The following is a 71251-nucleotide window of genomic DNA, read 5'->3' on the forward strand; positions in this document are numbered from 1 at the left end:
ACCGTCTATTCCGCCATCTTGACCGGAAGTGATTCCTATCACATATTTCAATAACAGGGATAATGCACACAAATACTGGAACTACCACAGAACACACAACTCAATTAAAACCACCTTCAGAGAAAACTGGGATTCAAGAAATTTTAAGATAAGTGACTGGACAGTATTTCATTTGTCAAGTAAAGAGCTCTGTCAAAATGATTTATTCAATTTACCAATTTTTTCTCTAGGTACGTCTTACCTTTCAAAATACAATAGAAAATTAAAAGAAGAGAAATCAACTCACTTAAGTTGTTGTGTCTTTAATAGAGCCTAACACAGGCCTAGGCACACACACAAAATAAGTGAATTGATAATAATGCTTCTACAAGTCTCTGAGGAAAACATTTCTTGTAAGTGGTTCCTAAATGAACGATGTCTTGATAGCGCATGAATACTTTGCTCTCTAGAGATAATATTGCATCAGTAGGTCACAAGGAGCTACATGTAAATATAAGAATTGCATTATGTCAAATAGCAGTTGGATCTAGTGGTCTAATTTCACATATACTATAATTATGTTTTCTCACAACCATTTTTTCTACCATGCTGTCTCTACTCCGTTCATAATATTTGTAATTCACCTTACATTGAACAGGTGTTTGGGATGTTATTTTCTCCAGAGTTACCCAGCTCCCCATCTCTCTAATCTTCACTGACACAATAAACACTCTTATCTATGTCCACAGAGAAGACCAAGGACAGCTACAAAAAGTCCAGCAGTTTGAGTGTGGGTTGTCTGGAATCAGTATGAGTGACCTGAATTCATTCCTCAACCTTTGGAGTTTCTCTGTTTTAGCAAAACAGAACCTTTCATCTGCACACTGGTAATGTCACAGTTTCTGAGGGTTAACTCATTCCACTGATTTAAGCTGTCAGGAGAGATTTTTGTGGTGGCAGAAAACACTAGAGGGAATGACAAAAACAAAATTACACACACACACACACACACACACACACACACACACACACACACAAACAGAGAGAGAGAGAGAGAGAGACATAATAATAGTAATCCAGGAATGCTGTGAAAGAGAAAAAGGAAGTGGGCATCACAAGAGATTTATCAAGCAGGTTCTGGCAGAAAAGAGATGGCCCATTCAAGTTAGGTACTTGGAGGAAAATCTAATAAAAGAGCTTCCTAGAAAACTGTGGACATAGGGTATGGAAACGGCAAGGGAGGGTACTAGTAACAGTGAGAAAATTAAATTCAAGCCCTACAGGGGTGAACAAAGACTAGAACCCAGAAGGAGAATTGTGTAGAGAAGCCATCAGGAAAGGAGATGTGACCTTTGGCTTGGGGCTGCATCAGGTCAGAGATAGCTCTGCAGGCAAGGAGGCAGGAGAACAAATACCCTGACCTGGCTTTTCTAAACCCAAGAGGTCTGCTTGGACTTCTCATGGGCAGAAGCCCAGAGAAAGTCAGAGAGCAAGAGATACGCCTGACATAGCCCCTGTAGACAGCTTCTGGGGTGAAGAGCTAGGGTGAGGAAGGGCAGCATGCGGATCTGCAGAAGCAGATGAGAAATGCATGGCACAGAAGAGATTTTTAAGTTGTAGTCAGAGGCATTTTAAGTTAGGATGGTACCTAAAAAGAGAAAAGAGAGAAAAACAATTAGAAAATTTACAGTTTCCAGATGTCTGTGAACCACAGACCAATCTTGCTAGAGAAGCTTGATACGCAGTACTTACAGACATGGACTAAAATAATGCACATTACCAGTGTGTGCTGCACACACTGTGTACAGGATTCTGCTTTCAATTTTCCTAAATTGAGTCTTTGAACTAGATATAAGGGATTATTCCCTGATTATCCAATTTTGTAACTTCCTAAATTTGTTGGTATTTGTGAGGAGGGGTTTTGGGGAGTGGGGGGATGATGGTGAATGAGCCGGCAAGATGTTAACTGTTCCAGTTAGCTATCACTACATAACAAACCATTCCAAAACCTAGTGATTTAAAACAATGACGGTCATTTCTTTTTCTCATGAATCTGCGGCTTGAGCAGGACTCAGTGGGGAAGGCTCATCTTTGCTCTTTGCAGCTTCATCTGAAGTGGCTCAACGGGCAGCTGGAGAACCATTTTCATGTGGCCTCACTTGCATGGCTTGCAAGGTGACGCTGCTGTCAAATGGGAGCTCAGCCAAGGTAGTGGGGTGGTCAGGAGTTTCAGTTTCTGTGATATAATAAGGAATGTATTTGGTCTTTGGCCTTTGTTTCTGGTTCTGGGTACAGAGTTCCTGAAATCCTTGGAATTTCCTGAGAAAGAGGTGTGCCCTTTGTTGTTCACAATGAGCTGATTTTGATCAAACCTGAGTTTTGGCAAATGAGGTAACTTGGAGTGGAAGCTCTAGATAGCTTCAGGATGGGGCTAATCACCGGAAAGGTGAAACAATTAGAGGTTTGGAATATTTAGCCCCACCCAGCAACCTCTGGGAAAGGGTAGGGTCAGAGCGGGAGATTAAGCTTGTTAAAAACTCATAAACAAGATTTCCTGAGCTTCCAGGTTGGTGAACACGTCCAGGTGCTGAGAAGGGAGTGGACCCAGAGAATATAAGGACACTTACCCCACCCCCATACCTTGCCCTATGCATCTCTTCCATCTGGCAGTTCCTGAGTTGTATCATATATAACAAACCAATAAATATAGGTGAAGTGTTTCACTGAGTTCTGTGAGCCATTCTAGTTAATTATGAAACCTGAGGCAAAGGTCGTAGACACCCCCAATTTATAGCTATTCTGTCAGAAGTACAGGAGCCCTGGACTTGTTATTGATATTGGCAGGACTGTCTTGTGGGAGTGGGATCTGATGCTAACTCCAGGTAGATAGTGTGAGAATTGGATTGAATTGTCAGACACCTACCTAGTGTTGGAGAATTGTTTGGGGTGGGCTAGTCTGGAGCCTGACGCCATGGAGCCAACTTGGCACAGGGGTGGTCCTGGAGCATGTGTCTATAAGGATGGCCCAAGAGCCTGGAGCTGTAGAGGGAGATCTGGCGATGGGATGGGCCTGGGGCCTGGAGCCTCAGCAGTCAACTTTACCTATACTAACCCAAGGAAAAAAGAGAGAAGATTCAAATAAAATTATAAATGAAAGAGAAGTCATTACAACTGATACCACAGGTATACAATGCATCATAAGAGACTAGTGAACAATTACAGGACAATAAATTGGATAGCTTAGAGTATCAACTGAAGTTAAGGCTGTCAAGGCAGAAATAATTTTCTAAAGTTTATTGGGAGCCAAACGTTAGGATAGACCCAGGACACGCCATCCAACAGTGTCAGCAGTGCTCCATGGAAGTCTATTACAAATAACAAAGCCTTTATAGACAGAAAATGCTGAAGAAAGAAGAAACAAAGAACAAAAAGCAGGTTGGTCATTTCAAAGTTCTCTCTTTTGTGTAAGAATTAAAGCAGAGGAAACTTTATTATCCTATTTATTGAAGATTTAATTTGGCCGGTTTGGGAAACTGGCTCGTATCTCTTTTTCCTGATTTCGCAGAAGGTCAGGCCACAAACTACCTGATGTGGAACTTAGCAGGGATGACTCCATTTTGACTTTTGTTCTGGTTTTTGGGGGACTAGTGCAGGGTACTTAGTCCAAAACAACGGCCTCCCATCATTTTTGTTTAACAGAAGAAAATAAATTCCTAGACATATACAACCTACCAAGACTGAATCATCAAAAACTGAAAATCTGAACAGATCAATAATGAGTAAGGAATTTGAATTCACAATCAAAACCTCCTCCTAACAAAGGAAAAAAAAAAAAAGCCCAAGACTTGAAGCGTTCACTGGTGAATTATAACAAACATTTAAAGAATAATTAATGCCAATCCTTCTCAAACTCTCTCAAAAAACTGAAGAAGAGAGAACACTCCAAAACTCATTTTATGAAACCAGCATTACCCTGATACAAAAACCAGAGAAGAACACTTCTTTTCACACTTTCCTATTTTTTTCTTCTTTCCAATTTTTCCCTTTTGGATGAGACTGTCTGTCTTATGCTTGTCCCATCATTGTACTTTGGAAGCAAATAACATATTTTACTTCACAGGTTCAATTTGTAGAGCAATTTGCCTCAGAATGAATTATACCTTGAGTCTCACCCATGTCTGATTTAGATGATATTTAGATGAGACTTTGGACTTAGATTTTAAAATTGATGCTGGAACAAGTTAAATCTTTTTGGGCTCCTGGGAGGGATGGAAGGAATGTATTTTTCATGTGAGAAGGACACGAATTTTGGGGTGCCAGGAGCAGAACGAAATGGTCTGAATGTTTATGTTCTCCCAAAATTCATATGTTGAAATGCTCATCCTCAAGGTGATGGTATTAGGAGGCGGTGGGGCCTCAGGGAGGCAATTAGGTCATGGGAGCGGAGCCCTCATAAATGAGATTAGTGCCCTTGTAAAAGAGGCCTGAGAGAGACCGCTTGTTCCTTCACCATGTGGGGTTTGAGTGAGAAGATGGCTGTCTAGGAGGAAGTGGGCCCTCACCAGATACTGACTCTGTGGGTGCCTTGAACTTCCCAACCCCCAGAACTGTGAGAAATATATTTCTGTTGTTTATAAGCCAGACAGTTTATAGTATTTTGTTATAACAGCCCAACGGAAATGATATGAGTATCTTAAAGAGATATCTGTGCACCCATATTCATTGCAGCATTATTCACAATAGTCAAAATATGGAAATAGCCCAATGGATTATTAATATTCCATTAATAATCATGGAATGTTATTCAGCCTTAAAAAAGAAGGAAATTCTGTCTTCCGCAACAATATGGATGAACCAGGAGGACAGTGTGCTAAGTGAAATAAGCCAGGCACAGAAAGACAAACACTGCATAATCTCTCTTATATGTGGAATCTTAAAAGACTAGAAGGTGGTTGTCAAGGGCTAGAAGGTGGGGGAAATAGGGAGATATTGGTCAAAGGGTACAAAGTTGCAGTTGTGTAAAATAAATAGGTTCTAGATATCTAATGCACAGCATGGTGACTATAGCTAATAATACTGAATTGTATTTTTGAAGTTTTCTAAGAGAGTAGATCTCTCCCCCCCACAAAAGTTCATGTACTGGAAAAGGGTTGATCTTACATGTTCTCACTGTACCCCCCCCAAAAGTAACTATGGAGTGATGGATATGTTAATTCCCTTGATTTAACCATTTCACAATATATACATATATCAAAACATCACACCATACACTTTAAATACACACAATATTTATTTGTCAATTACACTTTAATAAATCAGGGGTAGGGAAGGATAATGCCGTAGCCATCTTTGGAAAATATACACCACTACATTAACAAAATCACAGTACATTAAGAAGAAAGAATAAAATTTATATTACTTGAAAAAGGAATCCCATATTTCTGAAAGCACATTCATAATCCAGCAGAAAATACATTTACATGTAATGCGCTCAGCCTCTTCCCTTATACCTTCGATTTTTTCTTGATATTTCATCTTTATCAATTTTCTTATTTTGTTCTTTTTTTGCTCTGATCTATGAGCATATTCCTCTTCTACTCGTTTAATTTCCTCATTTAGCTGGTCAGTGTAGGTTTTCTTCAAGATCTCTGTCTCTCGTTTCAGCTTTTCCTTTACGTCCCTGTAAATGGCATCAGAAAAGTATGTCCCTCCGTTGCTCCACACCATCTTGTCTATCAGCTCCACCAGCTCCTGCACCTGATCTTCCTTCTCAGCCTCCCCTGCTCTGTTGTTGAAGGCACAGTAGCGGTCCCCACACTCCCTGATGATGTTTTTCAGGTTCACACTGGCATCGGCTATAAAGTCCTCTAGGCTCTGGTCCTCCAGCTCTTCTTTGCGAGTGAACAAGATGATCATGTACTGCATGGCTGGCTTCCCAAAGAGAGACTTGATCAATGCAATGGTCATCTGGTCCTCCTGCGTGTAGCGACCCAGCTGGAGAACCACGACAATGGCGTGAGGTCCTGGGCAGGAGAAGAGGACGCACCGGCTGATTTCCTCGCAGGTGGCTGTCAGGCTCTCCCTGGTGTCAAAGAACCCTGGGGTGTCAACAACGAGCAGGTCTCTCCCCTTCCATTCCCGGGATGCTCTTTGACAGGCCTTTGTAACAGCGTGGGCAGCAACTCCAGAATCAAAGGCTTTCTTCCCAAGGATGGTGTTTGCTGTTGCACTTTTTCCACTTCCAGTTTTCCCTACCAGAACGATCCTCAGAGAGTGGTCCTCAGAGGAAGAGTCAGCCATGATCACGTTCACAGGCTCTGCAGCTGAGGCACATACACCACCTTATGGAAGGGAGGGACAGAGAAAAAGGACAATGCAGGTGAGTGAGAGCCATCCCCAACACTATTTTCTTCTTTCTTTTTCTCCCTGTATATTTGTGATATTCTCTTATCCATGCTGATCCCAGTAGAGACAGAAAGACGGAACAGTCCAAATACTATGGAACAAATAATAGAGAAAGTCATCAAGGAGTTTCCCCACAATAGAGTACCAGGTCCAGATAGTTTTGCAAGGAAATTCTATTAAACCTTTAACGAGCTGATAATCTCAATGCTACTTAAACTGTTCCTTACCATACAAAGAGAAGGAAAACTTTAAATTCTTGGTATGAAGCGTCTGTAATATTGATCCCAAAAGCTAAGGAAAATTTCACCAATAAAGAAAGCTGCAACTGTCTTATTTGTGAATATTGACACAAAAATCCCAAATAAATTATCAGGCACTAATAAATAATACAGCACGATTGTGATTAATTTCAGAAATACTCGGATGAATCAGTATGAGAAAATTGCTTGTTACAACACATCCCATTAGTAGATTAAGAAGAAAGTTACCTAGATGTAGAAAAGATATTTGACCAAATTTAACACTGATTCATGTTTAAAGGATTTCATAAAGTAAAAATTAAAAGACATGTCTTTTACATGATTGTGTATACATATAAATTTTTAAAATATTGTCATTTTTTTTCCTGGAGCTAAAAAAGTTGATTATAATGCTCATCTAGATGGGCGGGGGGAGCAAATTAGCCTGCACAATAAAGAAAAAGAACAAGAGAAGACAACCAGAGAGTAAAACATTAGTCTTTGTAATTAAAGCAGTATGATGTCGGTGGGTGAATAGAGAGACAGAACTGTGAAACAGAAAACTCAGAAATATACCATTGCTCATATTATACTTATTTATACTCAACTCAATTATATTATTTTACATGTACATTTCATAAACCAGCATCTCATGTCCATAGTAAAAATAGGGCCGGCCCATGGCTCACTTGGGAGAGCCTGGTGCTGACAACACCAAGTCAAGGGTTAAGATGCCCTTACCAGTCATCTTTGAAAAAAAAAATATTAAAAATAGATGGACAATTTTATAAGCAACATGAGGATAGCTATATAACCATACAGAAAAAGATAAAATTGCATCTGTTTTCTCATACCATACAAATTCCAAATAGATTAGAGATTTAAATGTGAAAAATTAACCCAGATAAATAATAAAAGAAACATGAATAAATTCTTTGTAACCTGGGAGTGGGGAAAATGTTTCTAAGACTTAAAGTAGTACAAAGAAAAGGCTGATAAATTTAATTATATAACAATCCAAAAAATGAAGAAAAGCAAAAAATACTACAGACAAATTAAAACATAAATATCAAACTAGGGAAAATATTTTTCTAAGTTATATCAAAGAGAATTCATTTTCCCATTACATGAAAAATATCCAAAAGTAGAGAAAGTAAAGTCCAACAACTTGAGAAATACTTGAATTGCTTCTTGGCCTTTTGGCTGAGATCAAGTGAAAGAAAGTTGATCAAGAGATATGAAGAGACAGTTCAAAGAAGACAAGAAATGCAAATGCTCTTTGGATATATGAAAAAGATGTTCAAATTAACTCATTATGAAAAGTTAATTAAATACATACCGACAATAAAACAAAATAAAATTACACGGAGATACTATTTCTCAGCTATAGGTGTAGCAAAAATCCATAAGTTTGCCAGCATTTGTGTTGGTAAGGGTATGGGAGAAACAGGTCGTCTCCTACGAGACTAGTGAGAATGGAAAAACAGCCGAACACCTAAGAGAAGTTAAAAATATCTTGCAAAATTATACATGCATTTGACCTTGATTATCAATCTCAATTTTAGGATTTATCCCAAAGCTACACTGATAAAAACAGAGAAGGAGGTATGCACGAGGCTATGTAATCAGCACTGTTCGTAATAGTGCAAAAGATCAAAAACACATCAAGTGCCCATCATTAAGGGACAGTTGAATAAACTAAGATATATTCACACAGTGAAGTGTTATCCAACTGTAGAAAGGAATGAGAAATATCTCTGTTTACCAGTATGGAGAGATCTCTGGGATATATCATTAAGAGAAAAAAGCAGAGTGGAGAAAATAATGTATCGTTTACTACGATGATATAATAAAGAAGAATATGAGTTATATATAAATAATTTTTTATGTATATGTGAAAAAGCAATGGCCGGATAACCTGAAAATGAAATAAACAAAAAAGTTACTTAAATGGGATGGGAGGAACAGGGTAAAGGGAACAGAGATCGAAACTGGAAACTAAATTTCTCTGAATGTACTTTGTTTTTGTAGATTCGACCTTGAAACTGTTTAAATCGTTTACATAATTATAGAACAAAAATTATATTTAAAAACTACTTCAAAAATCGAAATGAAACAAATGAACCTAATTGTATTTTATGTGGTTGATGAACCACACAAAGAATTGGTCCAGGGGCTTGAAAAATGCACTGTCCATGCCTAGTGGGACATACCCAAAGGACAAAAAAAGATAAGAAAAAACTGCCAAAAATCTCAGTCTTTTTCGGGAATCATATCGTTAGTTTTGTGGGTGTGTGTACAGTTCTGAAGTCCATCTAAAAGGCATAAACAATGGTCAGCCCAGTAGCAATGAGTGCTCACGACGCCCAGACTGTGATCTTCAAATACCATTTCCCACCAAAGAAATTAAGGCTTTAGAAACAGAACATCTTTTAATACCAGAAAGCAGGGGTGCTTTCAAAATTATTAGGGTCCTATCAAAAGGACTTGGAAGCCACCTTGAAGAGGCTCTAACTGGACAAAGATGTGATGATTTGAGCATCAGTAAGAAAAACAATTCCAATGGATTGAAATATATCAAATATATTGAAATCCAGTTGTTCATAGCAACATCATCTTCCTAAAAGAAGTTAATTGCTCCTTTTGGAGTGTGCTAGGATTTGTCTTATCTTTCCTATATGTCATCTTTTAACTGTATCTCATGAAAATGAAAGAGTCGCTGAAAGGAAGTTTCTTTGTATAGGATTATTGCATCTAATAAATGAATAAAAATGGTAGAATTGGAACATCCTCATTTCACACCCCTGAATAAAACAATGAATGCATTCTAGGTGATCACTAATGTCTACCAACACCACAAAAACAGAGAAAACTAAACATGGGCCTTCGGATGGAAGTTTACAAAAGCAACTATGAGGTATTCCCACCAAAAAGGCTCACCTTCTTTTGGAAGAGTGAATGAGTTCTTGAGTTTTCTCCGAGAAAGCTGTTTGAGCTGGTGCTTTTGCTTCCACTGTGAGGCAAAAGTATTTGCACCTCCAAGACCTCTGAATCAGGAAGCTGAGGTTGGGTGGAGCCAGTGAAGAGACTGTTTGCCTTTAAAGCGACAGAAATATTGTCAACAATTTGGTGCGTGCTTCAGTTTTGCCAAGTTGAAACCTTTTTGTTTACATAAAATCTATTGAAAAACGTGTCCTGGCCTTGGTTTCCTACAATTGTGATAGAAGAACAAATAGTAGAGCTTTTAAAAGTCCAGTTCACAATTCATTTTGAAAATTTCCAAACCGAAGTTAATTCTTTTGCATTGGGAGTTACTTAATGCTGTTAGGCTCTCGAATCACTGAGCACACTCAGGGAGGCCTATCAAATTAATCAAAACTCTTGCTGCATCTTTCTAAATAATCAGACCATACATAATAATCAGTGTTCTAGGGATCAAGAATAATTGTTGCTGATTATGTATGATCACAAGGTGGCGAATGCTATTAAAATGATCTAAAATTTAGAAATAGGCAGAAGAGATTACTAGGTATTCTTTCTGTGTGGTGTTAAGCTTGGCTATCTGAGATATTTTACATTTATGTAAGGGCATGGAGGTAACTTGCAGATTTTTGTGTTATAGACGTGCAAATAATTTTCTGTCTGCCGGAACTTGTACCCCAAAATTACATTTTATCACTGTCTTAGGCCCTAACGAGTTTTGTGTCCAATCCCCAAAATCTTATCCCCTTTCAAATTACCCAATATTCTTGGGTATTATTGGTCTTTGAACCAATGATAATATCTTACTGTTTCCCTCATTAATCAATGAGGTGAGTAAAATTTTGATACATATTTATTTTATATTTTCATAAGAGTCATGATTTTGCTTTTTTGAAAATTATACTCTAACAGGAAAGAGAGGCAGAAATAGCATGAGCAAAGCCTCGGTGGTGGAAATATGGGACATGGCCAGAAAACAGTCAACAATTTGGAATGGAGGAATCTGCTATGATCTGAACGTTTGTGCAGTTCCCCACAACCCCCAAATTTATATGTTGAAACCTAATCCCCAATGTGATATTGACAGGAGGGGCCTTTGGGAAGTAATTTGGTTTTGAGGTTGGAATTCTCATGAATAGGATTAGTGCCCTTATAAAAGGGGCATAAAAGAGACCCTTCACCTCTTGCACCGTGTGAGGACACTGAGAAGTCACCATCTATGAACCAGAAAACAGGCCCTCACCAGACATCATATCTGCCAGCACCTTGATCTTGGACTTTCCAGCCTCTGTAATGGTGAGAAATACATTTCTGTTGTGTATAAGGTACTCAACTTGTGGTATTTTGTTATAGCAGTCCAAACAGACTAACACAGGGTCATTACCAGCATTTATTGAGGGCCTACATTCCAGACATGGCCTTTATATTATTATTTTCATCATTACTTACAACAGTGTAAAATGGGTGTTAACAGAAACTATGACCGGAATTTGAGGTGGGAACATAAGGAACATGTTATTGGGCACTAAAGTAAAGGTGATCCTCATTCTAAACTGGCAGGGAAGTTGGCTGAATTATGTTCTACTATGTGGAGGAAAGTAGAACTGGTGAGTGATGAACTTGAATATTTAGCTGAGGTTGTTTCCAAGCAAATTGTGGAAGGTACAAACTAGTTTCTCCTTGCTGCTTATAGTAAAATGTGAGAGAAAAGAAACTGTGTTGATGCATATACAAGCCAAGGAATGCCTAGTATTACGAGAAAGTACTAGAATCCAGGAAGAGGTAAGAAAGAATCCTTCCCTAGATCGATCCTTCAGAGAGAGCATGTCCTGCTGACACCTTGATTTTGGACTTCTAGCACTGTGAGACAATAAATTTCTGTGGTTTAAGCTACCCAGTTTGTGGTAATTTCTTATGGCAGCCCCAGGAATCTTATATGCTACCTTTTCTTTTTCAGCTCCACCTTTTCTCTTGTCTGCTCCTTGTTCCACCCTCTTTAACAATCTAATGATTTCCACTTCTGCATTATGCAATCTGAGCAGTGCAAATTTACTAGAATACATTTTTTCTCATTCCCTACCCACACATCTGGCCCAGAAGCACCACAAAATCCTTAGTGATGAGAGAAGAATTTGTGACTTTCTGAGAAGGTCATTTTAGCCACTGGCTGAGACCATTCCTCAGAAATATTTATTTCTTAGGTTTCTCTGACTTCATAGCTGCCTCCACCCCACTCCCCTTTGCTTTATCCTTTACTCAATCCCTTTACAGGAGCATTTGGCTTTTTTCATTAATTTATACAACACATACAAAAATCTTTCCTTTAAAGGGAGACAGAAAATTAAGAAGTCCTCACTGTAAATGAAGGCCTCCTGAACTTTTCAGTGGAGCAAGCAGACTTTTGGGACACTATGAACTACATAGATTATAAGACCACCTCTGCCTCAAAGCATGCCTCAATCTTACCAGAAAGACCCAGTCTCATACTTTTACAGAATATCCAATTTATATCAAAATAATTGTTTTATTATTTGTATTTTATTTTTTATTTTTATTTTTTTTCATCTCCCCTCCCCCAGGGAGAGCATTAATCCATTTGTGAGGGATCTGCCCCCATGACTCAATCAGTTTCCGACACTGTCACATTGGAGATCAAATTTCCACATGAGTTTTGGAGGGGACAACACATCTAAACTCCATCATTCCACCCCTAGCCCCCCAAAACTGATGTCACTCTCACATACAAAATACTATCCCAAAACTCTATCCCAACAGTCCCAAAAGTCTTAGCTTGTTCCAGCATCAACTTATAAGTCCAAATTCCAAAGTCTCCTCTGAGACCAAAAGCAAAAGTCCTTCCAACTGTGAACCTGTAAAAGTTAAAACCAAATTTATCTACTGCTAAGATACAACGGTGGAACAGACATTGGGTACATGTTCTCATTCCAAAGGAAGGAATAGGCCAGAAGAAAGGAAAACCAGGTCCCAAACAAGTCTGAAACCCAGCAGGGCAGACATTATATCTTAAACTTCCAAAATAATATTCTTTGACTCCAAGTCCTGCATCCTGGGCACAATTGGGCATCTGGGCCCCCAAAGCATCAGGCAGCCTTGTTTTCACAGCTCTGCCAGGCACAGAACAGTGGGCCCCTCTGCTGCTTGTGGCTTTTCCAGGCCTACGATACACATTACCAATGGTCCGGAAGTTCTGGGGTCGTGGCAGCAGCCCCCCTGCCTTGGCTCTACTAGACATTTCTCTGTTGCGGGCTCTCTGTGGGGGCTCCGACCCCACTTTTCTACTCAGCAATGCTCTAGTAGATGACCTCTGTGGTGGATCTACCCCTGTGGTAGGTCTCTGCCTGGGCTTCCAGGCTTTTCCATACATCCTCTGGAATCTGGGTGGAGGCTGCCACACCTCCACTGCTCTCACCTCCTGCCGGCCTGCAGATTTAACACAACATGGACACCACTGAGGTTTGGGGCCTTTACTCTCCAGGGCTGCTGCACAAACCACACTTGGGGCTGCTTCAGCCAGAGCAGCTGGGATGCAGGGAGCAGGAACCTGAGGGCAGCTGTGCCTCAGGTCTGTCCTCCAGGACAACTCAGTCCTTCTAGGCCTCAGGGCCTATGATGGGTGGGGCACCCTTCCAGGCTTCTCAAATGCCTTTGCCGCCATAACTCAGAGTAGACTGTTGGAAGTAGCCTGCAGTGTCCTTAATGCTTTGCTGCTTGGAAATTTCTTCAGCCAGGTGCTCTGGTTCACAACTCTTAAGTCCCACCTTCCACAAAGTCCAAGGGCACGGACACAATGTGGCCAGATAGTCCCAGGCGGTCCTGCGCCCACCCCCCTTTCTTCTGTGGGACGGTATCTGGTATCGGGAGAGTGTTGAAGAGTTCATTGAAGTCACCAAATATGAAACGGTTCCGCATGTGTGTGGGTGACCAGAGATAATGTCAGACAAGTAATGGCCTGAAATTATGAAGGAGCATTTTCTGAAACGCGCGGCAGTCGCTGGTGCATCTACAGGTGCTACAGGTGCATGTAGAAGATCCAACTACAGAAGGAAAAGACGGAGATGCCCCGCCCTGGAAGCTCAAATCTCTGTCCTTCCCTTTTTTTTTTTTTTTTTTTTCTAAAGGCAAGAAGATTCCGGTTCCCAAGGGAAAGCTGGTTTAACTCATGTAAGATAATAAATAATGTCTTCGCACAGGTTCGGAAGAGGACGCCCAGTCCCTGCAGGAGCCCAGGCTGAGGCTCATCCTGGTGGGGAAAACAGGCGCAGGGAAGAGCGCCACAGGGAACAGCGTCCTGGGACAGAGACGGTTCCTCTCCAGACTCAGGGACACGTCTGTGACCAGAACCTGCACCGTGGCCAGCGGGAGGTGGGCCAAGTGGCACGTGGAACTCATTGACACCCCGGACATTTTCAGCTCCGAAACCTCCAAGACAGACCCGCGGTGCGTGGAGAGAGGCCGCTGCTACCTGCTCTCCGCCCCCGGGTCCCACGCGCTGCTCCTGGTGACCCAGCTGGGCCGCTACACCGCGCAGGACGAGCAGGCGGTGAGGAAGGTGCAGGAGCTGTTCGGGGAGGGCATCCTGGAGCGGACGGTATTTCTTTATTTCTATTTCTGAGCGTAATGAGAACCCTTCAAGGGGAGTCAGTGTCTGTAAATCAGACAACTCCTAGTTAGGAGGTGCAGGCGCCAGGTGGCAGCCACGCTGGAGAGCCCCAGTCAGGACGAGGGGGAGAAAGGGAGTCGTGCACGGGCGCCCTAGGGTGCTGGCCAGCCCCAGGGGGGAAAGGTGGGGTCTGTGCTCATGCGCACCAATGCTGTGTCCTGCAAGTGTCGCAGGCTTAGGGTGGGTGTGGGCGTGGACAGAAAGGTTGAGGGCGGAGGTGGCCACTGCAGTGAGTTAGGCTCTGTGAAGGGTGATTGGGGAAAAATCCATTCGGAATTCGCACCTTCAGCTTCCTTAGCCCTGCTGGGCCCAGGGAGGGCCCCGAGGGAGGGATGCCTTCCTTTGATGAAGCCAGAGGGGGCACCAGGGAGGGGCTGGTGTTGGGGGAGGGGGCAGTGTCCTGGGTGGCAGCACATGCCCCTGTGCAAGTGGCCTGAGGGTTGCTTACAATGGGGCTGATGTTAGCCTGCTGGTCTTTAATTTTTCATTGTCTCATGTACTGTGTGTCCGCACGTGCCCTCCAATGTTTGTCTACTTATGGTTTCTGTCTCGTCTGTAAATGCAAATGTAATTTTTTAAATAAACAAAAGTATTATGGTTTTTAAATTCTTTTGTGGACCTTAGCATGTGGATAGCTATAGCTGGGTCAAAGGCAGGCTTGACCTCTGTGAGTAAAATGCGCTATTTTGGGTATGGCTTGGGCTGGGGGAAGGGGCACAGCGGAGCGAGCAGATGCGCGGTGTGGCCCGCGGGCTTGTGTTTGAGAACCAGTACCTGTGTGCTTGCCCTGGAACTGTCCACAAGAGGGGTTCAGGTTTGTCTTGAAATGTACACGTTAATATTAATCTTTATAGTTTTCATGTATAATGAAATAATATGGATGAACACTTTGTAGATTAAATAACTTAAGAATATGATACAGAAACCAAACATCTGAGAGGGAACATTTTGTAATAAATACCCCCATATTATTGTGTGTTTACAGAGTTGGGGACTAGCAGAAATAGAAAGCAGGATATGATTAAATGTCAGATACATTTATTAAGTGCAATCAAAGACGTATTTGTTTTCTAAAACAACGCTACGTTCTAATCTCCAGGTCTAGAAAAAGGCAAGTGAGCTCATTATAGTAATAAAGTGTGAAAGACTCCTCATTTTCTTTTATCCTTTTAAATATAATTTAATATTACACATGTAATATAAGATTGATCATAAAACAAAAGGAACAGGAAACAGAAGCTGTAGAAATAGTAGTGTAACAATTATGCTAATCATTTACTGCTTAATATCATATGATATTACAAGTTAACGAGGTTTGACTTGTGTCTCGATGAACGTATCTGCTCAGGTCTCACTTTAGCTAAGATTCTACATGAGTCTGGAAAGATACATATTTAGACCTCAGAGATCGAATTCTATTCTGAAGAAACATCTTTGTAAAATAAGATCGTAAATCTCCAAATAATGAAAAACTGCAAGACTTAGTTTAGAAGTACTTTTGCTCTGGAGAATTTGTGTCTTTTTAGTACATTACACAATACAAAAATGACTATGACACTTTTTTGTTATTTATATTACTGAGTTTTTCAAAATTTCATGGCAATGTTTTGACATTTGGCCATTCACAGAATTTTCCTAGACAGCTGCCATAATAGGATATGACTACACAAAGAATAGCACTAAATTCTCAATTATTTATCAGTTGGCTAGGAATGAGGAGACAAGTTTGGGTGCTTGATGATTATTAGTGCAAAAATATTGTAATGATAATGGCACATGTTTATATAAAATGCAAAGGGGGGACTAAATAACATCACCAATGTGATTCTCAAAATGTGCGATTGTCTTTGAATTTGAATCATATATTATTAGAGAACTTAAATAGTTTTCCCTTACAGTCAAAAACATTTCTTTAGAGATTTTCTTTTTCAGATACTTTGATTATGACCTTTTCATCTTTATATTCCCACCACACAACATGTAAGTGCCTGGCATGTAAAATGGGATCACGAAATGTTTGGAAAATGAATGCTGAAATTGACTTTCCTGTACTCCTTTATACTAAGTTCCTAGTTACGAGACTTTGACAATTTTCTCATTTCTCTGCCATGAGTAACAGAAAATTCTGTCATGAAAGCATGTCATTGTATTAATGGTATTCTCCTGCTCTAAGAAAATCTACTTCCCTTCAAACCCTCAAAGTTACCATATTTCCAGGCTTTTCTGTGTATTTTATCCTTTTCTCCTACTATAGAAGAGCTGTATCCATGATTACACCCAGTAAACTCTTCCTTTAGGCTGTGGCTTGAAGGAGTACCACCCCCCACCCCCCACCATAGCTCAAGGTTAGGTCCTTACCTCACTTATGTAATTTGGGTGATTTGATACCATAAATCAATTTTATGTTTAAATAGCAGCACAAAACAGCACCACCTTCTGTAGGAAATGTTTTCTTGCTAACTTTAACCAGGCACAGGATCAAAATAATATCCAGTATCTCAAAAATTGTATATCCATGTGAATAGATATTCATTTCAACATGTCTCCTTTCACCTCTTCACCTTTTATTTCCACTTCAAGAATAAAGTATCTGGATCATGTGCTGATGACGTTTCAGTTCATATTTCCATGCTATGGTGCCTGGCTCAGCTTTCATTTCACACAAAGAGGTTTATATCTGGCTTGCTTCTGAGAGCCAGTGTTGCCCATGATGAACTTTTGGAGCAGGAGGTTTCAAGCAATATGCACCTTCTTACATGTTCTTATACAATACTCAGCACCTAGCTCACATTATAGCCATGCCGGATACCACCGCCCCTTCTAGAAATTTGCCTATGGATTAAATTCCCCAGAAGAGGAATTCCTCTACATTTTGGGGGAAGCTAGACCAGGGCTATGACTCAAAACCCTTTCTGTTCCTGGGAGTCTTCATCTAACAATGATAATGTTGGCCTTTTGTTATACAACTAGATTTGTGCATGCTTATTCTATCAAGAATGATTTTAGTGAGATTTTTGTTAATTTTTTCCTTACCTGTTTAGTTCTTTAAGCAGTTATCTCCCTATGTGATGGATGTTTTCTTATAATTGCTAGTTTGAGTCTTAATTGTCTTTGTACTTCACTTTTGCTCACATTATTTGCCTAATTCTTCTTCTTTTTTAAATATTTTCTTTTCCTCCTTAGAGTTCTCTTCACATACCATTAAGTTTGGGCACTTTGACTCCATTTTACTTCTAAAATAGAATTAGATTGTGCATATCCTCTTGATTTACTACATCTGAAGACTCCCAGAATCTTTTCTTCTTTAGGCTAAAAAGGACCCGAAAGTACTAACTTCTCAGATGTAAGCCATCCTTCCTGCAGACATGGAGTGGCTCACAATCCTGCATTAAAAATGAAGTCTGTTGGGAGAATGACCTAACACCTTGAGCCCCCAAGTTTCCTACAAACACTTCCTGCTCAATGCAATGTGGAGCACTAAAATAAGACCACATTCCCAAGGAAACATAATACAGTGAGCGAGCCAAGAGAAACAAAAAGCAATAAAAACAAAGACTTGAGATATTCAAATTATCAGATGCAGATATAAAATAAGCATGCTTACAATATCAAAAAAAAATTTTTTTGAACAATCTTGAAAACATCTCAGTGAAGAGGAAACCACAAAAAGTGGCATGACAGATTTGCAAGCATACCAAATAAAACTGTGAGAATTGACAGACAGAATGTGGCGGTTGTCAAACATGCCATCCACATCCTGTGCTGTGGAAGTTTAATTGGTAAGTGGCCTGCTGCTGCCCCTCTGGATCCATCGCCATGTTTGTGCCAAGGATATGCCTCACTGCAGACTTCTCGCAGCCAGTGGCATAGCACACTGGCATGGTGGGGTAGAGAGGCTCCTCCCAGCAAGACATGAGATTCCTCTAACCTATGACTTGGCTCAAAGATTCTCCATCAGCTTAGCTGAATCTTTCCTGGAACTGCATTGCCCAAGACTCTTCCTAACCAAACCTCCTTCCACTCCACTCTCACTCCACAGGTGTCAAACCATGTGGTCTGAAGGCTGTCCCTGCCTCCACCTGCTTCCTCTTCCATTTCATTTCTTGTACAACTAATCCAGAGCTGGTGTTTCCTTCTTGGCAAACCTGAAATAATATATGACTGAAATTCATAACTCAGTGGGTAGATTAACAGATTAGACAGCAGTGAAGAGAAAGTCAGGATAGAAGAAAATCCAGAATGCTGCCCATAGATACCAAACAGATAGATAATATGGAGAGAGAGTAAGAAACATAGAGTACACAGTGAGAAGTTTTATACTTTGATCTTCGACCTCAAAGGAGAAGAAAACAGAAGGAGTTAAGGCAATATCTGAAAATGCATATGAGAATTTTCCAAAATAGATGAAATATACCAATCCACTACTTCAAGCAAAGCAACAGAGCAGAAAAAAAGACATTGCCTTTAAAGGGGTGCAAATTGAACTGACAAGTGACATCTAGAAAGAGGCAGAAAACTCTGTTCTGTACATCTAAGTACTTTTACAGACACAAGGAAAAGCTTGGATGCTGTGATAGTTAATTTTATGTGTCAACTTGACTGGGCTAAGGGATACCCAGATGGCTGGTAAACAACATTACTTCTGTGTGTGTGAGAGGGGTTTCCAGAAGAGATCAGCATGTGAATCAGCAAATCAAATGAGTGAAGAAGATTCACCCCCACCACTGTGGACAGACATCATGGGACCCATGGACGGCATGAAGAGAACACAAAGGCGGAGGAAGGACAAATTGACTTTCTCTTGTTGAGCGGGGCCATCATCTGTCTTCTCCTGTCCTTGGACATTGCAGCTCCTGGTCCTTGGGCCTTTGGACTTTTGGGCTTAAATCAATGACTTCCACCCCTCCTCTGCCCACTCCTTCCCACGACCCCACAGCACCTGGTTCTCTGGCCTTTGGCCTCAAACTGGGAGTTACACCATCAGATCCCCTGGCTCTCAGGCCTTCAGACTTGGGCTGAATTACACCATTGGGCTTGCTGGTTCTCCAGCTTGCAGACAGTATGTGGTGGGACTTCTTGGCCTTCATAATCACATAAGCCAATTCCCATAATAAATCTCCTATTACGTATCTCTCTATATAGACTTATTGTTTCTGGGTTTTTTTTTTTTTTGGTTTTTCTGTGTTTTTTTGGAGAACACTGTCTAGTACAACTGCCATTGGGAGGATTGTTGGAAACACTGAGAAAGCGCAGGTACATGGGGTGTGCCTAAGACTGTGGTTATACAAGACCCACAGAGAATGTTGCCCTGCCCCACCATATGCCTGGAAAACACCAATTAACAAACCAACCAGCCTATTACAGAGGAAGGCCAAAGCCTGGAAACTCCCTCTGTGAAGTGAAATTGTGCAGAGATGACTGTAAACTGAGGGTGGATGAAACAAAAATACTGAGTAAAGCCCTGTGGCATTTCAGTCCCCACCCTAAATACCAGTCAACTCTAGAGAAATCCACAGCCTAAGACGCACTGAAGGTAACCATGGTAACAACCCCAACCCAGCTCAACTCCTGATTGGATTGACCCAACCCCCACATTAACGGCCTGATGGAAGTAGAGGCATGCCCATTTCCAGGCATAAATACTACTTATCTCGGTCTCTCCTGCCCTACTAAACGTGATGTTTACAATTTAATAAAATTCTTATTCAAAAAATTAGAAAAGCAAGAAAAAATAACCCATACCGAAATACTAAACAATCCACAGAATGGGACTCAGAAATGATTCAGAAGTTGGACAGAGATGTAAAATAATTATTACTAATATGTTAAAGGGTTAAGGGGAAATGTGGATAATGTGCATAAAAAGATGTGGGATTTCACTAGAGAGATGGGAATTATAAGATTCAATGTAAGTATGAGAAATAAAAGACGCTCTGTCAGAGATAAAATATTCCTTAGGGGTGCCTCGGTAGACTTGACACATCTGAGGAAGGAATCGGTGAATTTGAAAACACCTTAATAGAAATTATCCAAAATGATGATTTAATGCATGTTAACAAATGACTAAGAGAGAGGAGATCAATTGTACACATCACAAAGGTATTATTGGATTTTGCAAAGATGAACATGTTGATTGCCCTGAATAGATCATCACACATTGTATACATGTATTGAGATATAACTCTGTAACACCATAAATATATACAATCAACATGTTTCAATTAAAATTTTTTTCTTTTTCTTTTTATTGTATTAATTTTATTTTTTTAGTTTTATTTTATTTTGTGAATATACAATGTGGTTGATTATTGTGGCTCATCATGGAAACCTCCCTCCCTCCACCATCTCCCCGCTCCCTCCCAACAAACTCCTTTCTGTTCACTTGTCGTATCAACTTCAAGGAATTTTGATTATTGTGTCTTCTTCCCTCCCTAAGAATTTTTTAAAAAGGAAAACATTACCTGTAATGGAGCTTAGGAATTCTATCAACATTTGGATTGACCAGATCTTGTGATTTTAAAAAAATAATAGAGATAATATATTTTATTCAAAGTAAAAAAAAATCTGAAATGAGCAATAGGAGACAAATAAATAAGAAAAGATAAAAAAAAATTAAAAAATTTTAAAAAACAGAGAAGAAGGGCCGGCCTGTGGGTCACTTGGAAGAGTGTGGTGCTGATAACACCAAGGCCATGGGTTCGGATCCCTATATAGGGATGGTTGGTTGCTCACTTGGGAGAACGTGGTGCTGACAACACCAAGTCAAGGGCTAAGATCCCCTTACCAGTCATCTTTTAAGAAAAAAAATTAAAAATTAAAAAAGTAAAAATAACAGAGAAGAGAAGAATATCCAGGAGGTACGAAACAATATTAATCAGTTTAACAAACATATCAAAAAAGAGAGAATGAGCAGAAGATATATTTGATGGGGTCATTGCTGAGACTTTTCTAAACATAGTGAAAGACACCAAAACAACAGATCCAAGAAGCACAGAGAGCCCCTAACAGGATAAATACAAAACTAAGAAAAAATCTAGGCACTTCATATTTAAGCTGTCCAAAACCAAAAATGCAAACAAAACCTTAAAGATAACTAGGGGGGAAGGCATTATATGAGAAGAGTAAATATTAGAATTGCAGCTGATTTCTTGTCAGAAACTGTAATTGAGAAAACAATCGAATGGCATCTTTATATACTAAAATACAAAACTGGTAACCCAGAGTTCTATAAGGAGCAAGAATCTTTCAAATACAATGATGAATAAAGAATATCTGACTAACAGAAGCTGAAATAATTAATTGCGAGCTTACCTTCAATCAAGAAATTTTAAAAGAAGTTCTTCAGGCAGAAGGAATACATATGATACCAGACAGAAATTCTGATGTACACAAAGAAATGAAAAGCCTCGTAAGTCGCTTTTCAGGGTTTTGTAGGTAAAAATGAAGGTTAAATATAAAAGAAATTTTTCTTACATTTTATAGCTCTAACAGATAGTTAACTATCTCCAACAAAAATACTGATAATATATTAGGGAAGTTAAAACTTATGTAAAATTATATGTCAAAAATAACATAAAAGATGGGAGGACAAATTGCAAGTATACTATTGTTGTAAGTTTCTTAAACTGTATGTGAAGCAGTGAGAGATTTTCATAGATAGACTGTGATAAATGCTCTAAAAATTCCCAAATAAAATGCAGAAATTTTCAGATTGGCTAAAACAGCAAGTCCAACCATACACTATCTGCAAGAAACCCACTTTAATTATAATGACTGTATTAGTTTTCTATACCTACATAACAAATTCCCACAAACTTGGCAACTTAAAAAAACACACAGTTTTTTTATTTATTATCTCACAGTTTCCGTGGGTCAGGGATGGCTTAGCTGGGTCCTCTGCTCAGGGTTTCACAAAGCTACAGTCAAGGTGTTGGCGGTGCTGCCATTTCCACCAGGGTCCTTTTCCAAGTTCCTCCAGACTGTTGACAGAATTCAGTTCCTTGCATTCTAGGACTGAGGTCCTGGACTCCCAGAGACTTCCCCCTCTCCATAGGAAGTTTGCAACATGGATGTTTGCTTTCTTCAAAGCCAGCATGAGAATCATGGCCACCCAGAATAATCTCCCTTTTGACTAACTCAAAACCAACTGATGAGGAATCTTCATCACATTTGCAAAGTCCCTTCACTTTTGCCGTGTAAAGTAATCATATCAGTGGCTTCTATTTTATCCACAGGTCTTCCCACCCTTGAGGGTAAGGGATTATCCAGAAAATAAACACTAGTGGAGGGAATCTTGTGGCCCACCTTGAAATTTTGCCTACTTGCAGAACAGGAATATTGTCAAGGATAAAAGTAAACATTACGTAATGATATATGTGTTATTTATCAGGGAAACATAACAATTCTAAAAGTGTTCGCACCAAAAATGTTTCAAAATACATGAAGCAAAACCTGAAAAAACCAAAAAAATTAATAGACAAATCCAAAATCATACTTGGATACTTTAAACCTTCTTTCTCAGTAATGAATAAAACATGTAAACAGAAAATGCATAAGAATACAGAAAGCACAAAATCAAATACATTTCCCTTAAGTTCAGGAAAAGGCCAGGATGTCCCTCCTGGCCACTCCAATTTAACATTGTAATAGAGATCCAGCCAGTGATGGGAGGAAAGGAAAAGAAATAAAAAGCATGCAGATTGGAGAGGAAGTGATAAAACTGTTTTCATTTGCAGATGACATGATTTGCTATGTAGAAAATCCCAAAGAATCAAGGGAAAAAAATCCTCGAACTAAATCAGCTTAGGAAGCTCAGAAAATGGAAGGTCAACATGAAAAATCAATTCTATATTTCTGTACAATAGTGATGAACAACTGGAAATTGAAATTAAATCATTAGTACCATTTACTGTGCCATTTATATTATGAAATACTTTGGAATAAATCTAAGATTCTTATGCTGAAAACTACAAAACATTGGTGAGAAAAATCAAACAGGACTTTAATAAATGGAGAGATTCACCATGTTCATGGATCAGAAGGTTCAATATTACGAAGATGTCAATTCTCCCTAATTAATCTATTTATTCTGACAGGATTTGGGGGTAGATATTTACAAGCTGACTTTAAAATTGATATATATATAATAAACCATTTTGAAAAAGAAAAAGTTGGAGGAATCACACTTCTGATCAAAAGATTTACTATAAAGCTACAGTCATCGTGACAGTGAGGTACTGGTGAAGGTTAGACATACAGATCAATGAAACAGAACAGAGTCCAGAAAGAGACCCATACATGTGTGGTCAATTACTTTTTGAGAAGGTACCAAAGTAATTCAGTAAAAAGGATAGTCTTTCCAAGATATGCTGATGGAAAATTATATATCTATTTGGGGAAAAAAAAGAATCTTGACTCATATCTCACACCATATATTAAAATTAACTAAAGTGATCTTCTTAAAACCACTTCTTTCCTCTAGACCTTAGTCTCCTTATCTGTAAAAGGGGGTGCAAAAGAAAAAGAACTAGTCTAGATGATCGCTGGGACCCTTCACGTTCTTGTCTTTCACTTCTGCAAGACTCATTTCTTCACTGCACTGAACTTTCCAATGGCTGATGTGCCTGTGCAAGTCTCCACAAGGCTGATGGCAGCAGAGGCAGTGGGTTTTGTAGAAAAGCCACAGGAGGCCATGGCCCATTATACGACGTCTCATGTTGTCACTAAACTATTTCTAATACCTTTTATGCAAACCAACCCCATTTGCCATCTCAGCTGAGGAATCGTTTTGCATCTACGTTTTACCTTTGCCCGGTGCTGCCTTTTCTGTTCTCCAAAGAGGCTGATAGGCAGCCATGGTGGGCCTGCCTCAGGTTCCCAGGACAGAGGAGCATCCCCAGGACAGGAACCCCCGTGGCCCGATCTTGCCAGAGACCATGGGGCAACAGGGAGCTCTGTTTGGGTTCAAATCTGACAGAATCTCCCGACTGTATGTAAACCCTGCTGGTTCAGGAGGGGAGGATCCAAGCTTGGGGTGGGATAGGTTAAAAGATGGCATGCACCCTAAGAGGCATGGTCATGTCCTACAGAGGTGTCTGTTGGGAATTCCAGGGCCCCATGATGTCCAATGTTAATAGTAGTTTCATACAGAAGGAAAACAAGACCCAGAAAGTACTACTTGATGGATTAGACATTTTTCTTCGAAAGTAGAGCTTCCCAGTTTTTTCATGTCAAGGTCCACGTGGTAGTGTTTGTCATAGCACAGCGTGTAAACAGATGAGGTCGCCCTCAGCCAGGGGCTACTGACATGGAGAACTGAGGTGGCCAGGAACAGATAAAGACCTACTTTCAGCCGTGACTGATCATGCTTCTACTATTCAAAGAGCCCTGGTAGAGAAGGAAATGGAACACAGGAGGCTGGCAGGTGGGAGGGGAATTATTAGTCACTCTCTCTGTGCAGGCCGAAAGGGGGGTAACCTTAGTGTCAAACAGAAAGATAGTGCCATTTCCTAGGTGTCCCAAGTTTCCTTGGAACTTCATGGATTGTTGTAAATCTGAACTGAAGAATATAGAGAGGTCTAGTCTAGTCTAGAACATTCTGTACTTTCTTATCTGGATATGGGCAAGTTTCTGCAATTCTGCATTCTGAAACTAGCCTACTAACTAAGATTGATCTTCTAGCGCTAACTATAACTACAAAGGCGGTAATGATGGAATAATTAGAGCACTTAAGTAGTGTATTTATTAATTTATTCAATAAATCTTTTTGAGCACTTTCTAGTGCTTCTTTCTAGCGAGAACCTGATTTAAAGATAGCCACGGACCTCAAAAAAGCCATCATGAAACCTCATTTTCATCAGGGACCAGTTGACACATTTCATTATTGACTCTCTTGAGCCACAGGAAGACCCCAGGAACTGATTAGGACTATTAGAGAACAGGAGAGCTCAAAGCAAAAAAAGAAAAAGAAAAAAAGAATTCATCCTTAGCTGGGGTGTCAGGAGCACATAAATAGAATGTTTGCAAATCACATCAAACTAAGGGTGAAGAAGGGAAGGAATTTCAGAAAGTTGCTGCCAGTCCATACAGGCCTGGACAAGCTATGTGTGACAATGGTGCTGTCAAGTGCTCTTACTTGAGTACTAGTTATGGTTTATGCAGTGGGTTGCATCTCCCTGGCTCACCATAACAAGGTGAGGTCTCTATGTTTGTAATTTCTTAGCTGGTCACCTGTGATGTGAACCACATTCTGGTTTAATGTTTATTTAATAATAATACTGTTTCCTTTCTCTTCTACCTTTGTGGAGAGGTTTTCTAGGTTGGTGGGAGATTGTTTGACATTGTTTTCCCCATCAAGTTGTAGACTATTGTTCTGATGGGACACTAAGTCTGGCTTCAAACACCATCAGAAAGGAATGTGGGGGCCTCTGGGGCATGGCCGGCCTCTGCCTGAGTCTCTGTTGTTTTCTTGATCTCATCTTGTGACATAATTGTTTTATGGTCTCTGCTCTAGCCTTAAATGTGCAGTCAGTTGAAAAACAGAGGTGCTGTCACCCTGGTCCCAATCTCAGCCCCAATAAACTGACACATAAACTCCACAACATCCCTCTGGGGCTAGATCTGTCACATGGCAGAGAAGAGGCAACCAGCACAAGTGGTGTCTTGAGCCCAGAGTCACGTACTGAGAGGGGCTTGTCCAGGCCTCTATGGACCGGCAGTGCCTTTCTGTCCCTGGTTAGCAGGAACATTGTAGAAGCTGAGCCAGTGAGAAGGGGCCCAGGGGTGTCAGAGGAGCAGGTGGTCCTGCCACGGGATCTGAGGAGCAGCTAGTGCCCCCCAAACTTTCCAGTCATGAGGGGTCATTTCTGAACTCAGGTAGTGGGAAAGATCTGTCCTTCCCTTCATGGCCTCTGCCTGCAAACACTGCTTACTCTAAACAGCTGTGGGAAGGAAATAGGAGGGTGCATAAGCCCAGGACAGGCTCTGACAGGAAGCAGCCCATTAAGGACGCAGCACAGCCCGTGCCCTCGTCTGGTTTTCAGGGTCCTCTTTACAATGAGTTTCCAGCTGACCAGGAGGGTGGAGGCGGTCCCAGTCTGCAGGGGACGGGGAGCACTGTCCACAATTTTCTTCTCCTGCTGCTGAGCCCTGGAACACTCGGCCTGAACAAGTGGCCCCTCCTTAACTGCATCTTCTCAGCCTCCCCCGCCTGCCCAGTGAGCTGCCTCCCCCAGCACAGACCAGGCAGGGTCCCCTCACTGTGCCACTTCGCCTTCCTGAGAGAGGACCAGCCCACCAGAGCCAGCTGACGAGGAGGAAAGAGCCCAAAAGCTGCTCCTGGTAAGGAGAATCGGGTTTATGATCAGTGACTTTGGGGGTTGGAAGAACCACAGTGTAGTCATAGCTGCTCATTTCTCATGTGACCGTACACAAGTTACCCTAGTGCTGGGCTTCTGGTCAGCAAAACAGAGCAGTAACTGAGTGTCACTGGCAACAGCAAGTGCATTCTAGTGGAGCACAGCCTTAAAAATCCTGCACCCATGCCCTTTCCCAGGGCGGTGGGCTTCTCTATCTCGCTGCCAGGTACTTAACCCATCTGAGCTTCATGAAACACTCAAGGAACAAAGCTGGACAAATCCTGTTATCCTGTCGGACAGGTAAGTAAACAACAACTCCCAGAGGGTGACAGACCTCCTCAAGCCTCCCAAGCGAGGTAGGTTCATGCTTCTCAATTTTACCATCCTAAATTCTCGAGCCCACCCCAGCTCTATTTCCACTGGAGCTGGGATGCACTCTCCTGTCCTGTCCATAGATATCAGAACTCAAAAGTCTCCAGCTTTTAGATTCCAAGACTTCCATCAGCAGCACTCTGGGGCCTTTGGCTTCAGACTGAAAACAACAGAGGGGTCTGGGAGTGGAGGATGGGTTCTTGGGGCTCCAATGGGCAAAGGGGGACCACTATTTTCCCACTAACCTGAATCTCATGTTCCAAACAAGACTCCTCAGTGCACGTTGTCTTATGACTTTGATCTTCTGAAAACCACCCTATTTTCCCCCAAATACTTCACACGCAGACTCACGTTCAGGGCACATGGGAACAATGCCTTTGTCAGTGAAACCCCATCTGAGATGTGTCATGGAATCCCAATGACCAAACTGCAAAACATGTGACTCTGAAACCTAGAGATAGGGACTAGGCAACATGGGCTAAGAAGATCCTTATGAACAAGAAAGCCTAGAACACTCTTATCTTTCCAAAAGAGTATGAAAGAGCCTGTTTCTCACAATTTGATAAGTAAAGTATCACCAAGACAAAACCAGGTTCATACAATTTCCAGACTAGGATGTACATTATGTTAATTGCTTCAACCTCCTGCCTAAGCGAGACCCTCCTACTGTCCCTGTCAGAAGCTGGCTCTATCTTGCCTACACACTGCCTGCCAGTCCCTCATGACCCCCGGTCCCATTCTGGAGAAGATTTGTAGAATTTTTCCTTTGCAGTAGAAATCTGCCTCCATTCGCAATTCCCCCACTGTCGCCTGGTCTGCAGATCAACACGTATCACATTCCTTCGGGTATTCAATGTGTCCCCCGGTGTTTTCCTAGGCTTTATTCAGTCCCTTTGATTTCTTGACTGAGACTCATTTTAGCATCTCCGTTTTTATCCTTTCTGACTCCCCTCTGGACACTTTGTCATCTGCCAAAAAATCCATTCCTCGATGGGACATAAGTCTCTCCTTGCGGCCTGATCCGCTCGGAAGTTGGTTCAGGGGAACTGTTTCTGCTGTAGTTGAGGTAACATAACTGAGTTTGACTGGCTTCTGTGACAGCCACACTGCTCCATTTGGGTCCCACTGAGAATCAAGTTGGGTAAAAACACCAGATTGTTGTAAACTGAAATACTTCAATTCAGAGCAACTTCTGTCCCCTGTAATTTTACCTTTGTATCACCTTTTTCAGTTTTGTGCTTTTTGCTTGTTTTTTGAGAATGTTCACTGAAGATTTTGCAATACAATTCTCTGTGTTGGTTTTAAGGCAGGCTTTCAGTCTGTTGACTTCAATTTGTGTCCTGACCATGGGACGGCAGCATTATATGTGATGTTCCAAAAGGCTTCTGGATTTATTTGGGATAATCTCCCCCTCCACAGTGAAATCAAGGAGAATGCACAGGAAAAATGAGCCATTTGTGGGTTTTATATACATGGCAGATGTGTGACCTTGGGTATTTGAGGTTATTTGAGGTTTAGTTTTCTAATATTTTAATAGAAATTTTAATATCAGTCTTGATCACATCACAGGGAATTTAGGAGAATGATTCAAATAATAGAAATAAACAAAATAAGTCACACAGAAAGATAAATACTGTGCATTCTCACTCTTGCACACGCTAAAACAGTTGATCTCATGGAAGTAGGCAGTAGAACTGTGGCTCCTAGAAGCTGGGAGGGGGCGGAGGGATAGGGAGAGGTTGGTTAAAAATGGTTAAATGGGTGCAAAATTACAGTTAGGTAGAAGGAATAAGTCCCAGTGTTCTATAGCACTGTATGCTGACTATAGTCAACAACAATTTATCGTATGATTTCAAAAAGCTAGAAGATTTTGAATATTCTCAACATAAAGAAATAACAAATGTTTGAGGTGAAGATACGGTAATGACCTTGATTTGATCATTACACGTTGTGTGCACATACCCAGATATCACACCATACTCCATATACATGTACAGCTATTATGTGTCAACTGATCATAATAAATTATGATTTTTTTAAAGTGGACATGAAAGACCTTTGAAAACTCTAAACAGCTGTACAGTGGATTATGGTGAAGTTCACCAACATCACCACACGGTCATTGACCTCTTTCCTACATCAATACATTGACTCCAAGCCTCAGAAGATGTCATCTAAAGTAGAAAAGATGTTAGATTATTTGGGCACTTTTAGCAAAGGCCAGGGTGCAATTTTCCAGAGACCAGAACGGTGTGTGGGAGGTGGTGAAGCAGAGAATGATGCTCATCTCTGGGCGTAAGGAAAAGAAAGCAGGGAGGGACGGAGCGGGGTGGAGAGGGGAAGGCAGGGGGCAGGAGAGGAGAGGCAGGAAGCTGTCTTAATACATTCCCATAATGTGGAAATGGATGCTTTCCCCTCAGAAGGCCCAGAAAACTTACTGAATGAATAGAAAATATACAAAAGAGAGAAATGACAGAAGCAACCTGAATAGCAAATACACATGAAAACTGTTCTGAATTTGATGGTAATCAGTCAAACTTAAGTTGAAACCAACTACAACATCCTTACTTTTGCCCATAATGGGAACAAAAAATGAGAAGTGGAATATCACCACCTGCCTGTGAAGATTTTGAGAATTGTCATATATGTGGCTAGTGTGAAGATGACTTAGCACAGCCCCCTTAGGGTCTTATTTGGCAAATATCTAGTCAGGTGCAAATTGTGTATCCTGGATAAATTGCTGCACTTGTGCACAAAGAGATATGTATGAGGATGACTTTGCAGCGTTGTTCATGGTAGCAAGCAGATATTTTGGAACAGCTTAAATGTTTGGTAGTAAAGAATTGGAAACAATACTACATAAATAATTCCACTTATGTAAAAGTTCAAAATATAAAAACAGTACTACATATTATCTATAGGCACATACGTACGTAAAAGTGTAAATACACAAATAGAAATGATACATTAAAACCTCAGAATATTGGTTGCCTCTAAAGGGCAGAAGGAGAGGAAGACTGACTGGGAAAAAAAAGATGTGAACTACATCCGTAGTGTTTAAATATTTTCAATCAAACAGAATAGCGACAGTAAAAAGGCCAAAGCACTCGCATTTGTTAATTGCAAATGATGAGGTTTTTAAAAATTATTCTGGGTATTTCTTCACTTAAAAAGTTCATGTCATTCCTACAGCATCTTCCAAACTGAATAAATACAATGCAGTTTGGGAGTGTGTCTTCATTCTGCAGAAGTTGCATATCACATGCTTGCCTTTGCGAACACCAATAAGAATGACACAACTTCATGCCTCATTTAAATGAAACATTTATGCCAGTCCAAGTGCCAATTTCTGGTTAAATATGCTGGGATACAAAAATGGTACCTACTGGGAGACCGAGACCTCACAGCCAACCAGGAAAGACATACGGTTAAAAACTGAGCAGGAAATGGTTTTATTCTGACTTTGTCCTGCAGGTTGGTTCTTTCAGTCACCACACCACCTTCTCTCTAGCGCCCGCGCCCAGGTGGTTAGGTGCCCGTGTCCGTCATCTGCCACTGCTTCTTCTCACCTCAGGCCTTGAAGGAGTCCTGGATCCCAATTCCATCCTCCCATTGAAAAACACGTTGTACTTTCTCTTTGCCATTGGAACGTCCATCTGACACAAAGAGTTTCTGGGAAATTCCCAGTACTTCACACAAAACAATGTTATCTACAGCAGAGCAAAATCTGTTGTCTGTTCTGGCAAGTTCGTTTACTTTGGTTCCCATAAAAAAAATTAATGACGTCCCACTCCTCGTTCTGTAGAAGAATGATTTCTTCATTTCACACCTTTCATGTTGAGGGGAGACAGTCAGCTGATTTTTTTCAAAACGTTTCCTGCTTCACTGTATGCTGAGGGGAAAAAAGCAGCAATGTATCCTGTTAGCATGACCCAGCATCTCCTGGCTTGCTTAAAGGTATTTACAGGCATTTGAAAGTGAAGTATGAGTTAGAAAATTAGCAATGGAAATGGATCATCTAAGAACAATTATTCTTAGTTATCCGAAATGAGGTGTTCTTGGGACCTACCAGCTCTGGTCATATGGCCACTTGCTCTTTACTCCTTTCCTGTTTTTATTCCAGAAGAGAATGGAAGGGTTCCAGAAGAGCGGATATGGAACTATGGCTGAAGGTAAGAAAGCCTCAAAGTTCTCAAGAGCTCTGGACACTTGGGAGAGAGTGACCAGTTTCCCCTTACCTGTCCCCCAGCTCAAAGGCAGTGACAGAAACCCAGATATTTTAAACTGAAGAAGAAAAAGGCAACTATCATTTGTTCTTTACCTTCCCAGCCCTCTTGTGCCTGGCCACACTTCTGTCATCACCTGCTTGTGCGCACACACACGCACGAGCACACACATGTGCAACACACGCGCACACACACACTCACGACAGTACAATGTACTTCCCCACACAGGGTGTGTGGAGAATGTGGAAAGAAAACTTCAAGTCAGAGGCTGGAGGGTCTGGAACCAAATTGTGAATATTTTTTCTCTTTCCTTGTCTGCTGCCAGGTGAAAAAAAGGAAAAGTTTCCCATAAGATTTAGTAATTGTGTTCACTATGAAACACCCCAGAATACTTAAGAAAAGGATGGACCAACACATGGTAAAAAGAACAAAATGATAGATTGTTAGAAGCCTAAAATGCACTTGAAATTCATTCAGTTCATAAGAACCCTGGAAATGGCCAGATTCTCACTCCCTTCATGCTTTGAAGATTTCAGGCCTTGCTCAGTGTCACCCTCTCCAACACCACTTTTGTTGCAATTTCCTGTGCTTCAATCAGCCAAATAGATGCTCTTTCCAATACACGTGCATCTAATGGTCTTTTCTCCTATCCATCTTCAGTCTTCACCCTAGGGTTATCTCCCACACTCTGTCCTAACATTAACTTTGACCTTTCATCCTCTCGACTTCAAGCATCCCACTCCCCACGCAAAGAATGCAGACCCGAGGACATTCAGCTGGCCCTTGGTGAGGGGTCACCTTAGCTCTGCCATAGGAGGCCTCCTTTCCCCTCAAGGTTCGGATGAACGTGCTGAGCAGGTCTATGCAAGAGTGCCTGGGGATGTGTGAGTGAACGAGAAGTGGGCATATTTTCTCATTTGTGACTCCTCATCCCCTGCCTCCTTCTAATCTCACAGCATTTATTCAGCAGCCAGTTCTCCAGGGGACAGGCCTAAGCGCCATCCAGGGAAAAGCACAGGGAGCACTTTTCGTTCAGAAAACCTGTATTTGCCCTGATCCAGATGAAATGCTGGGTGCATCTCCTTAGTGTAGCAGCTCTGACCCCTGGCTGTGGGCCCAAGCATGGGCTTCCAATGGGGGTGTCCTACAATCAAGAACTGCTTAAAGTTGTGTGCCAAACTGTGTATGCATTTAAATACACCTGTTTTCCAGGGATTGAAGGTTTATAGCATTCATGAAATACCCGTGAACTGGAGGAAATATCCATGACCTAGAAGTCTTAAGAATCATTAATTTAGTAAGACACAATAACTTCTATTTTTTATAGGTGGAGTGAAAGTTAACCATTCTGCAGCATCGCCCTCATTGAGGATCCTCCTGGTGGGCAAAACAGGCAGTGGGAAAAGTGCCACCGGGAACAGCATCCTCGGCCAGCCAGTGTTTGAGTCCAAGACAAAGGCCCAGGCTGTGACCAGGAGATGCCAGGGGGAGATAGGCATGTGGGGTGGGAGGAACATTCTGGTGGTCGACACGCCCGCCCTCTTTGAGTCAAAGGCCCAGACCCAAGAGATGTACAAGGACATCGGGGACTGCTACCTGCTCTCCGCCCCAGGGCCCCACGTGGTGCTCCTGGTGACCCAGCTGGGGTGTTTCACGGCCCAGGACGTGGCGGTGGTGAGGAGGGTGAAGGAGGTCTTTGGGGTAGGGGTCATGAGACACATGGTCATCCTCTTCACACACAAGGAAGACCTAGTGGGTGAGTCCTTGGATGAGTATGTGGCGAACACGGACAACCAGAGCCTGAAGGGCCTGGTGCAGGAGTGCGGGAGGAGGTGCTGCGCCTTCAGCAACCGGGCGGGTGAGGAGCAGCGTCGGGAACAGTTGGCGATGCTCATGGCCGTGGTCGAGAGGCTGGACAGGGAGCACGAGGGTGGCTTCTACAGCAACGACCTCTTCCTGGAGGCCCAGCTGATACAGCGACGCGGGGCCTGTGAGGAGGACTCCAGGCTGTACCTGGCCAAGGTGAGCGGATAGCTGCACAAGCAGGAGCGGGAGCTCGAGGAGACGGACAGGCCCTGGGCGGTCGCGGCGCTCCTCAGACTCCGAGACTGCGTGGTCTTGCACTATCAGATTTGTGGTGTTGTCTTCTGGTGCAGCTGACGTTTCCTTTTCATTTTTCTGTCCATCTTTTATCATTTTTAATTCCTTGTATTTAAGAGCATTTTCTTAAGTATCAGCTCATGGTTTCCTTGTTGTAAGTATCAGCAATTCACGAATGGATTCTCACGGTGTGCAGGGGTCACTTCTTGCTGTCTGTGAAGTCCCCATTTCCCCTTTCTCCTGTGGCGTCTGGTTTGATTCAGGCCTCCCACAGGGAGCTGTGTGCCTGCCTCAGCTCCGGGGATACCCTTCTGTTCCCTTTGCCAGTGACTGGTTTATAGGGGGCCTGAGAGCCAGTGCTTACCAATGAGAAGTGAGCAGAGGTCTGCGGAGGTGGAGCCGGAGGGTTTCTCCTGTCCTAGGAGAGAGCCACAGAAAGACCCAGTCTCTCTTCTTCCTCTGGGCATTGCTGGGTCTGGGTGTGGAGTCTGGAACTTCAGCAGCCACCTCCTACTACCTAAGGCTGACGGCAACACTTCAAAGCACAGCAGAGAGATGAAACAAACCTGAGCTCCCGAACCACCCAATGCTGAGGCCTACCCTGTCTCTGCCTTTCCAACTGGGTCAGCCGATGCGTTTCCTAATTGTTTAAGCCGTTTGAGGTTTGGGTCTCTTTTACCTGTATTTGCTAGGACTTGGACTAATGAAGATTCTCCATATTCCTTTTTAAATCTGTCAGAACTTCCCTGTCCTCGTGCTTTCTTTTGAGCAACTGGCATCCAGCATAAGTGAATAGGTTTGTCTTCTGTTATGTCTGGCATTTGGAAGAACCTCCCTCTCCTACATCGTGGGCGTTCACTGAACTCTGAATAAAGCAAAACACATTTAGTTGGGTTATTTTGAGGAATGGGATTGGAGAGAGCAGAGGAAATGGGATCGCCTCTTGGAGGGCTTTCCCTGCACCTGCTTCACCGACCTTCAGGTGGCCCAGGAGAAACAGAGTCCGCACTGGAAAGCTCTCCAAAGAATCACTCTGGTGAACACTCGTGCGTGAGAAAGGTTTGGAAACTCGTCTTCCTTTTTTACTGTAAAATGTCCTTGGGTTGACTCTCTAGCTCTATTGCCCTGGAAGTCGACAAGGGGGGATGTCACCCGGGTACTGGGCAACACTTTTCTTGGTGAAATGACCCCTCATGGGTGGAATGAGTGTGGACAGGGAGGCCTGGAAATGAGCCATCCACGCGTTGGGACGGAGACCACTGTCCTGCAGCGCTGCTCCCCAATACTTTCTTGGCACCAAGTTTATTCCTGATCAGAATTCCTTCCCTGGAGGAAGGAGGAGGCCACCCATTGTCGATTGGACCGATGCCCCGGAGGGCTTCGAGGTTGGCACATCCAGATCCAAAGTCTTTGCCTTTCTCTGTTTAACCCACTCCCCCTCTGAAAGGCCTCAGTGGTGGAGACAGTGCAGTTCAGAGGGTCGCCCAAGACAGAGCCTGTCCCCGCCGCAATGCCGCTGTCACTGACCGTTGGGTGGGCCCACCTCCTCAGTGGCTCCCGAATCTGTCCTCTCCTTTCCATCCCCATTGCTATGGTTACAGCTGGGCTCCTGAGTGCTGGCATGGAATTCATTTCCTGTCTCCAGGCCTATACTTGTATAATCCGTCCACACATTGCTGCCACACGATCTTCTCAAGATATACCGACCTGCTCAAAAGCCTCCAGTGGCCTCCTGCTAGGTAAGAGGCAACATTGAAGCCCCCAGGGTGAGGCCCAGGGCCCCCGCCTCTGCCGCACCCCCCTCCCTCCCTGCATCCCTGCTCAAGCATGAGCGACTCGAGTGACTTCCCCCAGAGGCCAGCTTCTCTTACACCCCCATTTTTATAGGGCTTCATCCTCCCACCCCACAGTAACCCTGGGGGTGCAGGAGGCTGGTGCTATTCCTCTTACATTCCTGGAGCTGAGCGCAGCCCCGACACATACTATCCAGGTAAGCAGTGTCTGTGGAGCTGAACTGCATTAAGTCGAGGAAGGGACAGACCCACATAGGTTGGAGCACTTTGGGAACACTGCGTGAAGGAGGTGGTCCTTGGTCTGAGAATGCAGAGGTCCTCAGCGTTCCAGGGTTGGGGGAGCTGATACATAACACTCCCTGCCCAGAACCCCCAGGTGATTCAACAGACTGTCCTTATCTCCTCTTAGGGGTGGGATGGGGCGTCATCTTTTACAGCCCGTGATGAAATCAGGGTACATTTATGAATAAAATGAGGAATTCTGAGAAAAACTCAGGCGAACCAAAGATCCCCAGAATGGCGGGCACTGCGCTGGTGGCCAGAGAGGTTGTAGTGGATGCCCTGCCGTATTTTGATCAGGGTTATGAAGCTCCTGGTGTGCGGGAAGCGGCTGCAGCGCTGGTGGAGGAGGAAACTCTCAGATACCGACCTACTAAGAACTACCTGAGCTACCTGACGGCTCCAGATTATTCTGCTTTTGAAACTGACATAATGAGAAATGAATTTGAAAGACTGGCTGCTCGACAACCAATTGAGTTACTCAGTATGAAACGATATGAGCTTCCAGCTCCTTCCTCGGGTCAGAAGAATGACATTACTGCATGGCAAGAATGTGTAAACAATTCTATGGCCCAGTTAGAGCATCAAGCACTTCGAATTGAGAATCTGGAACTAATGTCGCAGCATGGGTGTAATGCCTAGAAAGTATATAATGAAAATCTTGTTCATATGATTGAACATGCACAGAAAGAGCTTCAGAAGTTAAGGAAACATATTCAAGATTTAAACTGGCAGCGAAAGAACATGCAACTCACTGCTGGATCTAAATTGAGAGAAATGGAGTCAAATTGGGTATCCCTTGTTAGTAAGAATTATGAGATTGAACGGACTATTGTGCAACTAGAAAATGAAATCTATCAAATTAAGCAGCAACATGGAGAGGCAAACAAAGAAAACATCCGCCAAGACTTCTGAAAGGACAGATTAGTTTTGTGGGAAGAAAGGAAGAAAAGTTAGGCTTTGACAGAGTATCAGTCATCTGTACTTTCTCTGAACCGTGAAGGACAAAAGCATCTGATGGACACCGTTGATGGTTAAATGTTTAGAAATTATAGAATGTGGGACTGTTAATTCTTTTTTGTATGTCTTAGCAAAATAAGAATTTTCAGCTTGGTGGTATTTTTACAGCCGTAGGTATGATCTTATGGTAGAAGAATAATATGTTTGGACCATATTTTATATCCAAGGACCTTTATTTAAAGCTTTCAACACATACAAGAGGTTGGAAACTTTTGATTTATGCCTTTGTCTAATAAAGAGGTAGGTTTTTTTGTGTGAAAAAAAATAATAAAATAAAATGAGGAATTCTGCTACCAGCTTTTCGAATAGCACGTTTCTCTTCTTGACACCACAATTGTAGAAAGTAGGGCCCGGGCCGAGACCCTCTCATAGCGTCCAAGTTCACCCACATTGCTTCGCCCAAGTCTCAAATATTTCCGGACAGGTCCCAGCTAGATTATTACTTACCCTCACAATATATAACAAAACAAAAAAGACAAATATTTTATCTCCTTGGGTTTTATTCACATAAAAGCACTTGCAGGAAAACGGATGACATATCTGATGCAAGGAAGAAAATCAGAGTGAAATTACGTGACATGCACAGTGCCCTGCACACTACACAGAGACGGTGGCTCTGGATAATGAAAGCTGGCCGTAGAAATCACCTGAAAATGCTTATTGCCCATAAGTCATACACAAGTTAATTAAAACAGCAAGAAGAATCAAAGCACAGATAATAAGAGAGGCAGACATTATGATGTGAGAGGCCATGTAGTCTCGGAGTCTGAGGAGGGCCCTGACCACCCAGGGCCTGTCCGTCTCCTTCAGCACTCGCTCCTGCTTGTGCAGCTGTCCCCTCACCTTGGCGAGGTACAGCCTGGAGTCCTCCTCACAGGCCCCGCGTCGCTGCAGCTGCTGGGCCTCCAGGAAGAGGTCGTTGCTGTAGAAGCCGCCCTCGTGCTCCATGTCCAGCCTCTCGACCACGGCCATGAGCGTCGCCAACTGTCCCCGCCGCTGCTCCTCACCCGCCCGGTTGTTGAAGGCGCAGCACCTCCTCCCGCACTCCTGCACCAGGCCCTTCAGGCTCTGGTTGTCCGTGTTCGCCACATACTCACCCAAGGACTCACCCACTAGGTCTTCCTTGTGGGTGAAGAGGATGACCATGTGTCTCATGACCCCTACCCCAAAGACCTCCTTCACCCTCCTCACCACCGCCACGTCCTGGGCCGTGAAACGCCCCAGCTGGGTCACCAGGAGCACCACGTGGGGCCCTGGGGCGGAGAGCAGGTAGCAGTCCCCAATGTCCTTGTACATCTTTTGGGTCTGGGCCTTTGACTCAAACATGGGGGGCGTGTCGACCACCAGGATGTTCCTCTCACCCCACATGCCTGTCTCCCCCTGGCATCTCCTGGTCACAGCCTGGGCCTTTGTCTTGGACTCAAACACTGGCTGGCCAAGGATGCTGTTCCCGGTGGCACTTTTCCCACTGCCTGTTTTGCCCACCAGGAGGATCCTCAATGAGGGCGATGCTGCAGAATGGTTAACTTTCACTCCACCTATAAAAAATAGAAGTTATTGTGTCTTACTAAATTAATGATTCTTAAGACTTCTAGGTCATGGATATTTCCTCCAGTTCACGGGTATTTCATGAATGCTATAAACCTTCAATCCCTGGAAAACAGGCGTATTTAAATGCATACACAGTTTGGCACACAACTTTAAGCAGTTCTTGATTGTAGGACACCCGCATTGGAAGCCCATGCTTGGACCCACAGGCAGGCGTCAGAGCTGCTACACTAAGGAGATGCACCCAGCATTTCATCTGGATCAGGGCAAATACAGGTTTTCTGAATGAAAAGTGCTCCCTGCGCTTTTCCCTGGATGGCGCTTAGGCCTGTCCCCTGGAGAACTGGCTGCTGAATAAATGCTGTGAGATTAGAAGGAGGCAGGGGATGGGGAGTCACAAATGAGAAAATATGCCCACTTCTCGTTCACTCACACATCCCCAGGCACTCTTGCATAGACCTGCTCAGCACGTTCATCCGAACCTTGAGGGGAAAGGAGGCCTCCCATGGCAGAGCTAAGGTGACCCCTCACCAAGGGCCAGCTGAATGTCCTCGGGTCTGCATTCTTTGCGTGGGGAGTGGGATGCTTGAAGTCGAGAGGATGAAAGGTCAAAGTTAATGTTAGGACAGAGTGTGGGAGATAACCCTAGGGTGAAGACTGAAGATGGATGGGAGAAAAGACCATTAGATGCACGTGTATTGGAAAGAGCATCTATTGGGCTGATTGAAGCACAGGAAATTGCAACAAAAGTGGTGTTGGAGAGGGTGACACTGAGCAAGGCCTGAAATCTTCAAAGCATGAAGGGAGTGAGAATCTGGCCATTTCCAGGGTTCTTATGAACTGAATGAATTTCAAGTGCATTTTAGGCTTCTAACAATCTATCATTTTGTTCTTTTTACCATGTGTTGGTCCATCCTTTTCTTAAGTATTCTGGGGTGTTTCATAGCGAACACAATTACTAAATCTCTACGGGGAACTTTTCCTTTTTTCAGGTAACAGCTTTCTTACCTTCAGCCATAGGTCCATATCCGCTCTTCTGGAACCCTTCCATTCTCTTCTGGAATAAAAACAGGAAAGTCGTAAAGAGCAAGTGTCCATATGACCAGAGCTGATAGGTCCCAAGAACACCTCATTTCGGATAACTAAGAATAATTGTCCTTAGATGAGCCATTTCCATTCCTAATTTTCTAACTCATACTTCACTTTCAAATGCCTGTAAATACCTTTAAGCCAACCAGGAGATGCTAGGTCATGCTAACAGAATACATTGCTGCTTTATTCCCCTCAGCATACAGAGAAGCAGGAAACATTTTTAAAAAAATCAGTTGACTGTCTCCCCCCAACATGAAAGGTGTGAAATGAAGAAATCATTCTTCTACAGAACGAGGAGTGGGACGTCATTAATTTTTTTTATGGGAACCAAAGTAAACGAACTTGCCAGAACAGACAACAGATTTTGCTCTGCTGTAGATAACATTGTTTTGTGTGAAGTACTGGGAATTTCCCAGAAACTCTTTGTGTCAGATGGACGTTCCAATGGCAAAGAGAAAGTACAACGTGCTTTCCAATGGGAGGGTGGAATTGGGATCCAGGACTCCTTCAAGGCCTGAGGTGAGAGGAAGCAGTGGCAGATGACGGACACGGGCACCTTCCCATCTGGGTGGATGCTGGAGAGCAGGTGGTATAGTGACTGAAAGAATCAACCTGCAGGACAAGGTCAGAATAAAACCATTTCCTGCTCAGTTTTTAACCGTTTGTCTTTCCTGGTTGGCTGTGAGGTCTCGGTCTCCCAGTAGGTACCATTTTTGTATCCCAGCATATTTAACCAGAAATTGGCACTTGGACTGGCATAAATGTTTCATTTAAATGAGGCATGAAGTTGTGTCATTCTTGTTGGTGTTCGCAAAGGCAAGCATGTGATATGCAACTTCTGCAGAATGAAGACACACTCCCACACTGCATTGTATTTATTCAGTTTGGAAGATGCTGTAGGAATGACATGAACTTTCAAGTGAAGAAATACCCAGAATAATAAAACAAAAACTCATCATTTGCAATTAACAAATGCAAGTGTTTTGGCATTTTTACTGTAGCTATTCTGTTTGATTGAAAATATTTAAACACTACGGATGTAGTTCACATCTTTTTTTTCCCAGTCAGTCTTCCTCTCCTTCTGCCCTTTAGAGGCAACCAATATTCTGAGGTTTTAATGTATCATTTCTATTTGTGTATTTACACTTTTACGTACGTATGTGCCTATAGATCATATGTAGTACTGTTTTTATATTTTGAACTTTTACATAAGTGGCATTATTTATGTAATATTGTTTCCAATTCTTTACTACCAAACATTTAAGCTGTTCCAAAATATCTGCTTGCTACCACGAACAACGCTGCAAAGTCATCCTCATACATACCGCTTTGTGCACAAGTGCAGCAATTTATCCAGGATACACATTTCTCACCTGACTAGATATTTGCCAAATAAGACCCCAAGGGGGCTATGCTAAGTCATCTTCACACTAGCCACATATATGACAATTCTCAAAACCTTCAAAGGCAGGTGGTGATATTCCTTTTCTCATTTTTTGTTCCCATTATGGGCAAAAGTGAGGATGTCGTAGTTGGTTTCAACTTAAGTTTGACTGATTACCATCAAATCCAAAACAGTTTTCATGTGTATTTGCTATTCAGATTGCTTCTGTCATTTCTCTCTTTTGTATATTTTCTATTCATTCAGTAAGTTTTCTGGGCCTTCTGAGGGGAAAGCATCCATTTCCACATTATGGGAATGTATTAAGACAGCTTCCTGCCTCTCCTCTCCTGCCCCCTGCCTTCCCCTCTCCACCCCGCTCCGTCCCTCCCTGCTTTCTTTTCCTTACGCCCAGAGATGAGCATCATTCTCCGCATCACCACCTCCCACACACCGTTCTGGTCTCTGGAAAATTGCACCCTGGCCTTTGCTAAAAGTGCCCAAATAATCTAACATCTTTTCTACTTTAGATGACATCTTCTGAGGCTTGGAGTCAACGTATTGATGTAGGAAAGAGGTCAATGACCGTGTGGTGATGTTGGTGAACTTCACCATAATCCACTGTACAGCTGTTTAGAGTTTTCAAAGGTCTTTCATGTCCACTTTAAATAAATCATAATTTATTATGATCAGTTGACACATAATAGCTGTACATGTATATGGAGTATGGTGTGATATCTGGGTATATGCACACAATGTGTAATGATCAAATCAAGGTCATTACCATATCTTCACCTCAAACATTTGTCATTTCTTTATGTTGAGAATATTCAAAATCTTCTAGCTTTTTGAAATCATACGATAAATTGTTGTTGACTATAGTCAGCATACAGTGCTATAGAACACTGGGACTTATTCCTTCTACCTAACTGTAATTTTGCACCCATTTAACCATTTTTAACCAACCTCTCCCTATGCCCCCTCCCACCCCCTTCCCAGCTTCTAGGAGCCACAGTTCTACTGCCTACTTCCATGAGATCAACTGTTTTAGCTTCTGCATGAGTGAGAACACGCAGTATTTATCTTTCTGTGTGACTTATTTTGTTTACATCCATTATTTGAAAAGTTCTCTTAAATTCCCTGTGATGTGATCAAGACTGATATTAAAATTTCTATTAAAATATTAGAAAACTAAACCTCAAATAACCTACCCAAGGCCACACATCTGCCATGAGGCTAAAACCCACAAATGGCTCATTTTTCCTGTGCATTCTCCTTGATTTCACTGTGGAGGGGGAGATTATCCCAAATAAATCCAGAAGCCTTTTGGAACATCACATATAATGCTGCCGTCTCATGGTCAGGACACAAATTGAAGTCAACAGACTGAAAGCCTGCCTTAAAACCAACACAGAGAATTGTATTGCAAAATCTTCAGTGAACATTCTCAAAAAACAAGCAAAAAGCACAAAACTGAAAAAGATGATTAAAAGATAAAATTACAGGGGACAGAAGTTGCTCTGAATTGAAGTATTTCAGTTTACAACAATCTGGTGTTTTTACCCAACTTGATTCTCAGTGGGACCCAAATGGAGCAGTGTGGCTGTCACAGAAGCCAGTCAAACTCAGTTATGTTACCTCAAGTACAGCAGAAACAGTTCCCCTGAACCAAATTCTGAGCGGATCAGGCCGCAAGGAGAGACTTATGTTCCATTGAGGAATGGATTTTTTGGCAGATGACAAAGTGTCCAGAGGTGAGTCAGAAAGGATAAAAATAGAGATGCTAAAATGTGTCTCAGACAAGAAATCAAAGGGATTGAATAAAGCCTAGGAAAACACCGGGGGACACATTGAATACCCGAAGGAATGTGATACGTGTTGATCTGCAGACCAGGCGACAGTGGGGGAATTGCGAATGGAGGCAGATTTCTACTGCAAAGGAAAAATTCTACAAATCTTCTCCAGAATGGGACCGGGGGTCATGAGGGACAGGCAGGCAGTGTGTAGGCAAGATAGAGCCAGCTTCTGACAGGGACAGTAGGAGGGTCTCGCTTAGGCAGGAGGTTGAAGCAATTAACATAATGTACATCCTAGTCTGGAAATTGTATGAACCTGGTTTTGTCTTGGTGATACTTTACTTATCAAATTGTGAGAAACAGGCTCTTTCATACTCTTTTGGAAAGATAAGAGTGTTCTAGGCTTTCTTGTTCATAAGGATCTTTTTAGCCCATGTTGCCTAGTCCCTATCTCTAGGTATCAGAGTCACATGTTTTGCAGTTTGGTCATTGGGATTCCATGACACATCTCAGATGGGGTTTCACTGACAAAGGCATTGTTCCCATGTGCCCTGAACGTGAGTCTGCGTGTGAAGTATTTGGGGGAAAATAGGGTGGTTTTCAGAAGATCAAAGTCATAAGACAACGTGCACTGAGGAGTCTTGTTTGGAACATGAGATTCAGGTTAGTGGGAAAATAGTGGTCCCCCTTTGCCCATTGGAGCCCCAAGAACCCATCCTCCACTCCCAGACCCCTCTGTTGTTTTCAGTCTGAAGCCAAAGGCCCCAGAGTGCTGCTGATGGAAGTCTTGGAATCTAAAAGCTGGAGACTTTTGAGTTCTGATATCCATGGACAGCACAGGAGAGTGCATCCCAGCTCCAGTGGAAATAGAGCTGGGGTGGGCTCGAGAATTTAGGATGGTAAAATTGAGAAGCATGAACCTACCTCGCTTGGGAGGCTTGAGGAGGTCTGTCACCCTCTGGGAGTTGTTGTTTACTTACCTGTCCGACAGGATAACAGGATTAGTCCAGCTTTGTTCCTTGAGTGTTTTATGAAGCTCAGATGGGTTAAGTAACTGGCAGCGAGACAGAGAAGCCCACCGCCCAGGGAAAGGGCATGGGTGCAGGATTTTTAAGGCTGTGCTCCACTAGAATGCACTTGCTGTTGCCAGTGACACTCAGCTACTGCTCTGTTTTGCTGACCAGAAGCCCAGCACTAGGGTAACTTGTGTACGGTCACATGAGAAATGAGCAGCTATGACTACACTGTGGTCCTTCCAACCCCCAAAGTCACTGATCATACACCCGATTCTCCTTACCAGGAGCGGCTGTTGGGCTCTGTCCTCCTCGTCAGCTGGCTCTGGTGGGCTGGTCCTCTCTCAGGAAGGCGAAGTGGCACAGTGAGGGGACCCTGCCTGGTCTGTGCTGTGGAGGCGGCTCGCTGAGCAGGCGGGGGAGGCTGAGAAGATGCAGTTAAGGAGGGGCCACTTGTTCAGGCTGAGTGTTCCAGGGCTCAGCAGCAGGAGAAGAAGATTGTGGGCAGTGCTCCCTGTCCCCTGCAGACTGGGACTGCCTCCACCCTCCTGGTCAGCTGGAAACTCATTGTAAAGAGGACCCTGAAAACCAGACGAGGGCACGGGCTGTGCTGCATCCTTAATGGGCTGCTTCCTGTCAGAGCCTGCCCTGGGCTTATGCACCCTCCTATTTCCTTCCCACAACTGTTTAGAGTAAGCAGTGTTTGCAGGCAGAGGCCATGAAGGGAAGGACAGACCTCTCCCACTACCTGAGTTCAGAAACGCCCCCTTGTGACTGTAAAGATCAAGGGGCCCTAGCTGCTCCTCAGATACCGTGTGGCAGGAGCACCTGCTCCTCTGACACCCCTGGGCCCCTTCTCACTGGCTCAGCTTCTAGAATGTTCCTGCTAACCAGGGACAGAAAGGCACTGCTTGTCCATAGAGGCCTCGACGAGCCCCTCTCAGTACGTGACTCTGGGCTCAAGACACCACATGTGGTGGCTGCCCCTTCTCTGCCATGTGACAGATCCAGCCCCAGGGGGATGTTGTGGAGTTTATATGTCAATTTATTGGGGCTGAGATTGGGAACAGGGTGACAGCACCTCTGTTTTTCAACTGACTGCACATTTAAGGCTAGAGCAGAGACCATAAAACAATTATGTCATAAGATGAGATTAAGAAAACAACAGAGACTCAGGCAGAGGCCGGCCACGTCCCAGAGACCCCCACATTTCTTTCTGTTGGCATTTGAAGCCAGATTTAGGGTCCCATCACAATTGTCTACTACTTGATGTGGAAAACAATGTCAAACAATCTCCCACCAACTTAGAAAACCTCTCCACAAAAGTAGAAGAGAAAGAAAACAGATTTATTATTAAATAAACATTAAACCAGAATGTGGTTCACATCATAGGTGACCCACTAAGAGATTGCACAGAGAGAGACCTCACCTTGTTATGGTGAGCCAGGGAGATGCACCCAATGCATAAACCATAACTAATCCTCAAGTTAGAGGACTTGACAGCACTGTTGTCACACATAGTTCATCCTAACTACCTGGTACCATCTGTGTTAGCTAATTGCCTTTATCCAGAGGATAAATAAACTTCTCATATCATTATGAGAAGGTTTGGAACTTGGAGGAGTTGCATGAGGAAGTTAGGCTCCCACCTAAGCTAAGTTAGGCTCCTACTTTCCCCGGCAGACAGTAGGGCATTATCTTCCTTGAAGTTTACATTTCAAAGAGATGGCTACCTTGAGAAAAACATTCCTAGGGAGTGGAACTGGCAAAAAGCCTGGAGAAGGATTTACATCTCAAAAGCACAGAGAAAGAATTCACATTTACAAGCTCTCAAAAGACAAAAAAAAAAAAAAAGAAAAAAAAAAAAAGCTCCCAGAGGGACAGGTATAACTCTTTCCAAAAAAAATTTTTTTTTCCACCAGGAAGAATTAATGTTTTGTTTTGTTTTGTTTTCTTATTTTTGATTTTCATTCACCCTTACACTTCTGAATTTTCCAAGGACTTTCAACCTACCAGAAATCATAATTTGTATGAGTTGCGCGGGGCAGGGCAGCAAAGTGGGTGGGGAAACTAAAGGCTGTGATCAGATCAGGATTTAAGTCATTAGGTAGGAACCAGGTACTCTCCCAGCAACAGCTAGAATCTCTCAACAACTCAACTGGCTGACATCAAAACCTTATTATAAACAGGTGTTTTAGTCCGTTTTGTGTTGCTATAACAGAAATACCTGAGACTGCGTAATTTGTGAAGGAAAGAGGTTTATTTGGCTCATGATTCTGAGACAGCTGCATCTGGCACGGGCCTCAGGCTGTTCCTACTCATGGTGGAAAGTGGCAGCAGCTGGTGGGTACAAGCAGATCACATGGGGGGAGGAAGAAAGCGAGAGAGAGGAGGTGCCAGGACCTGTAAGGAACGAGCTCTCGCGGGAACTAAAGAGGGAGAACTCACTCATTCATCACCCCTCCTCCAGGGAGAGCATTAATCCATTCATGAGGGATCCACCCCCACGACTCAATCAGTTTCCAACACTGCCACATTGGGGACCAAATTTCCATATGAGTTTTGGCAGGGACAACACATCCAAACTCCATCAACAGGTGAGGGTCCACTGTTGCTAACCACTTAAAAAAATCAATTTAACAAACCTAAATTCACTTCATTCTAGTGACATCCTGATGTGGTTCACATCACAGGTGACCCGCTAAGAGATTGCAAACACAGAGAGAGACCTCACCTTGTTATATAGCCAAGCAGATGCAACCCGCTGCATAAACCATACTAGTCCTCAAGTAAGAGCACTTGACAGCACCATTGTCACACAAACCTTGTCCAGGCCTGTATGGACCAGCAGCGCCTTTTTGAAATTCCTTCCCTTCTTCCCCCTTAGTTTGATGTGATTTGCAAACATTCTATTTATGTGCTCCTGACACCCCAGCTAAGGATGAATTCTTTTTTTCTTTTTCTTTTTTTTTTCTGCTTTGAGCTCTCCTGTTCTCTAAGAGTCCTAAATCAGTTCCTGGGGTCTTCCTGTGGCTCAAGAGAGTCAATAATGAAATGTATTAACTGGTCCCTGATGAAAATGAGGTTTCATGATGGCTTTTTTGAGGTCTGTGGCTATCTTTAAATCAGGGTCTTGCTAGAAAGTAGCACTAGAAAGTGCTCAAAAAGACTTATTGAATAAATTAATAAAAGACACTACTTAAGTGCTCTAATTATTCCATCATTACCCCCTTTGTAGTTATAGTTAGTGCTAGAAGATCAATCTTAGTTAGTAGGCTAGTTTCAGAATGCAGAATTGCAGAAACTTGCCCATATCCAGATAAGAAAGTACAGTATGTTCTAGACTAGACTAGACTGCACTCTTTTCCACACCCTCTCTACATTCTTCAGTTCAGATTTGCAACAAACCATGAGGTTCCAAGGAAACCTAGGACACCTAGGAAATGGCCCTATCTTTCTGTTTGACACTAAGGTTGCCCCCCTTTCAGCCTGCACAGAGAGAGTGACTAATAATTCCCCTCCCACCTGCTAGCCTCCTGTGTTCTATTTCCTTCTCTACCAGGGCTCTTTGAATAGTAGAAGAATGATCAGTCACGGCTGAAAGTAGGTCTTTATCTGTTCCTGGCCACCTCAGTTCTCCATGTCAGTAGCCCCTGGCTGAGGGCGACCTCATCTGTTTACACGCTGTGCTGTGACAAACACTACCATGTGGACCTTGACATGAAAAAATTGGGAAGCTCTACTTTCGAAAAAAAAGTCTAATCCATCAAGTAGTACTTTCTGAGTCTTGTTTTCCTTCTGTATAAAAATACTATTAACATTGGACATCATGGGGCCCTGGAATTCGCAACACACACCTCTGTAGGACATGACCAGGCCTCTTGGGGTGCATGCCATCTTTTAACCTATCCCCCCCCCAAGCTCTGGATCCTCCCCTCCTGAACCAGCAGGTTTTACATACAGTCGGGAGATTCTGTCAGATTTGACCCCAAACAGAGCTCCCTGTTGCCCCATGGTCTCTGGCAAGATCGGGCCACGGGGGTTCCTGTCCTGGGGATGCTTCTCTGTCCTGGGAACCTGAGGCAGGCCCACCATGGCTGCCTATCAGCCTCTTCAGAGAACAGAAAGCGCAGCACTGGGCAAAGATAAAATGTAGTTGCAAAACCATTCCTCAGCTGAGACGGCAAATGGGGTTGGTTTGCATAAAAGGTGTTAGAAATAGTTTAGTGACAACATGAGATGTTGTATACTGGGACATGACCTCCTGTGGCTTTTCTACAAAACCCTCAGCCTCTGCTGCCATCAGCCTTGTGGAGACTTGCACAGGCACATCAACCATTGGAAAATTCAGTGCAGTGAAGAAATGAGTCTTGCAGAAGTGAGAGACAAGAACGTGAAGGGTGTCAGGGATCATCTAGACTAGTTCTTTTTCTTTTGCACCCCCTTTTACAGATAAGGAGACTAAGGTCTAGAGTAAAGAAGTGGTTTTAAGAAGATCACTTTAGTTAATTTTAGTATATGGTGTGAGATATGAGTCAAGATTCTTTTTTTTTTCCCCCAAATAGATGTATAATTTTCCATCAGCATATCTTGGAAAGACTATCATTTTTACTGAATTACTTTGGTACCTTCTCAAAAAGTAATTGATCACACATGTATGGGTCTCTTTCTGGACTCTGTTCTGTTTCATTGATCTGTATGTCTAACCTTCACCAGTACCTCACTGTTATGATGACTGTAGCTTTATAGTAAATCTTGTGATCGGAATTGTGATTCCTCCAACTTTTTCTTTTTCAAAATGCTTTATTATATATATATCAATTTTAAAGTCAGCTTGTAAATATCTACCCCCAAATCCTGTCAGAATAAATAGATTAATTTGGGGAGAATTGACATCTTCGTAATATTGAAACTTCTGATCCATGAACATGGTGAATCTCTCCATTTATTTAAGTCCTGTTTATTTTTCTCACCAATGTTTTGTAGTTTTCAGCATAAAAATCTTAGATTTGTTCCAAAGTATTTCATAATATAAATGGCACAGTAAATGGTACTAATGATTTAATTTCAATTTCCAGCTGTTCATCACTATTATACAGAAATATAGAATTGATTTTTCATGTTGACCTTATATTTTCTTAGCTTCCTAAGCTAATTTAGTTCTAGGATTTTTTTTCTTGATTCTTTGGGATTTTCTACATAGAAAATCATGTCATCTGCAAATGAAAACAGTTTTATCACTTCCTCTCCAATCTGCATGCTTTTTATTTCTTTTCCTTTCCTCCTGTCACTGGCTGGATCTCTATCACAATGTTAAATTGGAGGGGCCAGGAGGGACATCCTGGCCTTTTCCTGAACTTAAGGGAAACGTATTTGATTTTGTGCTTTCTGTTTGCTTATGGATTTTCGGTTTACATGTTTTATTCACTACTGAGAAAGAAGGTTTAAAGTATCCAAGTATGATTTTGGATTAGTCTATTAATTTCTTTTGTTTGTTCAGGTTTTGCTTCATGAACTTTGAAGCTTTTTTTGGTGCAAACATTTTTAGAATTGTTATGCTTCCGTGATAAATTTACACATTTATCATTATGTAATGTTTACTTTTACCCTTGACAATATTCCTGTTCTGTAGACTACAGATCTACAGTACATTAATGTAGCCTCTACAGCTTTCTTTTCTTTTCTTTTTTTTTTTTAAAGATGACCGGATATGGGGATCATAACCCTTGATTTGGTGTTGTCAGCACCACGCTCACCCAGTGAGCCAACCGGCCATCCATATATGGGATCCGAACCCATGGCCTTGGTGTTATCAGCACCACACTCTCCTGAGTGAGCCACGGGCTGGCCCTACAGCTTTCTTTTGATTAGTGTTTTCATGATAATTCTCTCCTCATTCTTTTACTTTTAACCTATCTATATAGTACTGGTCAGCAAAATTTCAAGGTGGGCCACAAGATTCCCTCCACTAGTGTTTATTTTCTCAATAATCCCTTACCCTCAAGGGTGGGAAGACCTGTGGATAAGATAGAAGCCACTGATATGACTACTTTACATGGCAAAAGTGAAGGGACTTTGCAAATGTGATGAAGATTCCTCATCAGTTGGTTTTGAGTTGGTCAAAAGGAAGATTATTCTGGGTGGCCATGATTCTCATGCTGGCATTGAAGAAAGCAAACATCCATGTTGCAAACTGTCTATGGAGAGGGGGAAGTCTCTGGGAGTCTAGGACCTCAGTCCTACAATGCAAGGAACTGAATTCTGTCAACAGTCTGGAGGAACTTGGAAAAGGACCCTGATGGAAATGGCAGCATGGCCAATACCTTGACTGTAGCTTTGTGAAACCCTGAGCAGAGGACCCAGCTAAGCCATCCCAGACCCACAGAAACTGTGAGATAATAAATATGTGTATTTTTAAGTTGCCAAGTTTGTGGGAATTTGTTCTGCCAGCATAGAAAACTAATACAGTCATTATAATTAAAGTGGGTTTCTTGCAGATAGTGTATGGTTGGACTTGCTGTTTTAGCCAATCTGAAAATTTCTGCATTTTATTTGGGAATTTTTAGAGCATTTATCACAGTCTATCTATGAAAATCTCTCACTGCTTCACATACAGTTTAAGAAACTTACAATAATAGTATACTTGCAATTTGTCCTCCCATCTTTTGTGTTAGTTTTGGTATAGACTTTTACATAAGTTTTAACTTCCCTTATATATTATCAGTGTTTTTGTTGTAGATAGTTAACTATCTGTTAGAGCTATAAAATGTAGGAAAAATTTCTTTTATATTTAACCTTCATTTTTGCCACTTACGGGGCTTTTCATTTCTTTGTGTACATAGAATTTCTGTCTGGTATCATATGTATTCCTTCTGCCTGAAGAACTTCTTTTAAAATTTCTTGTAGTGAGGGTAAGCTCGTAATTAATTATTTCAGCTTCTGTTAGTCAGATATTCTTTATTCATCATTGTATTTGAAAGATTCTTGCTCCTTATAGAACTCTGGGTTACCAGTTTTGTATTTTAGCATATAAAGATGCCATTCGATTGTTTTCTGGATTATAGTTTCTGACAAGAAATCAGCAGCAATTCTAATATTTATTCTTCTCCTATAATGCCTTCCCCCCGATTTATCTTTAAGGTTTTTGTTTTTATTTTTGGTTTTGGACAGCTTAAATATGAAGTGCCTAGATTTTTTCTTAGTTTTGTATTTATCCTGTTAGGGGCTCTCTGTTCTGCTTGGATCTGTTGATTTGGTGTCTTTTACTATCTTTAGAAAAGTCTCAGCAGTGACCCCTTCAAATATATCCTCTGTTCATTCTCTCTTTTATGATATGTATTGAAAGGACGAGTCAACACCAGTTGACGATCCACCGGAGAGAGCTCGTTTATTAGGCGGCACACACACATATATATAGGGCTTTTAGGGAAGGCTGATCTTAAAATACAATCCCTACTTAGCATACCGCATGGGGCTTGGGGTGAGCTGATTGGTGTGCGATTCGCGCTGGAGGGAAGGAGAATACGGAAGAGAAGGGCAACCAGTGCCATGATGGGGTGTGGCCGAGAAGGACTTATGTGATCAGGGTGTGATCCCTTGGGGCATTTGGGTTCTTACATTCCTCAGTGTGATCCACTGGGGCATTTGGGTCCCTACATTCCTCCCTTTTTCTTGTTTTCGGAAAGGGGACGTTGAAGTCATCTAGCTACTTCCTGCTGAACTGGGGCATTGTGGGGGGGGCAAAGGGAGGAAGGTACATAAATACCCATTATGAAACCCCAAAGGAGGGTGGAGAAACAAGTAATTTCAAAAGGGGAAAAGTCCGTATACTTTCCTTAAAGCCACAAGTCGAATATGCAGCAGTTCCATTGTTCGTAGTTGGAGACTGGAGGGAGCAGCCTGGCATCGGTGGGAAGGAAGTGTAGGAATGCGTTCCCTCTGTAAGGTGGTGTCTCTTCAGCATCGGCTGAGGCGCTCACAAGATGAGGCGGGAGGTTCATGGGTACCTAGAAGCTGGTAGTTTCTAAGCAAAAGCTGGTTAAAGGCCTGATTAGAGATTTTTCCCACTTGGGTTTGAAGAAACCTAATGATGCAGGGCAAGAAAAGGCAGGTTATGAAGATAATGATTAGAGGTCCCAAAATGGGCCAAATCCAAGTTAGGATAGGGTTTAAGATAGAAGAAGAAAAGGGGTTAGAACTGGATGTGGTTCGTAGGCTGGAAGCTAAGTCAGTGAGTTTGATGATGTTTGTTTCTACTAGACCGGATTCATTGATATAATAACAGCATTCTTCCCCAAGAAAGATGCAAGTACCTCCTTTTTCTGTGGTGAGGAGGTCTAGTGCTCTACGGTTTTGGAGGGTGACCTGAGCTAAAGAGGTAATTTGTCTCTGTAGAGAGGAAAGAGATTCGGCAGTGGAGGTCAGAGCCCCTTCAAGTTTAGCATTGATGTCTTCGACCGTCCATAAACTGTGTCCTAAGTCTCCTCCCGACAGGCCGGCTATGACCGCTGATGTTGTTAGGGAAATACCAACCATGATCTGGAGGAAGGCGGCCCTTTTTTGCCTTGAGGGCGGATGAAGAAGATGGAACAGTTCTGAACTTGTGTACAGAGTGAGTTGAGGGACGATGGTGACAAGAAGGCATGGGGCAGTAAGATTAGGCAGTATGGAGGTAGAGAGTGTTCCATTGCACCAGAAGAAAGAGCCTGGTGGGGCGACGGTGTGGTTATAAATGGTTGAGGAAGGGAAGCATTTAAGGGGATGGCCGCCAGGAGCGGTCGCATGAGAGAAAACAATTTCTGGGAGAGAGAGAGAAAGATGAGTGTTTCAGAAATGATCTGTTGCCAGGTGTAAATAGGTGACCCTGGGGAGCTAGCAGAGGGGCCTGAAAGCTCCCTAGGTGAAAAGAAAAGAACAGGAGAAGGCCCAGGAGAAGATTCATGTCTCGGGAATTGGGGGTAAGGCTGAGGTCGGGATAGGCAGAGTTTGAAAGGGTCGGTAGGATGAGGGATACACTTAAAAGAATGTTGTGTTAAGTTCTTTTACAGTTTGTTATTGGAGTTTTCGTTGGCCAAGGGCGGATCCTGAGTGTAAGGCTTCAGCCTGGAAATATGAATCCATGGAGTAACATGATTACCTGGCAGGGCAAGTTTAGCAGCAGTTGGAGTGCAAAGGATGACAGGACATGGGCCTTCCCACTTAGGGGTTAGGGGGGTTTTGGGTTCTGGGGAAGTGTAGAATCTGAGTGAAAGGTTATTTTTGGAAAGTGACGGATCTGGAAGTAGCCAGTCGTGGTACTTCCATAATTCGGTGCGAAGGTGGGAGAGCAAGGGTAAGGCCATGGTGGGTGGAATGGGTCCTTCAGTTGCTGTGATCCCCGGGGGTAGGAGGAGCCTACCATAAATGACTTCTGTGAGGAGCTGCCCGAAATCGCCATTACAAGATGGCGCTGATTTCCGGTGGAGGGCAGGGCTGCTCGGTAACACGCCTGGGCCGATTAGGCAGCCACCAATAAGGTAGGAGCACGTCCTAGGCGAGGAGCAGTCTCTATATAAAGGGCGCGGGTTCCCTCGCTCGGGGTCTCCATTTTTGGCAAGCTTATGCTCTCCCTCTCAAGATGCATTAAAGCTGATCTGCAGAAGGATCCTTTGTGTGCCGCGTCGTTCTTGCTGGCGAGACGGTAGCGCGGGACATTTGGTGCCGAAACCCGGGAAACTTGTGTCATCGTCAGCACCTTCGGAGACCCCCTGGAGACAGGGAGGATTCAGAACTGCAGGAGGGTAAGTTCGGAGAGGTATGCCTGTTCTTGGTCTGGGGTTAATCCGGTTGGTTTAAAAGGTTTTGAAATCGCCCGTTGGTGTGGTCAGACTGACGTAGATAAGCAGCTGCACCAGAGACCTGTGTGAGCCTCTAGTACGTAAGGGAACGGCGCGTCTCACAGCGCCTCCCACGGAGTGGGGCGCGTTATGGGTTCCACTCAGTCCATGGTTACCGCGTTAGAGGCCGTGCTGAGACAACGTGATATAAAGGTAGGGGGCCGTGTGCTCAAAAATTTTGTAAAAGAGGTAGATCTTGTAGCGCTGTGGTTTGCTTGTTCCGGCTCCTTGACTTTGAGCTCTTGGAACAAACTAGGCAGAGACCTTGACCGCAAGTACGCGGAGGGAGACCTCCGTCAGGGCACCAAGACCATTTGGAAGTTTATTAAAAATTGCTTAGAAGATGAGGGCTGTAAACCGGTAGTGATAGTAGGGCAAAATACATTAGAGGAGGTCCAAGACAGCATGTCAGAAACTGAACGGAGTGAGAGGATGGGTACCCGCAGGAGGAGAGACGTCTCCCATAAGAAAAAGGGCCCTCCCGGTAAGTCTACGGACGAGGGAGAGATTCTAAAACAACAAAGTGACACTCCCGGCACATCTGCCGGTAAAGGAGGGATTTCAAAACCCAGACAAAAGTTGGAAGGGAATGAAGGAGGCCTCTACCCTATGCAAGAGCTGGGGGCCTTAAAACAAGAATTAGAAGATTTAAATCTGGATGAGTCCGACTCCGATCCCCTCAGCCCTAGTGAGGAGTCCGATTTGGAGGAGGAAGCTGCCAGGTACGAGGAGGAGAGATATCATCCCGACAGGCGGCGGAGACCACTCGGGGAGTGGAAATGCCGGCCGCCCCCAGTGGCCCCCGCACGGCCTGCGCCTTCGGCGCCTCCTCCTTACGTGCAGTCTTCTAATCCCTTCTCATTCCTCTCTGATAAAGTGAGGAAAAAGGTTCAAGCTGCCTTTCCAGTTTTTGAGGTTGAGGGCGGAGGGAGAGTTCATGCCCCCGTCGAGTACACCCAAATTAAGGATCTAGCAGAGGCGGTTAGAAAATATGGTGTAAATGCCAATTTTACTCTAGTAATGCTAGAAAGGTTTGCTGGTGTGGCTATGACACCCGCTGACTGGCAAATGTTGGCTAAGGCAGCGCTCCCTACCATGGGTCAATACATGGAATGGAAGGCGCTATGGCATGAGGCTGCACAAGCTCAAGCCAGGGCAAACGCTGCTGCACTGACCCCCGAGCAGCGAGATTGGACCTTTGATATGTTAACAGGCCAGGGCCCATTTGCCGCTGATCAGATGGCTTTCCCATGGGGTGCTTATGTTCAAGTTTCTAGCACTGCCATTAAGGCTTGGAAGGCACTCCCCAAAAAAGGGGAAGCTTCTGGACAACTTACTAAGATCATTCAGGGACCTCAGGAACCATTCTCAGATTTTGTGGCTCGAATGACAGAAGCAGCGGGGCGCATCTTTGGGGACCCTGATCAGGCTGCGCCTCTTGTTGAACAACTGATTTTTGAGCAGGCGACCCAGGAATGCCGCGCGGCCATAGCGCCCAGAAAAGGTAAAGGTGTACAGGATTGGCTCAGAGTTTGTCGAGAACTCGGGGGACCCCTGACCAATGCAGGAACAAATAGACGTTTTATGGCAAATTGCTCAATTGGGGTGTCAATGGAAATATTCAGGGTTATGTGTCACCAGTATCCAATATAAAAAGTATACCAAAGCTGCAAATTTGTCTAAACAATTATCCCAGCATCTTTCAACAGGTTGGACGAGAGAATTTGACAACCTGATAAACCAGCTGCGCATGGCTATTGTGTCCGTGAATTCAACAAGAGTGGATGTCTCCTTCGCAGCCGGACTGTCCTCATGGATTAAAACGGCCGTGTCCCACTTCAAGGAGTGGGCAGGAGTGATTGGGGTTGGCATGTTCTTATGTGGGGGAACTGTGCTCCTACTATGGTTGGTCTGCAGATTAAAAGCCCAGACCCAGAGAGACAGGGTAGTCATCGCCCAGGCATTTCTAGCCCTGGAACAGGGGGCCAACCCTGACGTTTGGCTGTCCATGCTTAAGGATTAGCCTGCTCTGACTCCCCTTCCCCCTTCCTGTTGGCTGGCCTCCCTGAAGCTTGTTCAGAGGAGTTCGCCCTTGCTCAAACAGGTCTATGTGTAACAACAGGCTCCAGTGTGTCCAGAGACGGGCAACTTCCCCCAGACTTGAACCAACCTAAGACATGGTGCCCGGTGGCGATAGGGTCAACCTATGACGGGTAAGGTCAAAGTCTGTGGAGGGACGACCTAGGACAGGAACGCTGGCTAATTTGTCCGCGACCGCCGAGCTTGTACCAGCCGCTTTAAATGATAAAAAAGGGGGAGATGTGAGGAGCTGCCCGAAATCGCCATTACAAGATGGCGCTGATTTCCGGTGGAGGGCAGGGCTGCTCGGTAACACGCCTGGGCCGATTAGGCAGCCACCAATAAGGTAGGAGCACGTCCTAGGCGAGGAGCAGTCTCTATATAAAGGGTGCGGGTTCCCTCGCTCGGGGTCTCCATTTTTGGCAAGCTTATGCTCTCCCTCTCAAGATGCATTAAAGCTGATCTGCAGAAGGATCCTTTGTGTGCCGCGTCGTTCTTGCTGGCAAGACGGTAGCGCGGGACAGACTTCAAAAGGGGAAAGATTGGAGGGCTTTTTTGGGAGAGCTCTGGTCTTGAGTAGAGCGAGAGGTAGAAGACGGACCCAATCAAGTTGTAATTCCAGAGACAATTTAGTTAGTATGGTTCTCTCTACCTTTTCAGATGCCCGAGGTTGGTAAGGGCAATGTAGGTGCCAGGGGAGAGAGAGTGACTGGGAGAGTTTTTGTATTATCTGGGCGGTAAATTCAGGTCCATTGTCAGATTGAATGGAAGTGGGCATCCCAAATCATGGGATGATTTGGGAAAGGAGAATCTGGGCTATGGTGGAGGCCTTTTTATTGGATGTTGGGAATGCCTCTACCCATCCTGAAAAGGTATCAACAAACACCAAGAGGTATTTGAGGCACTGGACAGAAGGCATGTGCGTAAAATCGACTTGCCAGTTGGCCGCAGGATTGAGACCTCTGGGCTGGTGGGAAGGGTATGGCCCAGGTTTGAGAGGGTTGTTTGGATTGGTACGCTGGCAGATTGTGCATGAGAAGGAAATTTTTGCAAGAGGGCCTTGTCAGATGGGGTGATTGAGAAGAAGGCTTGTAAAAACTGGGATAAAGCTTGGGGGCTAGAGTGAAACAGGTCATGGTGTTACCCTTGGTGTTAAGCAGACCGCGTTCTTTCCATATGGTGGCATGAGAGAGAAGTATATGATTGGGAGTCAGTGTATAAGTTAAGAGTTCTTCCTTCAGCTAGAACGCAGGCTCGCGTGGTGGCGATAAGTTCGGCCTGCTGGTTGGTAGTACCCTTGGGTAAAGGTTGGGCCTCTATAACCGAATCAAGGGAGACTATGGCATACCCTGCGTAATGAGTGTTTCCTTCCTTGAATGAGGACCCATCCGTGAACCATGTGAGATCAGTGTGAGATAAGGGTACCTCAGTGACGGAAGAGCGGTAGGGTATAAAATTTTGAAGGCTTTCTACACAGCTGTGCAAAGGGGTGTTGGGGGAATCTGGTATAGGCAGTAGGGTGGCTGGATTAAGTGTGGGCAGGTAGTGAAGGACAGGGCAGGATTTTCCAGAAACGAGGATAGGAGGGTTAGGATTCTGGAAGGTGGGAGGGATTGGAGAGCCTTATAGGTAAGGAGTTCTTTTAGGAATGGTGAGAGGTGCCCCAAATGTTAATTTGGATGCCTCCGTATGCAGTAACTGCCCTGCTGCCAGCGCTCTTAAACAGGGTGCCCAGCCTTGTACAGTGGGGTCCAATTGTTTTGATAGGTATGCTACGGGGGCAAAGGAGGGGCCATAATTCTGTCCTAGAACGCCCAGAGCTTGTCCCGTATTTTCATGAACATGGAGGAAAAAGGGTTTAGTTAGATGAGGGAGATGAAGTGCAGGGGCTGTTAGAAGGGCCTGTAGTGACGGGAATGGGGGTCAGTCCATGTGAAGGCAAAAATGTCTTGAGTATCAGTTTACAGCGAGTATGGGAGTATTGAAAGGGGAGCGAGTGGTACAGAGATACCCCTTTTTTAATAGGTCCTGAATGATGGGGCTTAACCTGAGGAGGGCTGCTGTGGTTAATGGATACTGAGCCTGACAAATATATTTGGAGGGGTCTTTTAGTTTTATGTGTACAGGGGAACACTGGGCCAGAGCGGGGCTGGCAGTGTCCCAAACTGTGGGTTAACAGGGTGCATTAGGATGGGTAAGGACTTTTTTAGGGGTGGAATTAGTAGGATCTTGGGCTTGAACTAGGGCTAGGAGGAAAGAAATGGGGAAAGAGGAAGAGGACAGGGGCAAAGTAATGGAGCATGACTAGAAAGGAATGGGAGAAAACGGATTGAGTGTCTTGAAGGCAGCAGTTTAAGAAGGGTTTTTTGGGGAAAGTTTTGCTTACCTCCTACCCCGACTATAGGAGAGCTGCTGGACGTGGTGGGGCCTTTATATTCCCTTAAGACCGAAAAGGTGGCTCCAGTGTCCAGGAGGAAAGATATTGGGTGGCCGTCCACAACCATGGATACCCTGGGCTCTTGCTTTGTTATAGAGATGGTCGGGAAGGGCCCAAGGCTCCTTCAGTCCTCCTCAGCGAGGCCCACCATAGGTGGTGTCCACGGTTCGAGGGACTATGGGGCAGTTGGTCCCTCACCCCTTCGGGCAAGGGGGCAATCAGATCCCCAATGTCCCTTCTTTTTGCATTTTGGACAAGGAGTGGTGGGTGGCCTGGGGGTGGGGCAAGCCTTTGCCCAATGCCCTTCCTTTCCACATTTAAAGCAGGCTCCAGGTAGAGGCATAGAGGTGGAGGCTGTGGGAGGGCACCCAGGGGGTTTGATAAGCTGGGCCAACATCTGGAAGTTGGCGTGGTCGGCCTTTTGTTTTTGACATTCTTTTTCCTCATCCTGACTATGAAAAACCTTGAAGGCCACTGACAGGATTTCAGTCTGAGGGGTTGCAGGACCCTGCTCTAATTTTTTAAGTTTAGTTTTGATGTCGGGGTAGGATTGGGCCAGGATATAGGTCATAAGGACATGCCGGCCGTCTAAGTTTGTGTATTGTTGAAAGGTCTGAGTTAATCTATTGAGGAACTCGGAGGGAGTTTCCTCCTTTTTTTGGACAATTTTTTGAATTTTTTGGACATTGACGACCTTGCGAGCTGATTTTTTGAGGCCAATTATTAAGCAAGAGGCAAAACAGTCTCGAGCCTGGATTCCCTGGGCTGTGTTTTAATCCCAATTAGGTTCCTGTTCTGGGACTGCTTGGGGGCCTGGTGGGTGATTCGGATTGGTACGATGGGTGTCAGTGGCATGGGTTTGGGCTGTATCCCAGACCCTGTGGTGTTCCTCGGGGAGGAGGATATTGGCTAGGAGCATGAATATGTCATGATGTGTGAGGCTGTAGGCCTGCAGGATCCATTGGAATTCTTTAATGAAGGTGGTAGGGTCGGTAGAGAAAGAGCCTAGTCTTTTTTCTAATTCTGTAAGGCCAGCTAGGGAAAAGGGAACATGGACCCCAACTACTCCTTCAGCCCCAGCTACCTCACGTAGTGGGGCAATTGTTAAAGGGGCAGGGGGTGGTCCATGGGAACAGGTGAAAGGGGGGCTTAGTGGGTCAGGAGTTGGTGAGGGTAAAGACGGGGGAGTGGGTGGCGCAAGAGGTGCAGAAGGTGATGTGGATGATGGGGGAGGAGGAGCGGACGCTGGAGGCACTGGGGGAGGAGGAAGTCTGTAGGGTGGGGGTTCATCAGCAGGGTCAAAGGTGGAAGAATCGAGGGGTGACTGTGAACAGGGTTTAGAGGCTAAAAGGACTTGAGAAGGAGCACAGGAGGAGCAGAGGGCGGGGTTCTGACCCAAGAGGTGAAAAGCCTCGATGGAGGGGATCTCCTTCCATTTTTTAGGCGCTGGCAGTAGTTAAAGAGGTCTCATAGAATGTTAGGATCTACTGTGCCCTCAGGGGGCCATGTGTTTTGATTATCTAAAGGATAATAAGGCCAATCTTGTGTGCATAATTTGGTGAGCAGTTTGGGCTCAATATGAAAGGTTGGTGAGGTTTTTCAGAAGGCATTGAAGTGGAGATTCCCCTAGGGAGGAGGAGGAAGCACCCATTCTGGTCTCTTAATGGGAATTTAGACAGAAATCAGACAGGGATTTAGGACAGATCCTTCGGCTGGTTGGGAAAGGCAGGATCCTAGAAGGGGTCCCCAGTAGGTCACGTCAGTCCCGGCAGGTTCAGGTATGAACCAGGAGGAGAGAAGGGAGATGTGGGCCGTCACTCATACCTCCACTTCTCTAGGGCAAAATCCCGGTGCCTGAAGGAACCTAGCACCAGGATTTTCTGGTTGGGTCCCGGACCTGGGAAGTGGAGAGAAGAGAGTGGTGGACAGGAGGGTGAAAGAGAGAAGGAGAGAACAGAATGGGGCTTTTAACCTCCAAAAATAAAAGTAAAAGTTTACTGGGGCTTTGGAACCTGTTATAGTTTGGGAATTTATGGTGGTTGTGAAGACCGTGGTGGGGTGGGGTATGGGCGTTAGGAGCCACCGGACGATCTAGACTCCCTGTGGTAGCCTGAAAAAGGGCTGGTGCCCTTTAGGAAAGGGGGCTTACCTAATGATGAGCTGGTGGTGAGTGGAAGGAGCCAGCGCCGAAAAGAATGGACGAGGGTGGACCGTCAATGGTGAGCGGTGGAAGGGAGGCTGGTCCTGGCGGGATGGAGTTCCCGAGGGGTGACTTGGAAAGTGCTGCCGCTGTGATTCGAAAAGTGTTACAGCTCGAGAGAAGCTCCGTCCCGGGTTTTGGCACCAAATGAAAGGACGAGACAACACCAGTTGACGATCCACCGGAGAGAGCTCATTTATTAGGTGGCACACACACATATATATAGGGCTTTTAGGGAAGGCTTATCTTAAAATACAATCCCTACTTAGCATACCGCATGGGGCTTGGGGTGAGCTGATTGGTGTGCGATTCGTGCCGGAGGGAAGGAGAGTACGGAAGAGAAGGGCAACCAGCGCCATGATGAGGTGTGGCCGAGAAGGACTTATGTGATCAGGGTGTGATCCCTTGTGGCATTTGGGTTCTTACATGTATGTTAAACTGCTTAATATTGTTTCATAGCTCCTGGATATTTTTCTCTTCTCTGTTATTTTTATATTTAAATTTTTAAATTTTTATCTTAAAAGGTGACCAGTAAGGGGATCTTAACCCTTGACTTGGTGTCATCAGCACCACACTCTCCCACGGGAGCCATGGGCCATCCCTTCTTCTCCATTATTTTTTAATCTTTTCTTATTTATTTCTCTCCTATTGTTCATTTCAGATTTTCTTTTTTTACTTTGAATAAAAAATATCATCTCTATTATTTTTTTAAAAATCACATGATCTGGTCAATTCAAATGTTGATAAGACTCATAAGCTCCATTACAGGTGATTTTTTCCTTTTTAAAATTTTTTGAATTGATACATGTTGATTGTATATATTTATGGTGTTACAGAGTTATATCTCAATACATGTATACAATGCGTGATGATCTGTTCAGGGTAATCAACATGTTCATCTTTGCGAATTCTAATAATTTCTTTCTGATGTGCACAATTGATCTCATCTCTCTTAGTCATTTGTTAACATGCATTAAATCATCATTTTGGATAATTTCTATTAAGGTGTTTTCAAATTCACCGATTCCTTCCTCAGATGTGTCAAGTCTACCGAGGCACCCCTAAGGAATATTTTATCTCTGACAGAGCGTCTTTTATTTCTCATACTTACATTGACTCTTATAATTTCCATCTCTCTAGTGAAATCCCACATCTTTTTTGCACATTATATACATTTCCCCTTAACCCTTTAACATATTAGTAATAATTATTTTACATCTCTGTCCAACTTCTGCATCATTTCTGAGTCTAATTCTGTGGATTGTTTTCTGTTTTGGTATGGGTTATTTTTTCTTGCTTTTCTAATTTTTTGAATTAGAATTTTATTAAATTGTAAACATCACGTGTAGTAAGAGACTGAGACAAGTAATATTTATGCCTGCAAATGGGCATGCCTCTACTCCCATCAGGCCGTTAATGTGGGGTTTGGGTCAACCTAGTCAGGAGTTGAGCTGGGTTGGGGTTGTTACCATGGTTACCCTCAGTGCATCTTAGGCTTTGGATTTCTCTAGAGTTGACTGGTATTTAGGGTGGGGACTGAAATGCCACAGGGCTTTACTCAGTATTCTTGTTTCGTCCACCCTCAGTTTGCAGTCATCTCTGCACAATTTCACTTCACAGAGGGTCTTTCCAGGCTTTGGCCTTCCTCTGTAATAGGCTGGTTGGTTTGTTAATTGGTGTTTTCCAGGCATATGGTGGGGCAGGGCAACGTTCTCTGTTGTCTTGTATTACCTCAGTCTTAGGCACTCCCCGTGTACCTGGGCTTTCTCAGTGTTTCCAACAGTCCTCCCAATGGCAGTTGTACTAGACAGTGTTCTCCAAATAAACACAGAAAATCCAAAAAAACCCCAGAAACAATAGTATATATAGAGAGAGATGTAAGAGGAGATTTATTATGGGAATTGACTTACATGATTATGAAGGTGAAGAAGTTCCACTACATACTGTCGGCAAGCTGGAGAACCAGCAAGCCCAAAGGTGTAATTCAGCCCAAGTCTGAAGGCCTGAGAACCAGGGGAACTGATGGTGTAACTCCCAGAGTGAGGCCAAAGGCCAGAGAACCAGGTGCTGCGGGGGCGTGGGAAGGAGTGGGCTGAGGAGGGGTGGAAGTCATTGATTTAAGCCCAAAAATCCAAAGGCCCAAGGACCAGGAGCTCCGATGTCCAAGGCCAGGAGAAGACAGATGATGGCCCTGCTCAACAAGAGAAAGTCAATTTGTCCTTCTTCCGCTTTTGTGTTCTCTTCATGCCGTCCATGGGTCCCATGATGTCTGTCCACAGTGGTGAGGGTGAATCTTCTTCACTCATTTGATTTGCTGATTTACATGCTGATCTCTTCTGGAAACACCCTCTCACACACACAGAAATAATGTTGTTTACCAGCCATCTGGGTATCCCTTAGCCCAGTCAAGCTGACACATAAAATTAATGATCACAGCATCCAAGCTTTTCCTTGTGTCTGTAGAAGTTCTTAGGTGTACAGAACAGAGTTATCTGCCTCTTTCTAGATGTCACTTGTCAGTTCATTTTGCAGCCCTTTAAAGGTAATGTCTTTTTTTCTGCTCTGTTGCTTTGCTTGAAGTAGCGGATTGGTATATTTCATCTATTTTGGAAAATTCTCATATGCATTTTCAGATATTGCCTTAACTCCTGTTTTCTTCTCCTTTGAGGTCGAAGATCAAAGTATAAAACTTCTCACTGTGTACTCTATGTTTCTTTCTCTCTCTCCATATTGTCTATCTTTTTGGTATCTATGGGCAGCATTCTGGATTTTCATCTATCCTGACTTTCTCTTCACTGCTGTCTAATCTGTTAAATCTATCCACCGAGTTATGAATTTCAGTCATATATTATTTCAGGTTTGCTAAGAAGGAAACACCAGCTCTGGATTTGTTGTACAAGAAATGAAATGGAAGAGGAAGCAGGTGGAGGCAGGGACAGCCTTCAGACCACATGGTTTGACACCTGTGGAGGGAGAGTGGAGTGGAAGGAGGTTTGGTTAGGAAGAGTGTTGGGCAATGCAGTTCCGGGAAAGATTCAGCTAAGCTAAGGGAGAATCTTTGAGCCAAGTCATGGGTTAGAGGAATCTCATGTCTTGCTGGGAGGAGCCTCTGTACCCCACCATGCCAGTATGCTATGCCACTGGCTGGGAGAAGTCTGCAGGAGGCATACCCTTGGCACAAACATGGCGATGGATCCAGAGGCACAGCAGCAGGCCACTTACCAATTACGCTTCCACAGCACAGGATGTGGATGGCATCCTTGACAACTGCCACATTCTGTCTGTCAATTCTCACAGTTTTATTTGGTATGCTTGCAAGTCTGTCGTGCCAGTTTTTGTGGTTTCCTCATCCCTGAGATGTTTTCAAGATTGTTCAAAAATTCTTTTCTTGATATTGTAAGCATGCTTATTTTATATCTACATCTGATAATTCGAATATCTCAAGTCTTTGTTTCTATTGCTTTTTGTTTCTCTTGGCTCTCTCATTGTATTATGTTTCCTTGGGAATGTGGTCTTATTTTAGTGCTTGACATTGCGTTGAGCAGGAAGTGTTTGTAGGAAACTTGGAGGCTCAAGGTGTTAGGTCATTTTCCCAACAGACTTCATTTTTAATGCAGGATTGTGAGCCACTCTTAGAGAAAGACCACTTTAATCAAGTCTAAGGACACTCACTCAAACTCCATGTCTGCAGGAAGCATGGCTTACATCTGAAAAGTTAGTACTTTCGGGTCCTTTTTAGCATATAGAAGAAAAGATATTCTGGGAGTCTTCAGATGTAGTAAATCAAGAGGATATGCACAATCTAACTCTATTTTAGAAGTAAAATGGAGTCAAAGTGCCCAAACTTAATGGTATGTGAAGAGTACTATAAGGAGGAAAAGAAAATATATGAAAAAAAAAAGAAAAAGAAAAAGAATTAGGCCAATAACGTGCGCAAAAGTGAAGTACAAAGACAATTAAGACTCAAACTATCAATTATAAGAAAACATCCATCATATAGGGAGATAACTGCTTAAAGAACTAAAAAGGTAAGGAAAAAATTAACAAAAATCTCACTAAAATCATTCTTAATAGAATAAGCAAGCAGAAATCTAGTTGTATAACCAAAGGACAACATTATCATTGTTAGATGAAGACTCCCAGGAAAAAAGAGTTTTGAATCATAGCTTAGGTCTAGCTTCCCCCTAAATGTACCGGAATTCCTTTTCTGGGGAATTTAATCCATAGGCAAATTTCTAGAAGGGGCAGCGGTATCTGGCAGGGCTATAATGTGAGCTCAGTGCTGAGTACTGTATAAGAACATGCAAGAAGGTGCACGTGGCTTAAAACCTCCTGCTCCAAAAGTTCATCATGGGCAACACTGGCTCTCAGAAGCCAGCCAGATATAAACCTCTGTGTAAAATGAAAGCTGAGCCAGGCAGCATGGCATGGAAATATGAACTGAAACGTCATCAGCACATGATCCAGATATTTCATTCTTGAAGTGGGAATAAAAGGTGAAGAGGTGAAAGGAGACATGTTGAAATGAATATCTATTCACATGGATATACAATTTTTGAGATACTGGATATTATTTTGATCCTGTGCCTGGTGAAAGTTAGCAAGAAAACATTTCCTACAGAAGGTGGTGCTGTTTTGTGCTGCTATTTAAACATAAAATTGATTTATGGTATCAAATCACCCAAATTACATAAGTGAGGTCAGGACCTAACCTTGAGATATGGTGGGGGGTGGGGGGTGGTAGTCCTTCAAGCCACAGCCTAAAGGAAGACTTTACTGGGTGTAATCATGGATACAGCTCTTCTATAGTAGGAGAAAAGGATAAAATACACAGAAAAGGCTGGAAATATGGTAACTTTGAGGGTTTGAAGGGAAGTAGATTTTCTTAGAGCAGGAGAATACCATTAATACAATGACATGCTTTCATGACAGAATTTTCTGTTACTCATGGCAGAGAAATGAGAAAATTGTCAAAGTCTCGTAACTAGGAACTTAGTATAAAGGAGTACAGGAAAGTCAATTTCAGCGTTCATTTTCCAAACATTTCGTGATCCCATTTTACATGCCAGGCACTTACATGTTGTGTGATGGGAATATAAAGATGAAAAGGTCATAATCAAAGTATCTGAAAAAGAAAATCTCTAAAGAAATGTTTTTGAGTGTAAGGGAAAAGTCTTTAAGTTCTCTAATAATAAATGATTCAAATTCAAAGACAATTCGCACATTTTGAGAATCACATTGATGATGTCATTTAGTCCCCCCTTTGCATTTTATATAAACATCTGCCAGTTTCATTACAATATTTTTGCAGTAATAATCATCAAGCACCCAAACTTGTCTCCTCATTCCAAGCCAACTGGTAAATAATTGAGAATTTAGTGCCATTCTTTGTGTAATCATATCCTATTATTGCCGCTGTCTAAGAAAATTCTGTGAATAGCCAAATATCAAAACATTGCCATGAAATTTTGAAAAACTCAGTAATATAAATAACAAAAAAGGATCATAGTCATTTTTGTATTATGAAATGTAGTCAAAAGACATGAATTCTCCAGAGCAAAAGTACTTTTAAACTCAGTCTTGCAGTTTTTCATTATTTGGAGATTTACGATCTTATTTTACAAAGATGTTTCTTCAGAATAGAATTCGATCTCTGAGATCTAAATATGTATCTTTCCAGACCTCTTGTAGAATCTTAGCCAAAGAGAGACCTGCGCAGGTACGTTCTCAAGACAGAAGTCAAACCTCATTAACTTGTAATATCATATGATATTAAGCAGTAAATGATTAGCATAATTTTTCCACTATTATTTCTGCAGCTTATGTTTCCTGTTCCTTTTGTTTTATGATCAATCTTATAGTACATGTGTAATATTAAATTTTATTTAAAAAGATCAACTATAATGAGGAGTCTTTCACACTTTATTATTATAATGAGCTCACTTGCCTTTTTCTAGACCTGGAGATTAGAACGTAGCAATGTTTGAGAAAACAAATACGTCTTTGATTGCACTTAATAAATGTATCTGACATTTAATCATATCCTTCTTTCTATTTCTGCTAGTCCCCAACTCTGTAAACACACAATAAAATGGGGTATTTATTACAAAATGTTCCCTCTCAGATGTTTGGTTTCTGTATCATATTCTTAAGTTATTTAATCTACAAAGTGTTCATCCATATTATTTCATTATACATGAAAACTATAAAGATTAATATTAACGTGTACATTTCAAGAAAAACCTGAACCCCTCTTGTGGACAGTTCCAGGGCAAGCACACAGGTACTGGTTCTCAAACACAAGCCCGCGGGCCACACCGCGCATCTGCTCGCTCCGCTGTGCCCCTTCCCCCAGCCCAAGCCATACCCAAAATAGAGCATTTTACTCACAGAGGTCAAGCCTGCCTTTGACCCAGCTATAGCTATCCACATGCTAAGGTCCACAAAAGAATTTAAAAACCATAATACTTTTGTTTATTTAAAAAACTACATTTGCATTTACAGACGAGACAGAAACCATAAGTAGACAAACACTGGAGGGCACGTGCGCACACACAGTACATGAGACAATGTAAAAAGTAAAGACCAGCAGGCTAACATCAGCCCCATTGTAAGCAACCCTCAGGCCACTTGTACAGGGGCATGTGCTGCCACCCAGGACACTGCCCCCTCCCCCAACACCAGCCCCTCCCTGGTGCCCCCTCTGGCTTCATCAAAGGAAGGCATCCCTCCCTCGGGGCCCTCCCTGGGCCCAGCAGGGCTAAGGAAGCTGAAGGTGCGAATTCCGAATGGATTTTTCCCCAATCACCCTTCACAGAGCCTAACTCACTGCAGTGGCCACCACCGCCCTCAACCTTTCTGTCCACGCCCACACCCACCCTAAGCCTGCGACACTTGCAGGACACAGCATTGGTGCGCATGAGCACAGACCCCACCTTTCCCCCCTGGGGCTGGCCAGCACCCTAGGGCGCCCGTGCACGACTCCCTTTCTCCCCCTCGTCCTGACTGGGGCTCTCCAGCGTGGCTGCCGCCTGGCGCCTGCACCTCCTAACTAGGAGTTGTCTGATTTACAGACACTGACTCCCCTTGAAGCGTTCTCATAACGCTCAGAAATAGAAATAAAGAAATACTGCTGCGTTCGATTTGCATAACCAGGCAGCATCTGATTTTCTAATGATGCGGTGTTCGAGAACCTTCGTGGACCTGCGCATCCCTGTAGGACCTGCTGCTGCTTCTGCGCCAGCCCGTGCCCAGGTGTCTGCGGCTCTCAAGCCGTGCACCTGCCCTTGTCCCTCTTCTCCACTGTACCAGAGCGGCTTGGTCCGAATAACCACACTGAAGACGTGACATGTTATTTTCCCAACATCCTACTTCATTTTGTGGAGACATGACCAGAATTCGTGCTTAGAAAATTGGGAACTGTGTTATTTTCAGTATAGTTACGTGTATCTTTTGGGGAGTAAAATCGTTGTACTAATACACAATATATCAGAAGTAAACACGAACACGTATAACCCTGGCATCTCTTTCATTGGTGACAATAAAAGGAACGTATCTACCCATGTATAGGAACGAGAAAATTATTAAGGAGGGTCAATCTAAATTTTTAAAAATGCTTAAAATTAAAAAGCTTGTTCTCCCTGTGCCATGGAATTCGTCCCCACAAGCTACCAGTCGTTTCCTTATTTTTCAAGAGAGAAAAAAATGCACCAAGAGTACGAAAATGTTGAAGGAAGTTTTTAATGTAGACAAATTTATTTAAAAACTGCATACGCATAGTTAAAAGTGAGAGTTGAAAACTTAAAAAGTGAACTTTAAGCCTTTACAAAATTGATGCAGTGCTCAAAGTTTTGGGTCATTGAATCTATGTCTGAAACTACAGGAGTCCTTTGGAATAAAGTGTTAGTTTCCCCCTCCAGCTTCAAGGCTTCCGTTCCTCTCCTGCCAAGTTACCTGCAGGTGTTGAGACCTGGACTATGTGTCACTCAGGTCAGCAAAAGCCTCGGACCCTGGGCGCCTGCAGAGCAGCACGTAGAGCAGGATCGCGCCCCCCAGCAGGACGGCCACATCCAGCCTCCAGCGGTTCCCCAGGGCCTTGTGCCACTCCCACAGCGCGGCCAGCCGCCCGGCCCCCCGCGGTCCCCGCACGCGGGCCGCCACCTCCGCGGCCACCCTCCGCAGCCGCTCCTCGGGGTCTGCCCAGCGCAGCGCCTGCGCCAGCCCGTACACTTCGTTGGTGTAGTGGGCGCCCCCGTGCGCCCTCAGCAGCCCCTCGGTCAGTGCCAGCAGCTGCTGCACCTGCGCCTCCTGCTCCCTGCCGGTGGCGCGGTTGTCCAAGGCGCAGACGCGGCCCCCGCACGCGGCCACCAGCTCCCTCAGGACGCGATTCTCCGTGCAGCGCACGTAATCCTGCAGACAGGCCCCGGCCAGGTCCTCCCTCCTGGTGAAGACGACGACCATTCGCTCCAGGATGCCCTCCCCGAACAGCTCCTGCACCTTCCTCACCGCCTGCTGGTCCTGCGCGGTGTAGCGGCCCAGCTGGGTCACCAGGAGCAGCGCGTGGGGCCCGGGGGCGGAGAGCAGGTAGCAGCGGCCTCTCTCCACGCACCCCGTGTCTGTCTTGGAGGTTTCGGAGCTGAAAATGTCCGGGGTGTCAATGAGTTCCACGTGCCACTTGGCCCACCTCCCGCTGGCCACGGTGCAGGTTCTGGTCACAGACGTGTCCCTGAGTCTGGAGAGGAACCGTCTCTGACCCAGGACGCTGTTCCCTGTGGCGCTCTTCCCTGCGCCTGTTTTCCCCACCAGGATGAGCCTCAGCCTGGGCTCCTGCAGGGACTGGGCGTCCTCTTCCGAACCTGTGCGAAGACATTATTTATTATCTTACATGAGTTAAACCAGCTTTCCCTTGGGAACCGGAATCTTCTTGCCTTTAGGAAAAAAAAAAAAAAAAAAAAAAGGGAAGGACAGAGATTTGAGCTTCCAGGGCGGGGCATCTCCGTCTTTTCCTTCTGTAGTTGGATCTTTTACATGCACCTGTAGCACCTGTAGATGCACCAGCGACTGCCGCGCGTTTCAGAAAATGCTCCTTCATAATTTCAGGCCATTACTTGTCTGACATTATCTCTGGTCACCCACACACATGCGGAACCGTTTCATATTTGGTGACTTCAATGAACTCTTCAACACTCTCCCGATACCAGATACCGTCCCACAGAAGAAAGGGGGGTGGGCGCAGGACCTCCTGGGACTATCTGCAGCCCCAGGCACCCTGGCTTGAATCACAACCTCACCCTGTACTAATCGTGTAACCTTGGGAAGTTGCTTCATCTCCCTAATTGTTAAGCGTCTTCTGCAAAAACAAAACTGATAATGCAGGGTGACTTCTCGAGGGGGTGTTGAGAGGTTATTTAAGACCTTTCGACCTTCCCTCACTCCCTCTTTCCCCCCTTTTCCCTCTCCTCCCCCTCTCTTAATCCTGCTGCCTAGACGTTATACCCATTTAAATCCCCACTCTTCTTCTCTGACACATTCTACCTGGCAAATCCTGTTTGCTCGCATACATGATTTGACACCCTCTGCATCCTCTTCTGTGGAGATCAGAGGAGGTTTGTTATCATCATCTTATATTGTGGGAACCAAAGGGCAGGCAAGTCAAAGAACTTAACAGCTCACAGCAGGGCAAGGGCAGAGATCCAGCGGGAGTGCAGATCTCAGGGTTCTTGCTGTTTCATCCCAGGGTCAAGACACCTCTGGGACTTACCTCTGTTCAGTGTGAGTAAGCCCCACTCTCCTCATTACCCTCAGCTCAAACCAGGGGGGCAAATGTGCATTGCAGAGATATGTCCTTACCACAGGCGGCAGCTTCATCTCTTGCCATCTTCCGTCCTCCCATGTTCACCTGAAAGAGTCCCAAACACAATTTGTTCATTCGTTTATTCATCCCTCAAAGAAGCATAACCACCTACAAAGTGTCTGGCAAAGTGCAAAGAGCTGGTGACACCACAGTGAAAAGCCATGGCTCCTACCTGCAAAGATCTTAAAATCGAGGTGTGTGTTTTGGGGGAGGGGCAGGTGCTTATAGAAAAAGACAGGTAAATTCTGTCAATTACAATAAATTGTGCTAATTCTTTTGAGATAACATCAGAATTTTAGAGAATAACATTGGAAAGGCCAGCGGCCTGACCTTGAGTTGTAACAATACTATGTTCCAATATTTGGTGAGCTTAAATTTGACTCATCAGGGACTCCATATACAAAAAGCAGAGGGGATGTTATAATCTTTACTGTGTGCCAGTGAGTAAGCTTTAGATATTAAATTTCCCAGGTACTTCTGTGTCAGTGACATTAGCGATAGATACAAAGTTCACTCCATGGGCTTTATGTGATTGATTATTTTGTGCACAGAAATCAGCAAACTCCCATAACTGACACCAGAGAAAAAAAGAAACGTCACAAGACTCAGAGCAAAGCACAAGAATTGAGCTGAAGCAAGAAGTACTTGACAAACATAATAATGAGAAAATGTGCTCCAGGGAATTCACAGAACGCTTCGGTAGGTCATTGGAACTTTCCATATAGTTTGGAATGGGAATTGAAATGATTTTAAATACTTCTCAGGAGGGAAGTAAGCCCCAGTTGAACTCTGGGTTACAAATGGTTCTTAATTATTGAAGAATGTTTAACATATAGACTGCTATATTGTTAATACTTTAAGAAATCTCAAAGGTCACCTAGTTTCTTGCCTTCCAAACTCAATGTTTTTCAGAATTACTTGAATGTTCTTTAAAAATTTATATTTTTTTCACCCTTCCTTAGAGATTCTGATTCGTGAACCAGATGTTTCCGATGTAGTCAGTCCACAACTCAGAGTTTGGAAACCAGTTATTTTTTCAAACACCTTCATTATACAGATGAGAAAATCGAGGTGTCCTGGCAACTAGGGTGGGAGAAGGTTGAATTAAGGAGCAGATGTTTACTGGGCCATGCAGGGAAAGGGATTGAAAACCAAGTTCCTAACCTCAGATGTCTCCTGAGGGCTCCCTACTGCCAACAGTGAAGAGGAGAGGATACAGGTCAGATGTATCCCCTTGTCACGTTGTAACTCGCTCCAAGGTTAGATTGCTTACAGAGCCACAGAAATATCTTTTGCCTTTGCTGAACATGCAGCTTGGGGGACAAACCTTTTCGAGGGTGTGTCTGGCTATGAGAGTGTGTTTGGCTAGTACCTGGGGCAGCCTAAACTTTTCATAGCTAATGTCCCCAGGAGCAGAACTCAATCAATGTCAGCTAGGAGTTCGTGGATAAACACTCCAGTTTCAATGCCTTTTAAACTGTATTTTGCTCTGTGAAGTGGTTCCAGCACACACTTCTCCTCTTGTACTAAGAGACTGTGGAAGGA

General features: G+C 43.6%; 4 protein-coding genes and 1 pseudogene across 5 annotated transcripts in view; 2 read left to right on the forward strand and 3 right to left on the reverse strand.

Annotated features, from left to right (window-relative positions):
• Positions 1-5290: 5290 nt before the first annotated feature.
• On the reverse strand, positions 5291-9632 carry LOC134380733 (GTPase IMAP family member 7-like). Its single transcript, XM_063100856.1, has 2 exons — positions 9564-9632; positions 5291-6320 (listed from the first exon to the last, which is right to left on the reverse strand). The coding sequence occupies exon 2, from the start codon at positions 6277-6279 to the stop codon at positions 5395-5397; it is 885 nt and encodes a 294-aa protein (XP_062956926.1). The 5' UTR covers positions 6280-6320; positions 9564-9632; the 3' UTR covers positions 5291-5394.
• A 3167-nt stretch (positions 9633-12799) lies between these two features.
• Positions 12800-33400, forward strand: LOC134380817 (GTPase IMAP family member 5-like; annotated as a pseudogene).
• Positions 33401-35641: 2241 nt separating this feature from the next.
• LOC134380726 (pre-mRNA-splicing factor SPF27-like) lies at positions 35642-36666 on the forward strand. Its single transcript, XM_063100847.1, is given in 1 exon segment — positions 35642-36666. A coding segment is annotated over 1 exon segment (678 nt). The 5' UTR covers positions 35642-35649; the 3' UTR covers positions 36328-36666.
• Positions 36667-36960: 294 nt separating this feature from the next.
• Positions 36961-43821, reverse strand: LOC134380566 (GTPase IMAP family member 5-like). 2 transcript variants are annotated; one of them, XM_063100570.1, is made up of 3 exons: positions 43547-43821; positions 38989-39037; positions 36961-37970 (listed from the first exon to the last, which is right to left on the reverse strand). In XM_063100570.1, exons 2-3 carry the CDS (start codon positions 39029-39031, stop codon positions 37090-37092), a joined length of 924 nt encoding a protein of 307 aa, XP_062956640.1. In that variant the 5' UTR covers positions 39032-39037; positions 43547-43821; the 3' UTR covers positions 36961-37089. The 2 variants fall into 2 exon arrangements, with proteins under 2 accessions (XP_062956640.1, XP_062956641.1); XM_063100571.1 differs by lacking the exon at positions 43547-43821 and adding an exon at positions 43230-43291.
• Positions 43822-67650: 23829 nt separating this feature from the next.
• LOC134380795 (GTPase IMAP family member 1-like) overlaps positions 67651-71251 on the reverse strand; it is a 3949-nt gene continuing 348 nt past the window's right edge. The window contains exons 2-3 of the mRNA XM_063100925.1: positions 69703-69751; positions 67651-68708 (exon numbers count right to left, since the gene is read on the reverse strand). Coding sequence (XP_062956995.1) covers positions 67828-68708; positions 69703-69745 — 924 coding nt within the window. The 5' untranslated portion in view covers positions 69746-69751 and the 3' untranslated portion in view covers positions 67651-67827. The remainder of the gene's footprint in view (positions 68709-69702; positions 69752-71251) is intronic.

Source organism: Cynocephalus volans, chromosome 6 (genome assembly GCF_027409185.1).
Source record: "Cynocephalus volans isolate mCynVol1 chromosome 6, mCynVol1.pri, whole genome shotgun sequence".
Taxonomy (NCBI): Eukaryota; Metazoa; Chordata; class Mammalia; order Dermoptera; family Cynocephalidae; genus Cynocephalus; species Cynocephalus volans.

Coding starts and splice junctions, on each gene's coding strand:
- LOC134380566 (XM_063100570.1), bottom strand. CDS start 39,031: ATGGAAGGGTTCCAGAAGAGCGGATATGGACCTATGGCTGAAG. Junction 37,971..38,988: donor ATATGGACCTATGGCTGAAG/GTAAGAAAGCTG, acceptor TATTTTTTATAG/GTGGAGTGAAAGTTAACCAT.
- LOC134380733 (XM_063100856.1), bottom strand. CDS start 6,279: ATGGCTGACTCTTCCTCTGAGGACCACTCTCTGAGGATCGTTCTGGTA.